This window comes from Nesoenas mayeri, assembly GCF_963082525.1.
Source record: "Nesoenas mayeri genome assembly, chromosome: 5".
NCBI classification, from domain to species: domain Eukaryota; kingdom Metazoa; phylum Chordata; class Aves; order Columbiformes; family Columbidae; genus Nesoenas; species Nesoenas mayeri.
Genome location: NC_137548.1, coordinates 40,381,288 through 40,437,925, shown reverse-complemented (window position 1 = coordinate 40,437,925; position 56,638 = coordinate 40,381,288). Strand labels below are relative to the sequence as shown.

At 41.0% G+C, this 56,638-nt stretch overlaps 2 protein-coding genes across 2 annotated transcripts; both read right to left on the bottom strand.

Moving 5' to 3' along the window:
- Positions 1 to 1,544: 1,544 nt before the first annotated feature.
- LOC308040878 (cytosolic phospholipase A2 epsilon-like) lies at positions 1,545 to 18,495 on the bottom strand (the record flags this gene model as incomplete). The annotated part of the gene is made up of 21 exons (XM_080345258.1): positions 1,545 to 1,753; positions 2,261 to 2,447; positions 3,275 to 3,441; positions 3,889 to 4,080; positions 4,758 to 4,865; positions 6,180 to 6,317; positions 6,711 to 6,825; positions 7,527 to 7,749; positions 8,170 to 8,306; positions 8,986 to 9,121; positions 9,753 to 9,790; positions 10,535 to 10,615; positions 10,756 to 10,925; positions 11,131 to 11,206; positions 11,977 to 12,019; positions 12,759 to 12,799; positions 14,293 to 14,424; positions 14,814 to 14,950; positions 15,946 to 16,018; positions 17,758 to 17,841; positions 18,469 to 18,495. The coding sequence occupies 21 exons, from the start codon at positions 18,493 to 18,495 to the stop codon at positions 1,545 to 1,547; spliced, it is 2,514 nt and encodes an 837-aa protein (XP_080201384.1).
- Positions 18,496 to 22,259: 3,764 nt separating this feature from the next.
- LOC308040877 (cytosolic phospholipase A2 epsilon-like) lies at positions 22,260 to 56,326 on the bottom strand (the record flags this gene model as incomplete). Its single annotated transcript, XM_080345257.1, has 23 exons — positions 22,260 to 22,468; positions 23,634 to 23,820; positions 25,130 to 25,296; positions 26,085 to 26,276; positions 27,479 to 27,586; positions 28,861 to 28,998; positions 30,105 to 30,219; positions 31,624 to 31,846; positions 32,608 to 32,744; positions 33,605 to 33,752; positions 35,543 to 35,580; positions 36,720 to 36,806; positions 36,925 to 37,091; positions 37,534 to 37,591; positions 38,426 to 38,468; positions 39,710 to 39,750; positions 42,571 to 42,702; positions 43,180 to 43,316; positions 47,371 to 47,443; positions 47,921 to 48,022; positions 50,396 to 50,470; positions 54,915 to 54,998; positions 56,231 to 56,326. 23 exons carry the CDS (start codon positions 56,324 to 56,326, stop codon positions 22,260 to 22,262), a joined length of 2,757 nt encoding a protein of 918 aa, XP_080201383.1.
- Positions 56,327 to 56,638: the final 312 nt, after the last annotated feature.

Below are 56,638 nucleotides of genomic sequence, written 5' to 3'. Positions count from 1 at the left end.
GTTTTTGTGTGTGTGTTGTTTTGGTTGGTTGTTTCTTTTTGTTTTGTTTTTGATTGGTTGGTTTGGGCTGTTGTTCATTTGTTTGTTTTGGTTTTGTTGTTGTTTTGTTGTGTTGGGGAATTTGTTTGGTTGACTGTTTTGTTGGTTTTGGTTTTGTTTTTTCACATGAACAAGTAAAGCATCTTAAGCCTAGAGAACAAATCAGGCAGTGAGAGGCACGCAAGAGGAGCTGGAGGATCTTTGCTATGAGTGCAACCAAAGTGTCTCTCTGTCTCTTCACCTCCAGGGAACAGTGACAGAAGCCTAGGTTAGGCAACCTCTCATCATGGCACATTTGGTCCAAATGGGCAATTCATGCCAAGTGTGTGCATGTCAGTGCTGGATTTGATACAGAGCCAGTCCAAGACAAATTAGAGTTCAGAAGGCACAGATCCTCCTGCACAGCTTGTCCTGCAGAAGGACGTGCTATAGCAAACTTTCCCAGAGCTTCCAGGCATCTCTAGAAGTCTGCAACTTTCTTGTCTTTGTCACAAATGGTACAGCAAGGCTCACAGCAACGATATAGGTAAAATAAATCTTTGCTATCTCAAGAGAAAATAAAATAACATTCCTGGAGCAGTATGTCCTCTTTAGGTGCCCTAATGCAAAACACAAAATCTTCCTTCTTGCACCAAGACCATGTTAAGCCCTTTCCCCTTGTGTGGCTGCCCCCTAATTCTGCAGATATTGAGCTTATATGAGACCCAGCCAACACTGAGGGAAGGTGGAGCTGATGAAGTCAAGGACCTGCACATCCTTGCTCTTGTTTTGAGAGGGACTAAAGACAGCAGAGTGTTCTGTTAAGCTTGTATTTCTAGTCACTATGCTACTACTGCTCACACCAGAAGTGGAAAGAGGGATGGGTAGCCAAGAAGCAGTGAGGAAACACACGGGGGAGCTTGGTGGCCAAGCAGTGGAGAACTTCATCAACACTATTCTGCTTTCTCGGTTATCTGAGTGCCCATGGCCTGTGTCTCCTCTGCCTCTGCCCAAAGCCACCCTTGGAGGTGATCTGTGCCCACACAATGCCATATGATACGTGCCTTTCTTTCTCTAAATGCTTCCTTAAAATGTGCCCTAGTCCAAGTCACAAACCTGGCCCAACCTGCTTGCCCCACCACCACCTCACAAACAAAAAGTAAAAGTCATGTTAATAAATAATATGCTTTTAATACGGTCTGCCCTGAATATGTTAGACTTAAACATTTCAAACACAAGGCAACTAGCACCATGTTCATTATCATCTTAGCACCTTCTTCCTCATTGCTGCCCATCCTCTTTACCATTTGACAAATTGTAGTCCACTGTCGTATCTGAATTGCAATGAATTGCTGAAGTGAAATTCTTTGGATAAAAAAGTCTCTCTTCAGTGTCTTCTTTGTGCATCTGAGATTGTCATTAAGTGGGGTTGAGCAGAAATCCTTTGAAGCCTGTTGGCTGATTGTAAGGGAGCTTCAGTCTCATAGTGGGTTAAGGGACACAAAAGCATCCTCCCTTTTCTGACATTATGTCTTTTTCTGCCTTTTCCGTGCCACTGCTGTGCGCAAGGCCTGCATAATGAGGTCCTCATTATTCAGGATGTTGTATTCACCCAGCTGAACCAGACGGTCATATGCCTTCTCAGTGTATTGGAGTGAATATGTTGAATAAGGGGAACAGCGGCCATAGAGATCAACTTTGCCATCTTCCATCTCTGACTCTAAGCGCTTCTGACCTAGGAGGAAGAGGAGACAAATCACTGCTGAGATGTGTGCGCTACTGTGGTCATAAGCAAGCAAACTCTTAACAGAGTGGGGAAAGGAGATGTCTTTCCACAGAAAGCATTCATAATCTAAATTACTCTTGTGGGTTTTTAAAATTATTTTTTAAACAAATACTTCGTTTTCTAACATCTCAGTCCCTGGCTCAGGTGGATAAGAGCTGCTTCGCATGATGAAGGGAGAAAAATGGTGATTACTCCTTTTACATGGGCCTATGCTGCAGCTGTGCCTGTGGCTCATATAGTTGTATCAGTTGCCTGCAAACTAACTAGCTTGGCCGTTGAAACAGGACTACCATGACAGCACATCTGGCTTGTTAAAACAAGGAATTTCAAGCAACAGAGAGGTTTGATGTACTGAAATGAGCCAAGAGTAAAGTTTAGGTGTTGCAATATTAAATATACTCTGTTTAATAGGCTGGCTGTGATGGCAGCCTATTTTTGACATGCTTGGTTACTTACCTGGTGCCTTGTATTTTTGGAAGGTATCATTAATTAGTGGGAAAAAAAGCAATACTGGTGCACCTGGAGTCTCAGCACCATCAAAGAGGTAACACTCCTTCAGGTTTTTCCTGTCTTCTTCACTCACGTCCACTCTGGGAAAAAGGATTCCCTGTTCTGAGCAATATTTGCAAGTCTGGTCCAGAGCCTGGATCAATGAACAGAACGGTACTAAGACTTAGAGAGGATTTCAGGGCTCAGGATTTCTTGGAAGCCAGTAACAAAGAGAGCATTTTCCAAGCTGCCCTGTTTCCCCCAAAATTAGACTTACCCCAAAAATAAGCCCTAGCATGATTTTTCAAGATTTTTGAGTATGCTCAAAATATAAGCCCTACTCCAAAAATAAGCCCTAGTTACAATTCATTTAAAAATCAATTTAAAAGTCAAGTTTAACAAACATCATATGCCTTCCTTGCTGTAACAACACTTTTAGTCAATAATCTGACCTTCACTGAAGAGGCCCCAAAGGACTTTAAACAGTAGCACCAGAATGCTTTGTCTGTCTTGGTCATGACGCGTTCTGCATCATACCTCCCCGTCACAGCAAACTGATGCACAGACACTCTGAAACAGTAGTTACAATTCATTTATAAGTCAATTTAAATAGTGTCCAGGCAGCTAGACATGTAAAAAAGTAAGCATATTTTGGAGCAAAAAATGTATAAGACCCTGTCTTACTTTTGGGGAAATAGGATAGCTCTGTGAAAACTCTGAAACTCGTATTGGAAAGCACTATGTCAGTGGAGAGAAGGATTTGTTTTCCCTGAGTTCTTAGCACAGAAGAGTTGTATCATACGAGAAAAACAACTGAGGTTATGTACAGCCTATAAATGAAGAATCACACTACAGCATTAAGCTAAAAATGCTGGTGGTTAAGACTTTTAGTGGAAGCAATATAGAAAGCATCTAAGTATTAAAAACTTCCAGGTATGCAGCTGTTGAAGAAGAAATGAAGACTGCTTTGGTTCCTCTCACCTGTATCTGGGATCCTGCACTGTAATTTAAATGCAGGATGACATCCACCTTTCTCTCTGGTTTTAAAAGTGGCATGATGCTTGTATTGATGAAAAATCCCGTATCTACCAGAGACAGGAATTCTTCCGATTGTGTCAGCTGGTTTGGAAATGTGTCTAACACGGTATCTAAAAGGAAAGATATTTCTTGCTGTAAGTGCAATAGCTCAAAACTGTTTAGCCCGTTTTCCACTCTTACACCACGACCACAGAGCCCTAATTGACTGTTGTCTTCAAGGAAGGGAGATTCACCGTACCCCTTTGCTTCTGCATTCCCAACTCAAGACATGTGCAGTTTTCGACCTGCAGTGGCAACATTCATGAAGGGGGTTTCTTGTGCCACCCCACTGAGTGTTTCTTCAAATAGAGGAAGGGAGGACCACCATCAGGACCTGGTTCCCCTGCCTCAGGAGGTGCATGCCACCAGCAAATGCCATGCCATGCTGCATGCCAGTGTGCCATGATTGATCTGGTAGTGATTCTGACCAAACGTGGCCTCTAAACTGGGATAATGTGTTTAATATCAAATGTATGTTTTTGTTGCTTATTGTCTCCCCAAGCACACAGGTCTTCTACCTTTCCATCTGCAGAAGTGCTTGTTCTCCAGGTAGTCATTATCAATCTGGAAACCCTTTAGGAAGTTGTGCTCCTGGGCAATGCAGAGGCGGTCGGTGAGAATGCTGCGAAGAGCGCTGCCGAGGGGGCCAGGAGGGGTGAACAGGCGAGTCTTCAGCTCATGCAGCTTCAGCGGTAGGATGGGTTCCTCCTCTGCACAGGGAAAGGCTGTTAAATTCTACCTACCCAGAGCAAGGTCATCACCCAGCATGTTGTGGGTAGTAATAAAAATCAGTGTTTCCTTCATTTAAAAGGCCTAGGTTGAAAGGACTTGATGAGCACAGGTCACCAAATGAAAAAGAAAATAAGATGCTACTCTTACCAGCCAAATACCATTTTTTTACACTGTCCAGACTTGGATAAAAAAACCAAGACCCAGTATCAGGTGAAAAAAAATCTAATCTGCACCAGATATATGCACACTTGTGGAACAGACTGAGTGCAGGCTTTGGAAAAGGGTAACTGTTGTACTTATTTGTATTACAGTAGCTCCTACTCAATGTAGGCAAAATCTTTTTGCTTTATTAATAATTTACTGATCAATCTGATTATTCCTGAACATTTTACCCATCTGCCAATACCAGCATTGAGCCCTCAGTGAGCACACAGATCACACGACTGGAGATCTTTTAATTATTCAATAATGATTTGGAGTATGAGACATTGAATCCAATTCTTTCCAGAAAGGCAACATGAGCTTTGAAGGAACACTCCAAAAAATGCCAAAAATGCTGTGCACATCTCACATAGCAGATAGATGTGACAGTTTATCTATCATTAACTTTATTTAACAACAAATACACAGCAGAGGAAGAAGTATGATAACTTACCTATATTGTCGATTTTGTCCCGGGTCCACTTGTGCCAGAAATCTTCTGATGAATGAGACAAATTCCAGATATATAACACATTTAACGAAAATAAACTGCTCCATATGCCTGTAAAAGGAAAGAGCTTTCTAACTCAAATGTTCACACATCATGAATTGCAAAACTGTTATAATGAAATGAAATTTGCAAAGTTTATACTTCGTTTGCTTTAAATGTATGATACATCATTTTTATTTGGCTGCTGGTTTTTAAACCTTATTTTGGTATCCAGTTTTTGTCTTGCGGTACTTAGGGGTAGATATATATTTTAACAAATAGTGAGATTTTTGTGAATTAATATGAATTAAGGAGCTTGGGTTTTCAGAAAAACAAACAAACAAAACAACATGATCAATGGCCCATTGCTGATCAGAGAGTCTATGGTTGTCTTTCTGTGATTCCAGAAATACGGTTACTCTAAGACAAAAACAAGTATCACAAGTATCTATAAGTCTCAGAGGTTTGATGGGAAATTATATTGATAAGAGTCCAACTACAATGTGATCTTGCAGTCTCTGCATTTGTATGTTTTTTGGCTTTTGTTTGTTTGTTTGTTTTTATTTTTTGAAAATAAGCCTGTTAACACACCAAAGGATCAGTTTTGACCATGCATTTTTGAGCATGAGAAACAACTTCTCTGATTATCTCTTAGGCACACGTTCTCACTCTTTTTTGGTTCAGGAAGTGCAAATGTGTGCATGTCCAGCATCAGCTTAGGTTAAAATAGCACAGTGTCTCCCTCACTCCAAGTGAAATGACCAAAAACCATCTTGAACCAGTTACAAGTTGCCAGCATATTTCTTTGTCTGGAAAATACATATCCAATGCTCCAATCAGTAGCAAAAATGCTTCTGGATGTGACTATGCTGTTTTCCTCCCAGCCTTGCCCAGGCAATGTGGAAACTCAGCTGGTGATGTGTGGCCAAAGCAGACTGTCTGGAGCAGGGGGGACCTGGCATGCTCAAATACACTCTGATGCAGTGGAGAATAACAATGAAGGCTCATGCAAACTGTCTATAGGAAGCATACAAATTACTGGACTATCCGTGAGACAGGCAAGAGGCTTTGGAGTTCACCCTTCTGGAGGAACATGAGTAGAAACATGCATTCGCAGGAACCTGAATTTTGTTGTTGGACTGGAAGTAATACTATGTTTTTATTCAAAACTAGTTTAAAAATGAAAATAACTATTTGTTCGTCCCTTTGAATTTTCTTTTTTACAGTAAAATGAATCCATTAGAGTAAATATTAATTCAGTGATGAAATATTTATCCTCTACAGTTATGAACTTGTGCTGTATTAGTGCTTAGTTCATACAGTCCACAATTTTAAAATAATATTAAAAAAGAAAAAAAATCAGGTGTTTTTAAGACAATAGCTTACCTTCCAAGAAGCAGATACGGGATTCTGGGAGCTTCTTCATCAACCGACCCATAAAGAACTCACTGCCAAAGTCTTCAGCACGAACAAAAACTCCATATTTTTGTAATCCCACCTCATAAGGGGTGAACTCCACCCATTCTGTGAAAAGGAATGCAAAGAAGAGAACAATGTTTTATTAATACTACAGCCCCTTAACTATAGATTAAAATGATGTTGCTTTCATGGGAGTGAAAGGAGTTTAAAATTAAAATAATTTCTGCAGTAAAGTCTAACATTTCAGACCAATAGCAGTGAGTTGCAAGTATGGTTCAAATGAAAACTTGTGAACATAAAATGTCTTTGTAATATTTTTGAGTCTGGTGCATAGATATTCAAACTCTTACCTGACCACAAGGACATTACATGAATACACATCAGCTGAGGTCCTGGTCTTTAAATGAGAGAGCTTTTTTTAGACTATCTAAAAAGACTGTCCCAGGATTTACCAACTTAAATATGAAGAAAAATTACTCTCAGAAGTCTCATAATTACCTTTGAAATCCAGAGTGCTGTAGTTGTTCTTGACATTGACTGCAGTATAGATAGGCAATGGGTTTTGACCACAATCAATGGCCCGTTGCTGATCGGAGAGTCTATGGTTGTCTTTCTGTGATTCCAGAAATATGGTTACACTAAGACAAAAATTGTCACAGGAACATTTTCTCCGCATCTAAGCTTGTAAGGCAGAAAAATTTCTACTCTAATGTATAATACATGCTGGGCTTAAATTCTGAAATATTCCATATTTTTCAAAATTCCCATAACTGTTCTGTTACTGAAATATCTGCAAGCACCCGATCTGATGCCAGATTATTTGATGACCCATTAGGATGAAAATGGAAGGAAATGATCATGTGCAGAAAGCAATGCTTCTGTTATAAACCAGCTTAGCATATTATGCTGCAAATTTATGTAAGACCTCTCATGTATTTCAAAAGGCTGTGGGTCTGTTTGTTAATAACTCTCATGGGCATTAAGATAAAGTCTGTAATTTTGCTATTTCTAAATAAAATATTTGCAGAACATGCACAAAAAAAGCCTTAAAATATAATATTTTTTCAAAGTGTTTATCTTTGAGTTTTCTCAGGAAAACACATCCAAAATCTCACAAGCAAGATTGCTGATTTCCACCACAGTTGGATATCTAAAAGACTGCTACCAAATGTTTTGGAAATGGCTGTGCATTTGCATACACACAGTCTCATAGCAAACTACTTCTCTCAGATTAATCAGGAAAATACCTACTCCAGTAATTCATTTTCAGACAATTGTAAGCCACTGTAAATGCTGCTTTATGACATACTATACCCCATCATGTAATAAAGATTCCAGGACAAGACTCCAGAGATCTATGAAAGATGTTTTGCGGCCCTCTCTTTTCCGTTGACAGAGCTGTTTTTTGTAATACTTCAAATACTCCCAGGAAAGGGAATTTATTTTGCATTTTATCATATGTTTTCGAGCCTCACTGATTTGCTTGTCGAGATCCTTTTGCGACCAGTCAGCATCTCTGTACAAGTTTGACATGGTCCTGGGAAGAAGAAATATATATTGAAGAGGGGAAAAAAAACACACCAAGGTTTGAAGCAGGCAATGGCTACTTTTTATGTTTCTGTTTTCAGTTTGTGATTCGAACTTAACTAAAGGTCTCCTGTCTTCAGTTCCCTAAGAAACTATCATGTTCCCTTTGAAGTCACAGTCATAATCCCTGTCAAAATGTCTTGTGCAATTTTCCGTAAGATGTTCTTAGAAAAACACTTGTTTTCATGCTGTTGCAAATTATGTGGCTTTCCCCCATAAAAAGACCTTAATCTGTCAATTTTGGAAGAAGATCAAAAGCCGGGACTGCTGAGAAGGTATTATAAATAGCCTACTGCATGTCAACCCCAGCCTTCTTCAATGTAACAGTGTCATCAAGAAGACTCCAGCTGAGCTGCCCAGTCCTACTTACCATGTAGTACCAGACAAGCCAGTCAGGTATGTGGCACAGTCCAAGATATTGAGTTTCTTGAGCCCGCGCAGACTGCCATACAGCGCGGTCAAAGATCTCATCCCTCCTCCTGTAGTCATGATGGCCACCACTGGGGTCTGTGCAATGCACAAGCAGAATGAACTAGTGTCAGACAGTGGGCTGCAGCGGACTGGGGCTCTCAGCAGAGACCTCCCGTTACACAGAGCCTGACACCTTCACATGTGCCCAGACAGAGACTTCTTTCCAAATGCTTTTCACTAAAACATAAGCTAACTTTTATTTTGCAAAGGAGAACAGGAATAAAAGTAGTGACAAATTTGCTTAGATAACTGACACTTGTGTCTGATGTGTTCAGATGTTTGGGAAAAAAAAAAACACAAACAAATTAAATTTCGTTAATTCAAACCAAAAGAGACAGCAAGAGAGAAAACACCCGTTTTAAAAGTGGGAATTAAAAAGAAATCTCACAGGCCAAAGAGAGGAGCAAGAATTATCAAAAAGAATAACAATGACAAGGTAAATACTGTTGAAGAGGCTGGTTTTATATAAAAAGTGTCTAGCTTGGCTTTCAATGAAGGTGTAGCAGGAGAAGAGTTAGGCTCAGGATAACAACTGCAAACATCACAAATGGCAGGGTGAAATTAGAGGTATGGGAGAGTACTGGAAGTGTACGTAAGTTTAAAGATGAGGAAATACTAGAAAAATATTAACTGGGAAGAAAAAGAGGTCATTTTATGCTATTATGTCCCCACTGCTAACCATTTGTTAGGTGTTTTAAATGCTTGCCCTACAGACCTCATGGTCCAGCAGGTCCTGTTCCAGCTGCAGGACCTTCTTCAGAGCAGGAGCGACATACTTCTGCCTTTTGCGTAGAAAGTCTTGCTCCTGCACACAGAGGTCAAACCCTAAACGCACATCAAGATGGTCTGGGCTGGAGCAGAGATCAGGAAAAAAGAATATTCTATTTTATTATTGGTAGACAAGCTCAGTTTCCAATATAAGGAAACAAGCCAGATCCATAAAGAACCGCATTTACAGGAGGAGCCTTCCCTACACTCCCAAGCAGGTATACAATGCTGCATGAGAGGATGATGGAAAGAGGGACTGCTAAATTTGTAAGCAGTTACCAAAAAAAAATGCCGATAATTCTGAAACATCTGCTGTCTGGATTCTCTCATAGTTTAGCTTGCACTGAGAGCTGTAGGAAAGCTTCTCACATTTATCTTGAAGTAGGCAGCAAAGTTCACCTACTTCATGCTCAGCAATACCAGGTGATCAGCTGCACAGCTTACACAGTGTTAAAGAAAAGGTTAAAGGCTGAAAACTGAGCATGAAACTGATACGGCCGTGCAAAGACAATTGGCTAGTAATATTGTTTCTTCAATTTTATGCATCTTTTTCATTATTCATGTCTCAATATGGATTATCTGCATCTACTGTTAATTTTACACATATGGTTTGCATTCAGCTTGTGAATTCCACATAACCTGGTCAAAAAACCTACAGTCCTACTGTGTCTGTCTCCTCCCCCATAAAGACCAAAGGGAGGCTGAGTCTCTTACCAGTCTTCTGCCTTCGCATATAAATCAAATCTTTTATCCTGGAAAGCAAGAATGCAAACAGTGTAAGCATGAAAACCTGCCTTAGCAGGTGACCCAGGGGGAATTTTAGCTTGTGCCTTCCTAGCAATGCAGGTACCCTAAATAATCCAGCAGCGTATACAAATTCACTGTAGTGGTTTATTGTCAGGGAAATTGTTCAGTAATTCTCAGTGTTTTCAACTGAATGCAACATCTGAGGACAACTGCCATTTACAGAGGAAAGTAATGATAATGTTTACCTTACCCATCCCAACATTACCTCTCCTAGGCAGCCAGCCAGTCTACAGCCACGCTACTACTCTAAGCAGCAGCATTTGCTCCTCCCTTCAGGTGGCTTAGACCCCAAAACATCCATGTTCTGTGATCTTTCATTCTGTATGGATTTTATTTTTAACCATGAACCTAAAAGTGCTTTGCAAATCATGGTCAGCATCAGCAAGAGGCTGGTGCTACCTTAGTTAGTTCTCACACCCCACTGGTGTGTGAGAAAGGGAAAAGCAGAGACTCTAAATTTAGCATGAAGTAAGATCAGGATGGAGTAACAAGATCCCCTGTATTCCCACACTGTTTCAAACAGAGCAGGGCACAACCAGGCCTTTTCACCTAAGAACCCACCATTATTAGATTGTAACATTTTTGTCTGCAGGTTTCTATCACCAGAAATTACCCTTGTAATCATCAAGGGGATGCAAACTTCCACAATCAGGTTTCTTAACCTCTCCCACAAAAAAGCAGGCACTCACCTCTGCCAAGGTCATGTTTTTTCCGCTAGGAAGGGAATGAAGTTCCATGTTTGGAGAGCCTGTCTCATACACATGGGAGTGCTGAAAAAATACAAATAGATATAAATTTATGTTGTAAGGAAAGTTACTCTCTTTCCACAATGCAAATTAATGTTACTATTTATGGTGTATGTTCCTTTATGCGTCATTATTATATTTTATAAAGTCCAGTTATAACATACAATTGAGGGAGGTGGCTTCTTCCCTGGTAGCGTAACATCCAGTGTTGGCTGCTTGTATCTGGCATAATGGAATTTGGCAGGAGAGGAGGAGCTGAAGACTGGATCAGATCCCAATGTAATGTCTTGGGTGCCCTCGTAAGAACCTTGCACTTTAAAGGAGAATTCTTTCTCTAAGGAAGCAACACAAAAGCAGACACAGAGCAATATTCTCATCAAAATTGGAAACAAAAGTTCTTACAGAATCTATCACAAGGCTGTTCTCATGTTTTGGGATGCTATTTATTTTTCATTATTTCATTAAGCCAATTAAGCCTGTTGTCTTCATAATATTAGTATGTCATTATTTAAAGACAGCTGATGGATAAATAACCTCACTTGATAAAGCTTTCTTCCCCTTTTTCTTCTTCCTCTTCTCAACCACCTGGACTTCCAAGCAGCAGATTTTGCGAGACTATAAGAGACACAAACAAAAAACCACCTTACATCAGGCAATTTTCAAGTCTGAGATTCTGTTTCCCAGTCTAAGCTCCTACTGATGACGATATGAATGTTATGGAGGCAGTGCATTTTGTCCTGAGGAAAATATTTTCTCTCAACTGTGACCTTGGTTTCAGATGTTGTCTGGAACAGGAGTCTCTGAGAAATTGGCCACAGCCAGGGCAAGGGTGAGGCTGCAGCATGGATGAACAGGGCTTGCAGAAAGGAGGAATTAAGGGCAAAGTAAAAAGCAGCACTCCTGGGATCTCAACAGAGATGCAAAGGACTGATTTAAATAAAAATAATGAGGAACCAAAGCTAATAAATGAGCAAAATGGCATGGCCAGAAACCCCTGTGTAAAAAGCGCAGTTATCAGTACAGGAAAAGATGTGTGCCTGGGACGGACAAACCCTGTCACTTTGGCAATACGAGAAATTCAGGAGTAGTCATGTCCAAGGAAGGGTTCATTGCTCTACCGGTGTCTCAAACCTAAACCTCTTCCTTGTGTTGCCTTTGCAACAGCGGAGGGATGCTAGCATGGGGAATCCCCATGCTCTTCCAGCCACAGCCGCTCAGCAGGTGCCATTCACAAAGATGGGTCATGAAGCAGATGATTAGAAGGGAAATCACAGTGTCTCAGTGCTGGCTTTGCTCAGTCAAAGGGTATGTTGGCCTGATGGCTGTGAGTCAAGTGAAACAACTGTAGGAACAGGACAAGAAAGGTGACAAAACATTATGCTCACCACTAGTACTCCATTAGTAATGATGGTTTCAGGAGGACCTGAACTAGGAAACAGAAAGAAAAATACATTTATAATAACTCAGTATAATTACAGTATAATTAATGAGCCACACCCTTCTCCTGATTTTCCTCTTGCTTATTTTTAGCTGTGTACTGGATTTGAAAAAAATTCCCAGGAGACCTGCGGTACAGGTTTCCTCACTCTACTCTGTCAAGGCACAATTGTCATCATACCAGCTTGTCCAGTCCTGGAGCTCAGAAAAAAAATAAAAGGTACTGTGGGGCCAGACTGTGTAGTGATTTTATGCTGAGCCTCAATCTGAGGCTGCAGATGTTTTCACTGAATGTTTTTTGAAGAACTGTGGTTTGTCAGAGAACCAGAGAGAAAGTGCTCTAGATTAGACATCCTGTATATTATTCTGTCAGAATCCATGTTGTTTCGTGTTATTCCTCCTCCTTTGAAGGGAGGCAACCGCCCTGTTTATCCCAAACATGTAACAAAACAGTAGTCCCAGTATTCTGGTCTTAAATAGTATTAATTACACTAAACAAAAAAATAGTTGTTAGGTGTTCTCCCTGTCTGCCTGAAGTTCCTGGGAGTTCATCCTGGCATGCACTCTTTGTTAGACAGCTCACAGAACAGATTCCTTGAGAAACTGTGTTCATCATCAGCATAATCAAGCAATGATGCACTCTGGGCAATTAGACTAGATTATTTAATGCCTTTGAATTGCTGGTCTTTTTTCTTTTCTGCAGATTATGTTGCATTTCATGTTTACTCACATATTATCCAGTTCAAATCCCACCTCTAGCTCCTCTTGTCTCTAGAAAATAAAGAAGGAAAGTGGTTTTGGCATAAGTCTACTGGCAGTTCTCATAATGCTAGTTATCATTCTGGCAATATAGGTACGCATGCACTACTTGTGACTGGCAGAGCATTTAAAGCAGAGACACACACCACCTCACATCTGTGTGTCTTGAGCCTCAATATTCTTTATTGATAGGAAGTCTCTGGATGGCCATGATAGCAGTTTTTTAACAAAGAAAGTAGCTGGCTTGCTGGCTCCTGCTGGGGCACAAGGGACAGACCCAGGTGCAGATGTTGTCTTGTACCGAGTCTGCCAGCAAGAAAAAGAGGGTCTGCTGAGGGGAGCAGCAGAAGCCTCCTGGCGTGAGGAGGGTAAATGGCGACATGCAAAGCAGCTGTGGAAGAGGACAATCACTTTGTGCAGCCACATGTTGAAATCATTGGGACAGTGGTAAACATGACATTAAGGCCTGGTCCATGAGGTGGTGGAGAAAGGTATAATAATTCCTACGTGGAAGAGAGCACAGGAGAGAGGAAAACAAAGGTGGGGGCAGAAGGCATGTTTAACAGAGAAATGAGACATTCTGTAGGTTACTTAGTTGCTCAAATTACCTATTGCATTAAAGACACCAATAAGTTATTAGTATAGGATGAAAAAAATCATGAGGGTCTGATGAGTATGAGCTCTGATTACTGTAGCTGTGCAAATACAGTTATGAAAGGCTTGGATAAGGCAGCTGTAGCCACCCAGACAGTAATGAGCTGGATTACAACTAGCCGAATGTTTCTATTTTACCAAGGGCTAGTGGAAGGCCACACACTGCTCCTCTGGTATTTTGCAGATAAAGAAATGGTCATATAAGGTTTTTAAAGATAATGAACTGCAGAGTGGATTTTGGATGTGTGTAGGCAAGGTTATCAATCAACTGAATGATGCATGACAGATGCACAAGAGAGTGGGAGGGAACTGAAGAAGGAGAGAGATGGACAGAACATACCAGGAGGTGGGATGTGTGACTTTCAGAGTCTCCCTGGACATTCAAAATAGGAATATTTCTTGCTGCCAAGCTGAGTGGTATTTCTTAGATACCTTATTTAAACAACCATACCATAGCCCATAATTAGCAACTAGTCTGGTTTGACATTTTGTTTTGATCACAGAGTTATTACTTACTAATTACTAGGTTAAGTAACAAGTTATGACAAAAAAGTGTCATGTGTCAGCATGGACACACTCCGTGATGGGGGCAGGCTCAGCAAAGTGACAATTTTGCAAAGACACTTGAAGCCTTTGAGCCTCTGTGGCCAACACCAAACCCTTCAGTGTGCCTACAGATCTAGGTGTGAAGAGGTTTTACCACATCAGAGTGAAAACCATCTCCCTTTTATGTGGCTGCGCCATCCATACACAAGAAGGAAAAAAGAAAGATTTTGCAAATAACATTTTAGACAGAAAAGCAGACAAACACATTCTTGCCAACCTATTCCATTTCTTATTTCAGACCTCACCTGTGAATCGCACTTGAAGTGCATGAAGACTTGCTCTCCCAAGGAAAGTCTGGCTATATCAAAGTACACTGTGAAGAGGTGATCATCTTGAGTAACCATGTCCTTATCATAGAGTGCCAGCTCCAGCACGTTCTGGCAAAGAAAGGGGAGGACTTTAGACATGTGTCAGGTTTGATTCAAAGCAGGAGATCCTGGGGACAGTTGTGAGGAGCAGGAGGATGTAAAGTAAAAGAACAGAAAGGGAAGGAGGTGGAGGGGAAATTAACTCCATGTAGGCATCTGCCTACGAGGAGGAATTACAGGAAATCACAGACATCTCAAAGGTCGTATTCTACCTGTGACTGAGAGATGTACTTGTCTTTCATGGCATGGAAAACCATCATAAGGATACGTGTTATTCTCACATCTTTCTGCATCTTTCCTTGCCTCTTGAGAAAATTGCTTATGTCCCCTTTGCAAAGGGATAAAACCTGGCAGTTGCTCCCTAAGTCTTGGTTAACAGGGAAGTCCCAGCTCAGTACCTTGACCTGACTCTGAATCCTGAAGTAGAAGGTTTCATTCCAGACTGGATCTTTGCAATTCGTAATAGTTTTAGTCTGAAATTTGTCGGTTGAAGCAGTTGGCAGCCACAGGCTCACGTAGCAATCAGTCTGGCTTACTGTATGTTAAAAAACACAAACACATCTGAAGTGAGGATTTGCTCTAGAAGAAAAAAGAAATAGAATCATAGAATCATTTCATAAAGCTTTTCTTTCAAAGAGAGACCCAGGATACATGATGACATATTTGTCCAACATAAATTTTATTATTTAGGTAATAGGAATGGAGAAAAAAGAAGAAAGACATGATTTTTTCCCTGAATAAATGTAATTAAAGAAATAATAAATGCATTAAAAACCAAGGGGGTTTTCCTACTTCTATATCATCAAGCAATTACTTTAGACCAGGATAAAATAATTTAGGACAACCACAGCACCCTATATCTGAAAGAGTTGAGGAAACAAAGTGATAGCTTCTATTTTAGCCAGGCAGAATACAAAAAATACCCCTAAACCACTGAAAAAAAAAAAAAGGAGGCTTCTTGATTTCTTCCTACGTAAAGCTGTAGTTTTCTATTATGTTTTAATTGCAGGCCATCAGAAGTGAACCTACAAAATGTAACAACACCTAATGGGGTTTTATCTGTGAAAGCTGGTACACAGGGAATTAGGATATGGTAATTTGGATTACTTAGCCTTGAGAAAGCTTTGAGCACAATCTAAATCTGAGACGAGGCTACTCAATTTTCAATATTTGCTCCATTACCCCAAGCAATTTGTGTCCTTTCTTACATAAACATACTCGAGAGGAAAACACAGGAGAACTTTCCACATTTCTTGCTTTCAACAGACTGCAGAGCTTCCCTAGCTCCTTTTGAGGATGCAGAGGAATATGTGCTGTAGACAGAGCTGTGACCTTGCAGAGTTACCTCTGCATAGAACAGGGCTGATGCAAAGAAAAGCAACACACTATGTACATTGCTGGAACCAGAACGCTGGTGAGAGGACTTTCTCTATCCATGGAAGAAACCTAGAAAGCACTTTTTTTTGGAGCAGGACTAGCTAGGACCCCGTGAAGGTTAAGGGGATCACACAGAGCACTACAGATACTTACAGACATCTGACTGGTGGATATTTCTTGCTCTTATGACTCTTACAGTCAGTAGGTAACACAGAGATGACTCTATCTGCAGTGAAAAAACAAAAGAAAACAAAACAAAAAAAACCCAAAACAAGCTATACAGAAAAGACAGGAACGAATGCTAAAGGTAGATAGCATATTTAGAAGCTAGAAATGATCAGGACAGAGAAATACCCAAATCAGGAACAAATTAGTTGAATTTTTCTATGCAGCTACAAAATGGTCAATACCTTTATTTTCCTACTAATATCTAGATCAAGTACTAAACTGAAAGACTTCCCTACTTTTATAGCATGGTATGTGGATTTGTATTATTGCAGAGATTTTATTTGATTTCTAACTAAAATCTAGTTGTGCAAAGCAGTAAGATTCAGACTCAGTTTGGGAGAAGATTTGCTTTTTAAAATTCCAAGATAGAAAATGAAAAGCTTCCCTAGGCTTTTTGTAAGTGATAAAGTTACCATTGTGGGAATCACCTCCTGTTCAGTCATTACACATGTTCAGTCCCCGCGCTACAGTATACAATTTTTTCGTATTCCTGCTCTTTTAAATGTACAGTACTCCTCAGAGTTAAATGCTGACCACTGATCCCTCCTCGCTTTTTAAGGAAGAGTTTGCTGCTTTGGACTCGTACATCGTTACTCACTATGCGTGTGTTTTTCATTTACAGGGACATAACTGCCCCTCTTGAGCTGGGCTCACCTCTGACTTCTTATGAGAAGTTTTCCTCTAGTTTTGAATCATGTAAACTCTTTGTGTCTGGATTTTCTTTGCACTGTTTTGCATAAGTACAAGCAAAGCATTTTACACCTGATAAGAAACACTTGTTAGTTCCCTTTGGCTTTCCTCTTTCATATTAGGCCATGTCTCCAACATTAAGGCCTCGGGCTTGACTTCTTATCCTCTCATATTGCTTTTCTGGTCTCATGTTGGAGCCCAAACATGAGGCCATATTCCTTCTCCTTTTCCCATAAAATAATTATTTTTTTTAAAAAATGGAGTTTTGCCAAAAAAAATTTGAGAGGTTTGGTTTGTTCCTCTGAACCTGCTATGATCTCTGTAAAGAGTTGCATTTTAGGGCCTATTTTCTCACCTTTGGGTTTTCCATTTAACTGATCAACAGAAGGGGCTGACTATTCCTTAAGCTGTAAGCACAAGACTTGCTGCTCACCAACTTGGCTCACAAAGAAACAAGAGAGAGTTCCTAATTATTACTAAGTGGCCTCAAACTAGACAGAATAATGTCAAAAAGTCTTTTTTGGCCCATGTGGTCCACTAATTTCCTTGAGGAAAGGTTTCATGTAGCATGTCTGAAGTCTCCTGGAAAAAATTAGTTTTTTATAGATGCCAAAAGAATGATTAATCCAGGAAATCAGGTATTGAAAATTCACTTCAAGACTGCCACACACCTTGTGGGACTTAGTGGCACAATTTCACAACTATTACTACCTACACTGGCAGTAAAATTGCCCTTGTACTTTAACAAGAAATATGTAGCAGAAAGCCTATTCAAACCTATTAGTTTAAAGGCATAAGTCTTGTTGAAGCAGGGTTCATTTCCCATGTGCCAAGAACAGAAAACAGCACTAGGGCTTTAACATGAAGCAAAGTAAGTGAAGTGATCCAAACGGTAAGCAGGATGGTATTTCGTGGAGGGAGCTGGATGGGTTCTGGTAGCTAATTAGACTGTTTGGCAGATGCTGAACTCTATCTGTTCTCACCCTGGCTCCACCCATCAGGAAAGCCTCTTTTACAGTATTCTTTTTAAATTCTCCTTTGCAGTACCTTTGTAACAGGAGTCCGCTGTTCCCCATGAGGATTCAGCTGCATAATTCCTTCTCCTAGTCGAGTGGTGTGAGCGAACAGCTCCTGCAACAAGAAGGGTCAACATCACCCCTGGAAAAAAACATCCTGTCTCTTAAAAGCAATCCTTTTTGGGAACAGAGAGCTCCAGAACAGCAGTGAAAGGGACCCCGTGGTCAGCTCTGGCAGGTACAGTGTTGCCTGCTGTGCCCGGCGCCGCTGCCTGCACTGTGCTTGCCCCAGTAAGGCTGAGCAGAGGTGTAGCAGCCAGGTAAGTTCCACCCTTTGCATGACAAGTGGGGAGGGAAGGCAGCCCTGGGCTCTTCTGTTAAAGGAACAGCAAACCTGTCTTCCATAAACACTGTCATTAATCTTTCACCTTGAAGTATATCTCCATGTTACTTAATACTTTTTCTAAGGTTGCATGTATCATGTTTCTAAAATGAAGAAACCCCCAAAATATATAAAATGCTTCCTTTGTAAATAAATTCTTCTCAAGTAGTTTTCAATTCTTTTCTATGATTTTCTATAATTTTAAAAATTTCATTAATGAGTTCTTGAAGCACTTTCTTTATCCCGTGCGGAGTCATTTATAGTCAACAGTAGGTCAAAAAAGTAGTACCATCTTTGCACTAAGTGCAGCACAACTAACTGAGATCCCAGATGTATTGCTTTGCTCCGCATCCTTCTTACCTGAGACAAAATGCCATCTTGCTCCATTGTGGTCGCTATCATATACACGTCCCGTGTTATCTGAGGTAATGCAATTTCACATCTCCCAGCTTCCACAGACACCAATACTTTAAATGTCTCATATGCACGTGAGCAACTATTTTATAACTGACTCAGAGCCCCACCTCTGCCTGATTTCTCAAACCCAGTTATTCCCCTCCCCTTTTCTTATACTAGGAAACAGAATCCTGTGGTCAAATAAGTTGGAAAAAAAAAATGCCTTTGCCTGCACAGTAGGTGGAAGCATGCTGTTTGAGTCACTTTGCTCAGTGCTGGCCAATGGCAGGTTTATGATTAATGGTAAGAGACAGATGGCCTTTTCTTTGAACACTGGACTTTCCACTTAGCAAGACCTCAAAGCCTACAGAAATATACACTCTGCAATAAGATGCAGCAACAGTACATTAATTGGATTTAGGTTATCTGTGACAGCAAACAGGTAGGATAAAACAGTTAATGGAAAAAAAGAGAGACAATGCTATTGCTGTCAGACTAAACTGGTTCTTGAAAAGCCAGTTCAAGGGCTTCTGTGCCATATGTCCCTGTAATCCCAGGCCTAGGTGTGCAGTGCAGATGCATTCATATGGTGATTTATATCTACTCAGTCTTGGTTCAGCAGGGCTAAGTGTCTCCTCAAGTCATTGTATTTTTCTTCCCTTCTTTCCTATGGCTTGTCTTTATTACTCTTGTTTAGATGAAGAGTCCTGAAGCAATGACTTTCCTTAGCTTAGCTCCACCCCCATGAATACTTCTGCACCACTTTGCAGCTCAGATAGACTCTGGCTGTAATCTAGCTGCTTTTAAGCACCGGTGTCAGAGCCAGTAAACTCTGCCAGCCAGAGGCAAAACTCAGCACCGACCGCACACTCCATCCTCAGCCACGTGCGAAACCACCAGCATCGCAGGGCACCTGAACCTGCCCCCATGACCACCCAGCTGACCCCTGTGCCATCGACACCGGCATGGCTCCCGACTCATTGGAACAGGATTAAAAAGCACTGTCACAGACTGTTATAACTTCAGCAGCTCATAACAGATCAAAATGGCTAGGGGAAGGGAGCCCTTTGGCTTGTATTCTCCCCTGGCATATTGTCTACAAGCAAGAACCTACCCATTCCCTGGGCATTCTTGAGCTTGCTGTTTAAATACTGTTACCAGTCAACACAGTTCCTCTTTGCACATTCCCATGCAAAATAATATTAACTGTCAACTTGGTAGAATAGAGTTTTGCTATAGGATATGTTACTTCACCACACTGTGAAGGGTTTTGTCTGCCCACATGGCATGTTTCCTCCATCTACCAGTTGTAATTACGTAGCTCAACGAAATGTGTTTTTCATCACATCACAGAAAACCCTTGGCAACATCAGCATCTTTAAGTTGCAGTCAAAGGCAGGGCTTTATTTCAACATCTCCTTGGAGGGCAAAACTAAAACCAGACTGTCTACCAGGACTGGGGCTCTGAGACAGTCACTCTCATAGTGCCAGTGGCCAAAAAGCTCTCATTTTCATGAATAAAATTTGCAATCCACATCAGAGACAGGCCCTGTGGGAGGGAGAGACTGTGGGTTGTTTTGTAGCCCTGCAATTCATCTCCAAGACATTCCTTTATCCATGATGCTCACAGCAAATATTTGGTATGCTTTTATGTTCTTTGCTGAGATAACAACAGTTTTGTTTTCCTGGAACAAGGAACACACTGTGAACCTGGAGCATATTACTGAAATGTCTGAATATGTGGAGCAAGTCAGAAGTCCAATTTTGTGAACAAGCCTTTATTGTCCAGTATTGTATACACGAAATATTTGCATGTAAATAACATTTCTTCAGAGCTGGAGGTAGCATGAGTATACAGACAAAAACTGTGTTTAGTTTGTCCTATGAGAGATTTTGCGTTCAAATGGAGGCAATTCCCACAATTACATGCAGAGCACGTAGCACCATGTTTCTGATTACAACTGGTGAAACTAACATAGAAAACAAAACAAAACAAACCCAAAAGCCAACAGCAGAAGTGTGTATTCATTCAAAACCTAGAGGGTTTTCAATAATATTTATGCTCTGATCTTTGGTTTTGCAACATGAGGCTGCAAAAGAAAAGTAAGGTTTGGTTTGACATCTTAAATGCCGAAAGTGTTGGCAAAGTAATTGTGAGCCAATTTGTAAAGATAATTTGTCATTTTTTCTTGCCAAAATGAAAATCCTCTGAGTAACATTTTGCAACATGCCAAACACGTTATTTGATTGTAAATGAAACCTGTTATTTTCAGGTTGAGTTCCCTAAGATGACGAGGTAGGCAGTCTATTAAAAAGAAGCTATGTTTCGAATCAAAGATGTTTTGTAAAACATTAACATGAAATGTCTCAACTTACCCAAGTATTTTTACTAGTTTCTTTTAGCCTCAGATAATGACATCTAGTTCATTTTTTTTTTTCACTGAGTAGACTCTTTGTTCAAAATTTTCTTAGTTGCCACTAGGACACAAAACTCATTAATAAAATGTGTATTTTCAGTTTGACTTATGGATTTATAATTTTTACAGCTCATCCCCAGCTCTTTCCACAGTTCATAAAAGAAACTTTCCATAAAAGGAATACGAAGAAAGTTTAAAAATGCAAAGCCATAACAAATATTATTGGTGGGTTTGTGCTAGATCTCATTGAGGGTCTGTTCAGAGCGTTTTAAGACGCTATTGATTGTTGTGGGCTACCAACTCACTCCTGTTTATTTGCACGGTTTGAACAGGCAGAACTAAAGAAATAAGCATTTTTGTTTCTGAGCATGTCTCGAACTGTTTAAACAAACTGCATTTAGTAAAAGAACAAAGTTTTCATTCTCTAGTGGAATTAAAGTATTTTCATTTTAAGCACTTTTTAATTGAAGAAAGGAAGTTAAATATGAAAAGAACCTTAACTGGGAAAAAAATCCCAGGGTGATTTATTTTGAAAGCTTCAAAATAAAATGTTGACTTTTTATATATGCTATCAACACAGAACAATCAAAACTGACATAAGTCCACAGGAAATTTTGATGTGCCCAAATTCCACATTTTGCTGGAAAATATTTTATATGTGAAAAATCTTACGTTACTTCCTCCTAAGTTGCTTCTTCTCATTTATGTACAATTCATTCACAGCCCAAGAGATGGACACGATTCACAGGGCTGGCTGTGTGCACACATTTGTCCCTATAACATTCCTGACCCCTGCAGCTGCTGTTCAGGACACTTGGAAAGCAGAGTTGACTCAGGGATCCAATACCAGCTTCCAGCCGTCTCTCAGGTTTTCTTCATTTTCTAGTGCTGGATGCACCTTGTGTTTCACAAAGAAGAATTGTAGGGAGCAGAAGTTTATACTCCCTTCTTAGAGCCTGTAGGTGTGCTGGCTTGGTTGTATTACTGTAGCACTCTGGCGGTAAAAAATTATTTTCCTATATGTCATCCATTATAATAAGTTAGGCTTAAAATAACACTATTTTTTAAATGTAACAAGGATTTTAGGTAAGGAGCATTCTACAGATAACCTTAAATAGAGACAAAGCATGTATAAAAAATTCACAGGCAATGTTTTTGCCTATAGATGCCACTTATTGGGAATAGAAACAGCACCAAAACAAAAAGGCAAACCACTGAGCCACCTGGGGTAGTTTCTTTCTATGGTGCAGAATGGACAGTGTTCAAAAAGTTATGTCCCTTCTGTGTCCTAGAGCATGAAAAACTCCTCTGAAAATATAGGGGTAGGTGGACAGGAGATTAGCACATGTTTTGCCTTCTCCTTTGCATCGCTATCTGCAAGGCCTGCATAATCATCTGGGAGTTGTTCAGGATGTTGTATTCACTGAGGTTCAGCAGTCGGTGGAAATTCTCATCTGTGTACCTGACCGAGAACATGCAGTAGGGTGAAAAACGACTGGTCAGGTCAAGTTGTCCTCCCTCCATCTCAGAGCAGCAGCGCTTGACACCTGGTGAAAAAGAGTAGTTGCTGCTGTGACATGGTGTTTGTCTCAGTCAGTGACAAGCTGCCCACAGTAGCCTAAAAAGGGGAACTTTCTGCTGGGAGAGAAATCACAGGGTTTAAATGAGCTGATAATGCAGGTTGTGTATTGCCACTGCTCGCTAAAAGAACATTTTGTGCCTGAAGTGATGAGGGCAGAAGGGAGAAGTGAGGGACAGCATTGTAATAATCATCTACAGCTTACTCATGAACAACCATCTCATTAAAGCCATGGATTAGTTGAGGATATCACTCTGAAGTGGCACTCCACTAGGCACGACCAGTGCACTGCAGGACCTCTACAAACCCCAGCTGAGAGAGAGGAGTTTCTAGTAACAGAATAGCATTTAAGAGAGAAAGGAATAACAGAAACATACAGAAACTTCCAGTTCCTGCAATCCTGATTGCAGTGTCAGGGGGCCCATCATCAGGATCCACCTGTCTTTGCATTGCTCGTGTCTCCTAAATCTGCAGAAGCAGAACTTTGGACTGTACCTCCCCGCTACCAAGGAGCGAAGAAAATGCATCTTAGTAAGTGGCAGTAAAGGAGGAGAATATGGAGCAGATGGTCAGGGCAGAAAAAGAACGACAGTCCCCCACCACAGCAGAGTGAGAAAAATGACCCCCAGGCTAGTGCTGCACCAAAATCAGACACACCAATCTTGACATTGCAGGATTCAGCCTGAAAGCCAGGTTCTTGCTCCCCCACCATGATGTTTAGAAGTTTAGAAGTTCATACACCATTCGTACATGAAACTATGCCGCCTCCAGTATAGAATGAAATCCCTAGACAACAGATGTAGGGGAAAATAATCTGTGTGAGCTATACTTTTCTCAGGAAGTAATCTTTTACAATTAGCTAGCAACACATTATTTTTGCAAATGGGAGAGAGAAGATGGTAACACCATTCAGAAGACAAAGGCTGTGTCTATCTTTTTAGGGTCACACAGATGACATGAATGGAGACACTAGCTTTGGCAGGAATGGGGAAAACAGGTGTAATTATCTCAAGTGCTCTCGCATGAACCCAGCCAGCAAAGATGGCCAGTAGCAGAGAAAAAGGCTCCATCTGAGTCAGGGAAGTAGGTAGTAGTGGCTTTTGATTAATCCTTTGCCACTGCTTGCAACTTACCAGGTGCTTTGTACTCTCGGAAGGTATCATTCACAAGGGGAAGAAAAATCACGATGGGACATCCTGGCAAATCTGGATCTTGGAATATGTAGCACTCCTTCAGACTGTTCCTATCTTCTTCAGTCAAAGTAACTTTAGGGAATGGGATTTTCTGCTCTGAGTAGTATTTGTATGCCTTATCTAGAACCTGGAATATCACAGAAATGGTCAGCATTGAAATTTAATTTGGTTGTCTTAAAGCCCCCAAATTGTTATCTAGTATTAAGGTTTAGTGACTCAGACCCCTAGGGTGGGTTCCTTCTTATCAAGGGTTACTCTACACATAATTGCCATACATAGTAACCAGAATGCTAATCACAAGCTGCAAACACAATTTCAAAGTTAGAGACTTCATCCTGGAGATTTTTTTCAAACATGGAAGTATTTTGCAGAAGTTTAGGGTAAAGCATGTAGGTTTAGTACATGAAACAACCTGTGTTAAATGTATTGTATAGAATTAATTAGTAAAGAGGACCTCGGCAAGAAAATGTTTAAAGTATCTTATTATGTGCTTGGAAGCCAGGAGATAAGAAAGTTAAGAGTGAATGTGCAATTACATCTCTGTTTGTGCAGGCATCAGGGAACAGTGTTAATTGAGATTGATATTTTACTGAGAAAGTCTGAAGTACTAGGCTATACCGTACCTTTTCCCTGAAATGTTTAGTACAATATCATGTCCTACTATGTACTGTGTTATTTAGTCTGCACCATCTAACAGCAGACACTATCAAATAGGAAACAGTTTCTACCAAAGTGCTTAAAATTGCAGCAGCCTTTCTTCATAAAATCAATCTAGACAATGTATGAGGCTGAAATGAAACTTCATTACATGTATGCCCCACGCATCATATGTCTTATTAACAGTAGCACAGCTGTTCTCATTCACAAAAAATAATTTCACTTAAGCTGGCCAAGATGTTTAAGACCGAGTTTCTAACTAATCTCAGTTTCTGAGATATAAAGACCCCAACTTTTTTTCTGCAAGGCCTTATAGACTTTATCTCCATGAAACTGGAGTTTCTGAAGAATCATGCTTGTCATTGAATTTTCCTAGTAGCGACTTATTTGTCAGTGCAGAAATGATCTTCCCCTGATTATCCACCTAATTATCCACTATATTCTAACTTAAGTCAGGAGAAATAGTTTCCTCGTCTTTATGCATATTCCTGTGCAGGGTCTTGAAACCTGCTTGATTCAGCATAAAGCAGAAGAGGCTCTTCCCATCATTCTGGAAGACACCATGCTGATGTCCTCTTGAATAATTCAACATGTTCATAAACCAGCAAGAGAAATTCCAGGAAGAAATAGGAACAATATTAATAACTACATTGAGAAACATAGGGGATTGCAGTAGTTAAGAAATGAACAGCTGAAATAACTAGCAGTTCTGGACACTACTGGCTAGACATTTACAGGCAAAAGCAGAGAAAAACACATGGTAACAAGAGTCTCCTCACCGATGTGTGTGATCCAGTAGTATAACTTAAATATATTAAGACATCCACTTCCCTCTGTGGCCTTAAAAGTGGTGCACTGCTGGTATTGACGAAAAATCCAGCGTCTATCATGCCCAGATAATCAGGATTTTGCATCAGCTGGTTAGGACGTGAGTCTAACACAGTGTCTAAAAAGAAAATATTTATTGGAATAAGAAATTAGCAGCAGGAATTTTGACTGCAAAAAGAAATTAAAGGTGGAACTGACCATTCCAGAGGCCTGGTTTAGTTTAATTGCAACACCACTGGATTGTTAAATGGGTATGGGAGGAACTGCAAAACACCAGCTAAATTCCTGTTCTGAAAAATCTTCTACGTTGAGATTCCAGGCAATATATTACAGTAACTTGTCATAATCATTAATGCCAGTAGTTATTTCTAATACTTAAGCTAAATCTGCCTTGCTTTATTTCAATCATTTTTTCATCTTTTATCCATCACTGATTTGGAGAACAAAATATCCCCATCCCTTTTTTCATTTGAGTTATGCCTCCCCATCTGTCCCCTCTTCTTTGGACTACAAACCCCCATTCCTTTCGAGCTTTCTCTCGTATGTCATATTTTCTGGGATATTCCAGTTGCAGTTGAAGTCACAGGCACAGTCCTGCCAAATTAAGTCTTGCCGTGTTCACTCTTCTCTCTGCTACTTCAAATTCAGTTCTGTCAGCTGCAAGCCTACACTCTCAGCCTGGACCACAGACATCTCAGTTAAAGCACATAAACACATGCTTATCTTTAAAAACAGTCTTAAATACCTGGCAACACTGAAGTCTTAATCTCTTCTCTCTGTTCAGAAAAGAAATGTTCTTTCAGGAGATTTTTTTTTCCCCCTCCCAAGCCTGACAGGATTCTTTCCTAAATTTCCCACCCCAAATCCACCTGAAAATGCTGCCTTTTAAATATTAGTCCCCATTACCTTTCCATCTACAGAAGTGCTCATTCTCCAGGTAGTTGTTGTGCAGCTGGTAACCCTTCAGGAAGTTGTGGTGATGGGCCACAGAGAAGCGGTCAGTCAACGCTCCCCGAAGGGCGCTGGCCAGGGCGCCAGGAGGGGTGTACATGCGAGTCCTCAGTTCGTGGGGTCTTGTAGGCAACACTGGGTCCTCATCTAGAGGAGGGGAGAAAAATTGGTGAACTGTTTGTTAATTTATGTTCATTTCTGTTTGTCCTGGTGTGTCGGAGATCTCAGGTGTTCTTCGGGGATAATTCACTTAAGCATACAAAAACTGTTCTGAAGGACAGGAGTGGCTGCTGGGTGGTCTTAACCTTTGACCTGAAGACAGAAGGCTATCAGAAGCAGACTTTAGTCTTGGAAAAGGGACAATTTAAGGGAACTGATCGATTCAGAGAATGTCCTATCAGAAAGAAAGTTACATATCCTCACAGGGAGATATCATGCAACTGAGGCAAGCATGGAGAAAATGGGGCTGAAGCACATGCTCTGACCTAGTCAGATGGGCAACAACAGGGCACCACAGAGTCTATCTATTGCAACAGTGACAGCTTCTACCTGATAATCACCTATGGCTACATGAGGCTATGCTTAATCAGTAGAATGAGAACATCCCAGGAAAACCTAGGGCATACGTTCATATCTAGAAACCAGGGTGACTACATGGCAGCATATGTGGGTGAAAAGTAGAAATGGCACAAGGTGTGGTTTCTTGAAATCACAACCTGCTTTGCCAGATCAAGCGGCTGATGGTGCAGCAGAAGAGACTTGGTGGTTTCCGTGATTGCACAGATGTAGTTCTTTGGTTTTGGGATGTCTGTAATTACAGTTACTATCATATGAAATAATTTAGCAATGAAACTGGTTTCTATATTGCTTCAGAAAATATCCTCTGGGCCTCTTTTATCTTTGTGCCAGGATGAATCCAATGCTGTAATTACTGTACTGAGTAATAAAATAAAAACCCAGGAAATATTGATTAGCCCATTTATATTCAGGTTTATTCTCTGCACATCTGCACAGGCAGTAAAAAGGACTTTATTCTGTACCACTGCTTCTCGGTTCTGTAATGTTGAGTGAGAATGGACAATGCCAACATACTTCCTGAGAAATGCATGACCCCTCTAAAGCTTCCTCTTAAGGCCAGAGCCTTTTAATCAGTAGTGTTTTAGTAAGACTAGTAATTACAGCAGCATTTTCCTGATTACCCTCTTCCTCTTAGTATTTATGGTGGGAGGGGAAGTCACTATCTCTTAGGAGGATCCTATGATGCTGTCTTCAACATAGTTGACAAGGTGATGCCAAAAGGTATCCAGAAGACCAAGTGACCATAAATAAAAGACTTAATAATTTCTCACCAACTTCTTCTATTCTGTCTTGTGTCCATCTCTTCCAGAAGTCCTCTGAACTGTGGGACAGACCCCATATTTGTAATAGGTTCACAGAAAATATACTGCTCCACATACCTGCAAAGGGAATTAGTGAACACAAGGACACATTTTAACAAGAAAAATGCCTGTTTCCTTCTCTTTTTATCTCTTGGATTAATTTTTGAATGTGCTTAATTTAAATATTTTGAAACTTCCAGGCTGTTAAATTCCCCTTAACTTTCTGTGGCATTGGCTTGGGTCACACTGCCATCAGTTCTGCACCTCACCCACTGCATGGCTCGTGTATACAGTAAAGAGAGAGAAGAATGGGAGAGAAGTAAAGGTAAAGGAGAAAAAACACTCCAGAAGCAAAAGAAGAGCTCAGGTAAATCAGAGGAGTGAAATGGCTGTTCAGCCATTCAGTTTGTAAGAGCAGGTCTCACCCTGCAGCATGTAAAGGCTCACAGATGCAGTGGCTCCTGCTCCCCTCTTGTCTCCATCCAAGGTTGTCCCTCTCTGCCTCCCTACAGGGACACTGGTGGCTTTGTTGACAAAACACAATGCAACCATTACATCTGCTGTTGTAAATTTAAATATGTATTCTTACTGGTCTACCATAAATGGACTTCATAATTTTTAGTGGGACACAGAAAACAATACAGCATACACAATATGTAGAACATTAATTTTCAACTAGTGGGCCAGATAAAAAGGACCAGCCTGAGAAGCAGAGGTATTCCTTGGACTTATAGGCTGTTTAATATTATAGCATGTTTACTGAAGCCATGGAGCTTCTAAACAGCACAACTGTAAGAAGAGATGACTGAATCTGAACTCACACAGCTCTATGTTCACCTGCCAGTGACTCTGACTCTGTGGTGAAGGGATATTATTACTTTTACACACAACCCATCAGTACAAGTCAGGGACTGACCAGAGACACTCAGACACCCTTTGCTTCTGGTCTCATTTTTCATCCTGGGCAGCCTACATCTTTGGTAGATGACATCATCTACATGGGGTTGAAGTTAAACCTCACAGTTAAAGCACAGCTGCAGGTTTTCTGCACAACCAAAATTTTTATAAACTGGAGTGCAGTTAGAGAGGAATCAGAAAAATAACAAAAGAAGTGGGAAACATTCATTACAATGAAAGACTTATGGAAATTTATTCCATCTATGACTACTGAGACAGTGGTAAGAAACTGAAAATAGTTGTGGGATTTTTCACTGCTACTACAAACTACCACACACTCCCATTTCCTGGCAGGTGATATCGTAGCAGTGTTCAGTATGTTAGACCAGAAATATCTACCCTCTAGTTAACAGCATTGCCCCGTTCTGAAGTGTCAGGACAACACAATACATCACCTTGAAGGTAGCAGATCCGGGATTCGGGGAGCTTTTTTAATAAGCGCCCCATGAAGAACTCGCTTCCAAAATGCTGTGTAGGAATGAAGCAGCCATACTTCAGCAGTCCCACCTCATAGGGGGTGAACTCGACCCACTCTGCAACACAGGCACAAGGGGACACTTGTAAGGCTCCCAGGCTCTCAGCTGGGTGTAGAACAAGGGGCAGCGAGGATGTGAACCCACCTGACCTCTGTTTGCCTTTGCAAAGCTGTGCTTATCCATGACTGCCTGCAGGGCCAGGCAGCTGAGCTGGCTCACTGGCGATGGGGAGGCAGGACCAGACATGCTGCTCATGTGGTGCTGCCCATGGCAAAAGGTGCACACCGGGATCACAGCAAAGCTCCAGCTCTTACACCCCCTGTGTGCACTTACCAGTCCAGGCTTCTCCAGCGTGCACAAGGTTTTGATCTGCCCTTGCATATCCCACATCTAGGTGAAAGTACTTCCACTATTATCAATACAGTAAATTTGACTTCCCTTGAGAATTTGGTTGTGTAAAAAGACATGTACTTAGCTCTTCAGAAACAAGTTTTCTGTTAGAGGCTAATTATATCTTTATATGTGGTATATAAGAAAGGCAGAACTTTGACCTTCTTGGATGTCCTCTCAACATGAAGTGCAGTTATCTGATATAACTGCAGAGTAAGCAAAGACTGGGATAGAAAGGTCATGGACCATAATCTTCTTTTCATTCAGAAGTGGTTCATTTTTTCATCTCAACCATAAGATTTTTATGTGAATTTCTCCTCCACTTCTTCATCTCCTCCAGCTGCTTCTCCCCATGGAAAAAAATTAACAAAAACAATGAGCAAAGCAAAGATTCAGTTTGGAGTAGGTTGGATGCTTTGCCAAACTTTATGATAACTATGTGGTCGTTCTTCATGTTGAAACTATAACTAGGCATTGAGAAAAAGCAGTATTTAACTCTCAGACAATTATAATACTTCTTCCACGTGTATCAGATAACATTTCAGAAATGGCCTTTCTGGCAGGATTTTGACTGTGTATGTCTAGACAGTGAAATCCTGATCTCAATAAGCTCCTGTATTAAAACTGTAAAGCATGGATGTGATGGTTATTTCTCCAAAAAGCAACTGACACACCAGGACTGTTTTCTCCAAATGCTTCCAAGCAAAAAAGACCAAATCACAGAAATTCAGTTGCCAATTTTAGCCCCACAGGACCTGAAACATCATTCTTACCTTTGAAATCATTGGTGCTGTAGCTGTCCCGGACGTTGACTGACACATAGATCGGCAGTGGGTTCTGGCCATCACACAGTGCTTCTTGCTGATCTGAAAGTTTGTGGGGGTCTTTCTGGGTTTGAAGAAAAACAGTTATGTGAGAAAAGATGGAAACAACACATTGTGAATTCAATAGCCCCAGTGCTGGAGAAGTCAGGCAGCTCTGCCCCCCACATGCAGGAAATGCCAGAGCAGGTCCACGCACCCACCCACCAGTGACAGACCAGTCTCCCAGGATCCAGCCCAACTTTCTGCATGGGTTCACAAAGAGGCAAGGAGAGGCAAAACTACTCCTGCATAGATGTCTGTACATACTAGAAAGCACTGCCCTGGCAAGTTGGAGTAGGGGGAAGCTGCCCCTTAGGATGAGGAGCACAAAGTTTCCTTTCTCAGTACACAAGAGCTGTTCACAGTCCAGGCCTTGCAAGGGGACTGGAATATGGCTGCAAATTATTTGCATCCCACTCAGCTTCTCTTCTCAAAAAGCATATTCTCATTGAAGAGGTTTGTAAAAAACATAAAATCTCATGAACTGCTAATGAATTTAAGAGCAGCTAATTCTGGCAGATTAGGGAGATGTTAATGGTTACGTGGCAATTGTCAGCACTGTTCAAAGGGGAGGATGCTTGGCTAGATTTTGAGGGGGATCTCATCTAGCTGAGGGTAAAAGAGAGGCAGCTATTCAGCTTATACCTTTGTTTAATATGTAGTATTCCTCTCTGTATGTATTTATTGTCTGTTTACACATATATAATACTGTATATTTACTTATAAAAATAAATAAATAAACCTAAATGAATGGCTGAATGATTGCCCACACTGTAGCACATTTCTGTTTGATCCTCAACTGCTCTTCTCTTCCCACTCCCAAGTACCAAAAAGCACACAATCCTTGAACTGTGGTCCAGCTGTAGAAAAGAGGGAGTGAAATGCTGTACTGTAGGGGTAGGAAACACTTTAAATAACAAAAAACCAATTTTGTTATTGCTTGTAAATATTAATATTACTTAAACCAGCGACTGTCTGCACAGTCCTTCTCAGCAAAACTAAAATATGAACTTGCCTCCAGCATAGCTGCAGATCAAGTTACCTGCCAGTGGATGCAAATCAGCAAGCACTCTAGCTGTTTCACATGTGCTTTGTATAGTTTTTACACCATTGAAATTACTCTGGTTTGCAGCTTGAACTCTTTTTGCATGCATAATCTGCATTTTAGGCAGACTGCCCAAGACTGCTTCCACTTCAATTTAAATACCAGTTAGATTTCAAATGGCTGCACCCACAACCTTATTTATTAACATATAGGATGTGTTTTTTCCTAGGCAGACTATCAGAGTAAATAAAAAAATGTGAGAGCTTTTTGACATGGAGAACTCCACTCTGTTTTGAGGTACATTCTCTGAAATAATGGGCTAGTTTTCTCTCTATTCACTAAGAGAAAAATACATGGATGTCCAACAAATGGAATATATCCTACCCCATCATTTAGTAAGTACTCAATGATGAGCCCCCAAAGATCTATAAACGATGTCCTGTATCCCTCTTCTTGACGGTGACAAAGCTGCTTGTTGTAGTACTTCATGCGATCCATAGAGAAACAGCTCATCTTGCATTTGGTTGCTTGTTTTTGGGCTTCACCAATATGCGAGTCTAGGTCCTTCTGTGACCAGTAGGCATCTCTGTATAAGTTGGCCATGGTCCTGGAGAAAGATAACACAGACAGAAAAGGTCAAATGGAGTAAAAAGAGTCTTGAAATTTTGTGCCTTTGGGGATAGGGGTTTACATTCAGGGATTCACTTCTGCTCATACATACTCTGGTTTTGCTGCTCCATCCAGCAGAATGAACACTCCAGAGTCTACGACTGTTTAAAAGATGGCAGTGAAGGATAATGTATTTTTATGTTTTTCACTTCTTTTTTTTTTTTTTTTTCAAACAGAACTGGCAGCAGCATGGGGCAATCAGGTGTTGGGCATTCGTAGGTGCTGTGAGCAGGGAATAATGCTGCCAAGAAGAACTCAGTCCTTCTCCAAACTGACAGGTTGGAGGGGTAAGTGTGCACTGTCCTGCAGTTTTCTTTGTGTGACCCATTAGAAAGCAGAGCCATTTTCAGAAGCTACTGGGAACAACAACTGGGACACCAGTGGAGAGAGGAAGAGGTGGGATGCGACAGGCAGTCTTACATCCACAGTAACTACTTACTTAGAAATCATTTTGACAAGTGTAATTGTCATATACGTATTTAACTACTGCAAATGTTGAGTTGAAAAGCACAGTAAAGAATTGCTAATAAAAAAACCAGTGTATCAGATCAAGATGATGTTTAATGGCCCATTACTGAGAAATAGCTTGTTTCTATGTTTGAAGAAAATCTCCTGATCTCATCTGCTTTCAGAAGTTCCTCTCTGCAGCAGCGTCACTCTCAAAAGGCCTGGTCAAGCCCCCTGAGTGAGCTTGCTTACCAAGTGGTGCCAGACAATCCACTGATGTATGTTACACAGTCCAGGAGATTTAATTTCTTGAGTCCCATGAGGCTGCCATATAGTCCTGTCATTGACTTCAGCCCTCCACCTGTGGTGATGATAGCCACAACGGGGACCTGTTAGGCGGAAGAGGATGGAACATTCACACTGACAGCATTCAACACAACGTCCCAGACTGCAATTGAGTCTGGTCACCACATCAGGTCCAGGTCCTGATCTCAGAGCTTGGGTCTGTTTTCAGAAAGCAAGGCTCCGAAACCAAGCAATGACTGCAACTGCTGCTTCCCTTTGCATTAACATAGTTTCGGAGATTAACCCAAACCTGGGTTCTTGCCTGTCTCTAGGACATACGGGGCACAGATGAACAAGAAGAAACCCTTCTGTGGAGGCAACAATGTATTTTCTCTACATTTCCCACTCTTTTGCCACTTTTTTCTTAATTCACACACCTACTACTACTGTATGAAAATCCACATACCAGCCTCATGAAGAAATGCACTCCATTCACAGCCAGTGTTGTTAAGCTACTCTTATCAATGCTGTTATTCTTCAGTATTGTGAAATTACTTTAAAATAGATTATATTTACTTTAAGAAATTTCAAAACTGCAAGACGGGGAAGATATTATAAGCACTCAGAGCACTCAGAGATGTTTATCGTAAACTCTCAAAAAGGGAAGAAATCTTTGCTATGTAATGTATTTAGTCTGCACACAGTGTTTCTGAACCAAGCCATTTATGGCATAAGATGGCAGGGATGAATACACCTCGAATCTGACAAATTCCAAATTGACAGTCATGAAGGATGCAATTATTGCAACTTGTCTTTCTTGCGGTAATAATCTTTGGCAGCAGAAGCAAATGTGCTTAAGACATATGGACAAGCTGATACATGCACATTTTGATGACCACTTGCCTAGAAGAGTACATGAAGGCACTAGAAATTCAACATAGGCCACCTCCCCGCACATACGTACTTCATGATCCTGTAGATCCTGTTGTAGGTGAAAAACATTTTTCAGGGCACTTGCTACATGTCTCTTTCTTTTCCCCAGGAAAGCCATCTCCTCTGAACACAAGTCAAACCCAAAGCGCATGTCCAGGTCTTGGTGGCATGAACAATTACTAAGATAAAAACAGGCACATATTTTACATATTAACACACCATATCAATATAGGACATTGAGCAAAGATAATCTACAGCACCCTTCCCTTCAAACAGGGTGATGCCATGTGACAGGAGCAAAAGAGAATTCTGTTTTTAAAAGTAACGAAACTTAGATCAATTAGTAAGCTTAACCAGTGGCAGAAAATCTGTGTCAATGGTAAAAAGTGAGTGTATTGATTCCCATTTCACGAGATATTTTCTCATTCTAAATGTAAAATAAACCCCAGTTTTCCAAGGTTGGCAATTCCAACGTGAAGGTTATTTCTCGTTTTGAGCAACTGGAGTGGGACTACATCCCCCTCTAGCGGTGAATATCGCCGGGGAGCAAACCCAACCACCCACTGTCGGGCTTGGGTGGCCGTATAACCCCGCTGGAGGGAGGACCTGGGTGACACACAGCCCCTGGATGGGTGGAGATGGGTCACTGAGTTCAGTGGGGAATGATTTCACCCCCACTACTGTGATCTGTCTGCACATGCACAAGCTGTCTTATGGCTTAATGCTGTCAGTTGTATTTCATGTCAGCCTTGACTCAAAAATTGTGAAGCTTAATGTTACTCAGAAGAACAATTCATTTGCATCCACTTTGAAATTTAGTAAGTCATTCCTTAAAGATAGACTGTTGGAGCTTATTTCCCTGGGCATTTGTGCTCTTCCACTCACTGACCTCCCTCCTGTCACTTCGTGCCCCGTGCCCACAGGACACCAATGGGCAAGAGATCTGGCGTGGTGTCTTCAGGCCCAAGCTACCCATGGACTCCCTGCCTGGCCAGCTAGCCACGGCCAGACATTGTAAAACTGCAGGATTTTGCTTTTTCTTTCAGGGACCGAACTCTTTTCTACTGAGTTCATAATTTCAACAAAACCTGTAATTAAACTTATTTATGAGATTTCTCCACCATCAGATTTGGGTAAAATCAGCCAAATGATTGCAACTATATTTGTAAATGAAGACACGCAAGGGGAACTGAGTTGGCTGGAGCTGTAAAAGCCAGTTTCCATTGTAAATCAAGATATAAATGAACTGCTTTTAAAGTTCTCTGTATGTAAAATAAACAAATGGAAAGCATTTTTCCTGTTCTGGAATAGTGCTGGTTTTCCTATTGTCATTGATCACTTACCTTTCTGAAATGAATGATAGAAAAATTCTGCTTGAATTCAAAGTTAAGTTATTTTCCCCTTTTACTTCCTAGTCAGGCACACACAGAAAAGATCAGTTTACCCGGTTCTGTGTATCACATATGGTTATGGATAACATGGAACATCTTCATGTTTGCTGATGAGTATTAATGAGAATGTCTATAAATGTCAAATCACTAGCCACATTGTCTACCTGAACTTCTGCTCAATATACACTTCAGCTGCTACTGAACATTGACAGTTAAGAAAAAACCAAATGTTTATAATTTCTGATCAACTTTATTGTTTACTTCTGTCCATTCTGGTGTTTTAGTCAGCTTTGTTGTTTTTGTGAATTTCAGAGACTGACATTGATCAAAAATAATATACTGTGGTCAGAAGGGAAGGGTTAATGTTAAAATAAATACATGTTTATCAACATTTATTGATTAAAGCCAAATCTTCCTAAGGCTATTTATGTATAATTTGCTGTGCATGCATTTTATGTTTTATAAAAAGCATGTTCTAGTTTTCAGACTGAAAATACCTGCTTGTGTCATTTCCATGTGGCTAAAACTGTATCAAAATCAATAACCTAAGTTTTCAGGAAGAGAAGAAGAACTCTTACCAGCTTTGTGTTCTCACATTCAAGTCAAATCTTTTCTCCTGGAAAACAAGAATGTGTACTGTAATTTCTTTTATTTTTCCCTTTCTGTCTTGAGGTTGGAGCTTGATTTAGACCCCAAGAAGGTCTGGCAATTGCAAAGTTAAATGTCTGAGATCTCGGCATATACTTCCGAAAGCATTCACTTATCTTTGGTGGAACATCCCTGCCCACAAATCCCAAACACTTCCAGACCGCAGAAACCACTAGCAATCTTAGTACAGTAGGTTCCTGAGACCCATGCAGTAGGTCCTGTTTCCCATGTTATTCACAAGCTTTCTGCAGCATCCTGAAATACTATTTTTTGTATGTTTCCCGTTCTTTATGTTCTAATACACAACACATCTTTGACATCCTGGCCACAGTCTCACAGTGAAGAGCCTGCAAGTCTGCATTTGCTGCTGCCAAGACTTCATCCTGTCTTAAAACAGTTATTGCAACCTTCATAATAACTAACAAAAATATTCTATTTTGAGAGAATGTTTTAATGATTTTGAAATCTACTTCTTCACAATATGACTATTAATATTTGGACAAGATTGTCCCTAATAATCTGGAAATCTGTAGGTACTTCTTAGCAGAAACACTTTTTTTTTTTTTTATAGTAAGGATCCTTCTCTTCTATTAACTTCATTCAAAATTATACAGTACATAGATCTATTTCATGCAATAATACCATTATATTCTTTAAAATCCATACAATATTTCTAATATTTTCAATATATTTTAATATACTGTCCTTTGAAGCACAAGGTTTACTAGGGGCAAGTTTATTAACTTTTTCCTAGCTTGTGTACAAGGAGCAACTTTCAGTTTGGACCCTAATCAAAGGATGAGTCAGTGAGCCTTTGAGTAAAAGCAGGAGAGACATACTGAAGGAATCACCATATTTTCTTGTTGGTCTCTGTATCTGCTATTGGCACATAAGAGTGGCATCTATAGACTAGTTGAGACTAAAGGTCAGCCTTCTTCTGTGAAGAAAACAGTTGGAGAAACAAAGCTCCTGTTCAAGGTCTGAGAAAAAATCAGAACATTTCTCACCTTCTTATAAGCCATCTGGGGCAATATTATGGGGACTTCTAGAAGGAATGATTTCAACTTGAGTGATCTTTTATTCCTGAAGCCTGGAAGTGATGCTCACCTCTGCAATGGTCGTTGTCCTTCCCATGGGCAGCGAATTCAGCATCACCACAGGGGAGCCCGTCTCTGTACTGTACTTACAGGTCCACTGGGAAAATAACATGCTTTAAGGAGAAAAGCAGTAAAGGGTTTACCCTCTCCCCCTCCTCCCACTTTCTAGAGAGGTACTCATGGTCAGTTCATCATAAAGTCCATTTCCAACATACAGGGTGGTAGCGTCTCTTCTTTGGCAACATGATGTCCAGTGTTGGCTCCGCGTACTTGATATAGTGGAACGTGGTGGGACCTGGCGGGCTGGCCACTCCGTCAGGACCCAGTGTGATATCCCGTGTCCCCTCAAAGGAGCCCCTCACAGTGAGGGAAAGCTCTTTCTCTAAAAGAACAAAACAAAGCTTGTGAGAAATGTCACATAACTTAACTGGAAAACTGTGCTGGCTTGATAATAAGTGGGGTGCTGTAGAGTTTGGACTACAGCTTTGTCTGGTGGAAAACACTCTGAAGGGAGCACTAGCAATGAAGGGAAATGAACAAACAGAGGCTGTATACAAGGAAACGGGACTCTGAAAGCTCTCGCTGTTCTATACAACTGGAATTTCAACTTTGATGTAGGTCTAACAGACCTTATCAACATACACATGAGGGAGTACAAGATACAGTCACAGAAGCCTATAACAACCTAATGTTAACAACCTGGTGTTAACAGCACTGTATACTGTAGATACTATTTATTTCTCTAATACATTATATGAAAGAGGCATCCTCTCATCAATAAGCATATAGTTGTTTGTAAATAGATAACAAAGCAATAATCTTACTCGATTTTTGCTGTGCCTTCTCTGCCACTTCAACTTCCAAGCAGCAAAGTTCACGACACTGTAAAAGACAGAGAAAAAGAATCTGTGAGAAAGATTGTCCCATCCCAGTCTTGTTACAGAGAGCCATGAATCACTCAGCTTTGGACATGTCTTGTTCCCTGAAGTGCCTAGTTCCTTGGTGATTCTGGGCTAGAAGCTGCTGACTAATGAAAAGGAAAACCTTTGAAGGGAGTTGTAGAGCATCCTCCCATAAAAATGGCATACAACTGGGAGCAGTAAGAGGAATATGGAAAATAAGAAAATCAGGAGCATTTTTAGGATGTTAAGATAGATTATAGAGGGTTAAACTGGGAAAAACATAAATGAAAGATATTTTGCTGAGTGACCTAGAGTCAATAGTAGAAAAAGTTTTCTGAGGAAGCATTGCTATTGGTTTTTTTTTAATGGCACTCACTCTTCTTTCATATAATGTAATTACAATAGATCAATGCCTAGCACTGAGCTTACCCACTAGACATGGCTTGTCTCCCAGAGGAGGAAAGGCCTGGGTAGGTTATCAGCAAATGGCTTCACAGTGTTTTTACCACTGTGCTTTAGTAGACAGCGGTACATTTTTGAAAAACTAGTACCAGAGGAAAGGTCTGTATGTGTGTGTGTGTCATGTGTCAAAATATAGGACAAATGGGAAATAGTGGGGTATCACCAATGAATAGGACAATAAAATATTAGTATTTCATTCTCAAAGTATCTTCAACAGGAAAGGGGTGGGGGGTGAAAGAGAAAGAACTGGCCTACTGGCTATTTTATAGTTCATAAATTCTCTAACCCACACCCTCCCTGCCCCTTTATATTAAGGAAATACTTGTAGAAAATTTCTTCAGAAAAAACATACCACCAGGACTCCATTGGTAGCAATGGCTTCATAAGGACCAGAACTAGGAAACAAAATTAAAAACATGGATTTTTCAGATCAAACAAATGACTATTCATCTTTGCCCAAGATGTTGCCTTTTCTCCCCCTTTAGAAGAATGATGGGCAGAGGGACCTCAGCAGGTACACAACAAGCTCCTTTTCGTGCTTGCTTGGACTGCACACTGCTCTGAGAGGACTTGCCTTTGTGCCAAAGCTGAGCAATGTGTATCACAGCCACTTTTTTGCAGTGCAACCTCATGATCATCTAAAATGGAATCTGCAGTTAGGCAGTCAAATTCTTTTTCTCAGTAAAGTACATGTATCTCAGCAGTAACATGCTAATACCATCAGAGTGGTTCCAAAGAATGTTTATTGATATGGTGATAGGCGCAATATAAATATAAATATAAATATAAATATAAATATAAATATAAATATAAATATAAATATAAATATAAATATAAATATAATAGGCCAGCATATCCCCATTGGGAAGCCCAGTTCTATGTATTTGCTGATATACAAATGCAATCAAAGGGGCAGAAGGCAGTGCGTATGAATTACATGAAAAAAAAATCAAGATTATTCAGGTGAAGTCAGGAGAGGATGTGGAGTGACTTGAGTTCTGGTCTTGGCTCCCCACTAGTTCGAGGGCTGACCTTAGGCTGGTCACTTTATTTCTGCTGTGCCTTAGTTACCTCATAGTAACACAGAGGCAGAAATACTGATTCATATGAACAACAGGTTGACTCTGCTGGAGAAAAAGCCCTGCACTAGAGTTTCCAACACATTATCATTGTGTTGGGCAGAAGGACAACAGAATTACTAGGATGAAAAGAGTGCTGCAAGGGAAAATCAAAGGAGTCAGAGATACACTGGAAACCTGGACTGAACGGTTCAGTATCAGGAGCCTGTCTAGCAGATAAGCTGAAACAAGCATGGAAAGATTGATAGACATGCATGCACACAAAAGCTTATGCACACACACTCGTAAAGTGTCCTGAAATATCCCCAGGTAAACAATCTGACATTGTGGATAGGAGAGACAGCGCTGGGAGGTGTCTTTGAAAGCAACTGAACTACAGAGCAAGCTGACTGGAGGGATCGGACAGAAGACTTGCTCCAGCAGAGACTGCAGTAAAGATGCAGGAGAAGTCTGCCACTTTTTTGCAGAAATCCCACCAAGCATGACTTGTAGTGCTGTCTTTGTGTTTTAGCATTTAACAATTTTTGCATTTTGTAAAGAATCTATATATCACTTACGCAGGCTCCAATTTGAATTCAACTTCTAGCTCCTCCTTGGCCTGAAAACAAGAACAAGAAGTTAAATGAAATAGCTATATAATGCTTTCATTCTTGTCTAAATCCAGGTCCCTGCTATGCAATATTGAAGTAACTGGTTGCAATGCACAGCCTGTGATAAATATTTTATACTGGAACGTCTGAAAAAAAAACATTTCAAAACAGTTTAATGTTTCCTTCCTCATCTCCTTCCTTCTACAAGTTATTATCAAAACAACCTGTACTTTTAGCTCTTTGTATGAAGGTTCTCCAGAAAGACAATTTGCACCTTGCTTTGTCTTCTGAATTCTACCTTTTATTCCCATCTATTCCTAGCACTGTCCTGCTGTGATTTACTGTCCTTGCTATTAGCTTAGAAGTTAAAGATCCTTTCCACCCATCACTTTAACATAATAAACAGAGGCTGGTTTTATTGAGTCACTAAGAGTTACAGTTTTGCAACCCTCTGTCAGGGGGTGTTGATATGCATGAGCTTGTTGTGAGTGACCTAGTTTGGGTACCAGAAGCAATTTGCCCATGGAAGCAAGAAGTAGCATGTAAGATATTTCATTGAGCTCATCCATAGACCTCAAAGGGAATCTAGAATCTTTTTTCTCCTTTTCTTTTCTTTTTTTTTTTTAAAAAATAGATGGAAAACTAAGAAATAGAGTAAATCAGTCATTCAGAGTTCCAAAAGTGCACTAATTCTGATAGATGAGACAGCAGGCTCAGGCCTAGAGGTATTGCTGCTGTGCATTGCAGAAGACAGTGTTGGGGTACACACAGGGACAACTTCACTTTTGCCTTTGGGGTGAAAGTTGATACAATCAAAGAGGCGGGGAGTAGTGGCTATGAATTACAGGGGAAAAAAAATATTATAGACTGGTCAGCCTCACCTCCATCCCTAGAAAGGTGATGCAACAACTTATCCTTGGTGCCATCTCAAGGCATATCAAGGAGAAGAGGGTCATTAGGGGCAGTCAACACGGCTTCACCAAGGGGAAGTCATGCTTAACCAGCCTCATAGCCTTTTATGATAACCAGGTGGGTAGATGATGGCAAAGCAGTGGATGTGGTCTACCTTGATTTCAGTAAAGCATTTGACACAGTCTCCCACAGCATCCTTACAGCTAAACTGAGGAAGTGTGGTCTGGATGATCGTGTAGTGAGGTGGACTGTGAACTGACTGAAGGAAAGAAGCCAGAGAGTTGTGGTAAATGGGGCAGAGTCTAGTTGGAGGCCTGTATCTAGTGGAGTGCCTCAAGGGTCAGTACTGAGACCAGTACTATTCAATATATTCATCAACGACTTGGATGACGGAATAGAGTGCACTGTTAGCAAGTTTGCTGATGACACCAAGCTGGGAGGAGTGGCTGACACACCAAAAGGCTGTGCTGCCATCCAGCGAGACCTGGACAGGCTGGAGAGTTGGGCAAGAAAAAAATTAATGAACTTCAACAAGGGCAAATGTAGAGTCTTGTATCTGGGCAAGAACAACCCCAGGTTCCAGTATAAGTTGGGGAACGACCTGTTGGAGAGCAGTGTAGGGGAAAGGGACCTGAGGGTCCTGGTGGACAGCAGGATGACCATGAGCCAGCACTGTGCCCTTGTGGTCAAGAAGGCCAATGGCATCCTGGGGTATATTAGAAGTGGCGTGATTAGTAGGTCAAGAGAGGTTCTCCTCCTCCTCTACTCTGCCTTGGTGAGACCACATCTGGAACATTGTGTCCAGTTCTGGGCCCCTCAGTTCCAGAAGGACAGGAAACTGCTGGAGGGAGTCCAGCGCAGAGCAATGAAAGTGATGAAGGGAGTGGAGCATCTCCCTAATGAGGAAAGGCCTCTTTAGCTTGGAGGATACTGAGGGTTGACCTTATTAATGTTTATAAATATGTAAAGGGTGACTGTCAGGAGGATGTCACTCTTCTCAGTGACAACCAATGATAGGACAAGGGGTAATGGGATCAAACTGAAACACAAGAGGTTCCACTTAAATATGAGAAGAAACTTCTTCACAGTGAGGGTGATAGAACACTGGATCAGGCTCCGCAGGGAGGTTGCCGAGTCTCCTACCCTGGAGACATTCAAAACCTGCCTGGACACATTCCTGTGCAACCTCATCTAGGTGTTCCTGCTCCGGCAGGGGCATTGGACTAGATGATCTTTCAAGGTCCCTTCCAATCCCTAACATTCTGTGACTCTGTGATTATTCAGTCTCAGAGTTACTCAGGGGCAGCTTGCAGTCAGATCCCTCCTCTGCCTACCACACTGTTTCAGCCATATGTTCTTCAATAATTTATAAAAATACTGGCAGGAGGGGCTCAGGCTCTCAAATACAATTTTTTTACCATATTTTTTTGTGTCTATATTTTCAGTGTCAATTCATGCACCCATTGTTGGGATAAGTCATCCATGGCAGATTCAGAGAGCTCACCCCAAGGATTTGGAAGTGTTGTATAACCCTCCATTGGTTTCTTAGTTGCTTTATTTTAGCCTCCTACATGAGGGAGCCACATAGCTGCTGGACCAGCAACAAATCGGAAAAACAATCCTTAAGTTCAGCCCCAGGAAATAAAACAAAGACACTTTGCCAAGACTATCAACTAATACTGACTTCCAGGGCTTGAGCAGCTGTAGCCAAAAGGGATGAATTCATGGAAGATACCACAGACAAGAGCTGCAATAGGCATTTCCAGAGACATGGGAGTAGGGTAAAGCAATACAAAACATAGGCCAGGAAACAGAAGTACCTTAAAATTTACAGTTCAGGCTTGAAAACTCAAGTAAATGTGCCCTTCACACCCCCTTCTGCCAGGTCTTGCAGGCACTGATCTCACAGGTCTCACCTTTGGGTTGGGCTTAAAACACAGGAGTGCTGTTCTCTCAATTGGAAGTTTAGCAGTATCAAAGAGAGCACAGAGGAGATGGTCATCTGGAGTAGCAAAATCCTCATCATAAACTGTCAGCTCCAGCACATTCTAGAAAAAAGAAGGCTTTTTCAGTTTTTCTACAATCTGGACATCACTAGGGAAGAAGAAGCATTGAGGATGTACTTGAGAAGAAAAGTGCATAAATTAAGCATCATCCCCCTGTGGAAAAACATACTGTGAATCTAATATTAATTCTTCCACAGTTCATTTCAATTGCTGTAATCTGAGTAATACATTGGCCATACCTACACAACAGCTTATTTAACTCCCAAATTCTGTATCCATCTTGCACTGATTCATAAGCCTTTAGTTTCCATAAAACATCAATACTGAGTTCAGTTCTTTCCTAAACAACACGATTGAACAGGCACAGGAACTCAGTCATCTCTGGTTTTAAATAATTTGAACACTCCCTTATAATGTGCCACATCTTAAGCAACTCCTGGGCACAGTTCAGGAGATGGATAGGACCCACCACCCACCGAATCTTCAGGCTGCTTCAAGCAGACAACTTTGGCTCCTTACCTTGACCTGACTCTGGATCCTGAAGTAGAAGGTTTCATTCCACACCGGGTTGTTGGAGTTTCTCACAGTTTTAGTGCGGCATCTTTCACGTGTTGCAGTTGGCAGCCACAAGGACACGTAGCAGTCAGCCTGGCTAACTGAGTACGGAAAGAGAAAAAAACAGTTGCTGATGTGGCAAAGTCAGTGGTGGTGCATGACACTGAAAGGGTTACTGCATAGTAGCAAGAGCAATGAATTTTTTAAAGACAGAAATACCTGGTGTAATGTAACTTTTCTAGGTGTCCTCTGAGAGGGAAAAAGCACAGACCATAAAATGACCTAGAGCAGAAAGTGGTTTCTGTTCCTCCTTGCATGAGTTACAAACAACAGTGATATTGTGTTCAAAGGAAGAGGGTGAGAATTTCCTCTTCTAGACAGCCACTTTCTTCAGTTTCTCAACTAACAAGTTTTCCTGTGCTCATCTGTGCTGCTTTCTGATGAGATTATTCTAGGACCCTCCTCCCCCTCTTGATAACAACTGCAAAAGGTCTCCATCTCTACCTTGTCTTCAGTGATTTTCTTGGTGAGGGTTTGCAGAACTACCTCTGTTGTAGGCAATGGCAGAGGCTCCCTCCATAAGGAGCTCATTGAATTAGACACAGGATCTTAACTAACTGCCAACTCCAGAAGAGGGACCACATTTCTCCATTTCTCTCCATAAATGCGCTGGGAGAAGGCTAGTGAAGAATATTCCTTCCCACTTCCCAAAGGCACCTAAATTAATCTCAAATGGCTACAGCCAAACATAGGATGGACTGTGTGTGGAAGGACTGCAATGTTTCTTCATGCAGGTTATGCAAAATACTTCAGCAACTTGAAGCTCTCTCACACAGTTCTTAACAATAAAATTATCAGATATCATGTAATGCAAAAGGCATCTAACTTTGAGAATGGGTGTCCTTTGATGTGAGGCTTTTGAGAGAGACAAGTGATGATAACAGTAATTGGAGAGGACCGTTCAGCAGCAGGTAAGTATTTGATATATATGATATATCAACTGACACTATAATTGTCACTTTTCTCCTTTTTAATATTGTAATGCAGAAATTTCTAAAGAAAATAATGTGGTGGAATTAACACATTCCTGCAGAGTCAAAAAACAACTATTCCTCTGATAGAAAAAATTATTTGGAAAATATTCAGCAGGCCCATCCCTCTCCCTCTCTTGTGCTTTTCCACATTCCATATCTCATCTTGGATTAAAGAAAAAAATAAATTAGATTCTGACAACAGTTTAACTGTCCATGTCCAGAGTCTGCTTTAACTCACTTCTACCTTCCCATTACTCTTCTGTCTTAGTCTCCTTCCCTATACTTTCTTCTTGTGTTATTTGTGTGGAAACGTCACCTCCACCATTCAGGTTTCCTGCTTTCCTTTCCTTTTCTCAAGGAACAAAATCCCAAAGGGAAGGAAAAAGGCTGCTATGAGCTCCCTTCCTACTCCGCATTCAAGCCAACAGGTGGAAACAACAGATATTACCGCAGTAACATCTGTTTCCCCCACACAGATGCCACAAGGGGTTTTGCGGACTGATGACTCCAAGAATCCTGATTCTAAGGGGTGTCTTTTTCACTTGACATATTGGTTGCATATTATATCCCTTTGCCTCCTGCTCTCCTCATACTCATGCCCAATTTGCATTAAGGGTACAAATAAAAAATAAGCAGCATCAAGAGCCTAATTAATAAACAACACAGAGACACTGCAGAGCACAGATGATGCGTGTCACAGCAGCCTGCCACTCACTTCTAAAATAGAAAACATCAGCTACTCATACTAAATGTCTCCCCAGTAAGGGTAGGTCTAATCAGCCTGGGCAGTCTGGCTGCCATATACATCTTGCCTTGCTTAGGAACATCAATATCTCTCTGAAGGAGGAACAAAGTGTCTCATCTCTGCCTTTTTATTGCAAACGAAGTTGCTTGTTTTTATTTGATTTATAGGCAGCATTGATTTAAGGACTAGATTTAAGGCTACCCTCTTTCTGTCTTAAGACACAACTTTTACTTGCCTACTACTTGTCAAATTCCAGCATTCAGTCTATATGCTTCCAGGAAACAGGTCTGTCTTGGACTGGGGGCATTTCGGGGAAGTCTCACCTGGGAGAGTTCATCTATTTTCCAAGGATGGGACAGAAGAAAAATCATAAGGCTTTTTCATGTTATAAAAGAAATCTTTTATCATTTCACTGCCAGGTAATAGCCCTTTTACACCTTGCTACAGAGTATAAGAAATAAGCTAATTCTAGAGCAGTACTCCACCTCACCAACCCTCCACCATTCAGGCAAAGCCAGAGTAGGGATCTCTCACACCAGAGTTTGCATCGGGAATACCGTGTTTCATAATCCTTGCTAGACTTTTGCTCCATAAATAGTTTATTTTTGAACAGATATGCTTTAACATTCACACATTCTGTGATGAGTTCCACAATTTACTTCTATGTTGCTTCTGTTTTAAGCTTCCCATTTGATAATTTTTTTTAGTGGTCCTTTATTCTCATATTTCGAAAAAAAATAGTGAAAAATTACTCCTTACCTTCTCCCTCCTGTTCCTTTTTGTACAGCCACCTTCCATGTCCTCCTCAATAATTTCCCTTCCACTTTTTAAGCCTGCAGCCTGTTCAGTACCTCTGGATGTGAAAGCTGTTTCAGATCTGTCATGGTAGATTGTTTTGTTCCTCCATTTTGTCAAGTGTCAGAGGTTTTTCAGGGGACCTACTGAATATAGCCCCCTCAGAGAACTGTATGAGCATCAGTTTGACTCTGCATAACTGTTAGGGGTTTTTCTTTTTGTTTTGGTGTGTGTTTTTTGTTGTGTTTCTGTTGCTATTGTTGGTTGGTTGGTTATTTTTTTGTGGGGACCTGGGAGTTGGTTGGTTGGTTGGTTTGTGTTTGATTCTTTTTCTTGAAGAATGTTGAAACTGTGAAAATAGGTATTCAAATATGCTTGAAGATCACAGAAGTAATGATGCTGATTTGAAAACATTTTAAAAGTAATTGTGTGACTACCATTGATCTCCATTATTATTGGAGATCAGTGACTCTTGTCTGGCTGGCAAAGTACCCTGATCTACTGATGTGAATCATCATTCTTGTTTCTCAACTATACTTTGAGATACAAAGCATATCAAACAACCCTTAATTGTATGATGCAGGCAAACTAGTCAGCTGTGTATTTAATGCAAAATACTGCTTCAGTTCTACTTGCACAATCTCTTCCTACAACCTAGTCATTTGTGATTTTGTCTTGCCGCCTGGCATGCAGAAGATCTGAAAGGAGTCCTTGATGAAACCTTTCCTTGTTATTGCTTCATCACATGTGTACCACAACCATAGATGGGGAGGGAGGTGCAAATGTATGGAGGTGTAGTGGTGTGAGGGAGGTGCGGGGAGTGTGACCCAATGATGTGACCTCAGATATGGCTCGTATATCCCTCACTTGGGGCTGGCTCACAGTGAAGACTTTCTTTGTGTGAAATGCCTCTCCTCACTGCACATGTGGATAGTCCACGTCCTTTAACTAAACAGTGGTATTTTCCTTTACTGCTCACTCACTTCCCACCACTTTCTTCCCGTGTGTCTCGCAGGCTTGCACAACTGCGAGACTGTTGCAAGAGTGTTAGAAGGGACAAGGCATCCAGCTCTCAGTCAGCACCTTTTTTGACAGTCATTTCAGGGTAATTAATAATGGCATTAGCCTGGTGGTAATGATTTTAGAAAGTGTTTTCTTGTTCATTTCATCTGTGACAGAGCCAAGATTGGGGGGGGGGCGGAGAGGGTAGGGCGGGGAGACTAAAAAGTTTGTTCCTGCCAGCCACAATTCCCAAGGTGCTGCAGTTCAACAGCAAAATCACCCCCTGCTTTTGAAAACACAGGATACATTCTCTCTCATCTACCTGTGCCAGAAACTCTCCCTTCTTTGGGAGAAAGTACTTATCCTGAAAAATACATTCAAGTCTTAAAACCAACCAGAAAGGACAGGAATAACATTCAATGAAACAGCAGCAAGCAGCAAGGACTGACCTGGTTTATAACAATTAGTTTACTTAAACACTGGCTTGTTTCAGAAACACCTGGAAAAGGTTGCAGCACAATTACAAAGGAAAACTTGTTGCCTGTACCCTGAGATACCACTAAGAATGGAGATACTTACAGGTGTCCCCTCGCTGGACATTTCTCATCCGGATGATCCTTACAGTCAGCAGGTAGCAGGGAGAGGATAATATCTGGAGAAGAACAGCACAAAACAAGGTATAAATAAGCCTTCTGTGGGAAAAAGTATCAAATGTGCAAACCAACCAAATGCTACAAAACAATAATATAGTCAGTAAAGTCTATGTCAATCATCTCACTATTCTGCAGATGAAAATCTGCAACATAAGCTTCTGTTATTAAAGAAGTCTTGCTTTAATATTTTAGACATTTCACTGTCTTTTTGCTATGTTACCCTGAGAGTCTGGGTGGCTCATCATAGCAGAAAAGAAAAGGACAAATTCATGTCAACTGACACTGTCTGTGAGACGCTTGCAAACCTCCTTGCTCTATTACTGCAGAGTTTATCTCTACATCATAGCTACAATAAGGCTCTTGAACAGAGTAGGTGCACTGTTGAGCACCAAGGTGAAGTTGTCAAAATACTGAAAGTCCCCTTAGTAACCACACATGAGGTTCCATCATTTTGAAAAAAGTGCTGTGAAGAATACCTGTTGTCGCTGCCTCTCATGGGATAAACCTGTAGTACCACTCTGAGAGCTGTTTTTGCCTTTTACTTCAAAAACATAGATTTCTCTTTTTCCCTTTTGTAACTGTATGGGGAAAACAGTAACAATAATCTGAACTTTTGTAAATCACAACTATGAGATAAACCAGTGGCTGAGAATTGTTTCCAGGGGATTTTGGGGGTAAGGCATTAGGTATAGGTTGACTTTGGGGAAAAATTAAGAACAATACTCCTCTCCAAAAAACCCTTAAAATTGAAGGTGTTTAACTTCCTTTGGTCCCTTTGAATGTCTTAGCCACAACCTTCTATAAAACAAGTGTCTCCAGATTTTGTGACTGCAGGGACCACTTCCTATTTATTATTAGAGGATAATGTGAATTCCTTCCTCTAAGGAAGGCGATTTCCTGCTTGCTCATTCCACAAAGCTGTCTCTGGCTCAGTCCTATCTGCAAAGGCCACTCTGACGAAGCCAATAAATAAATCAGCATTTCCTGTGGTTGTGGTACATGGTCATTTCCTCACACTCCTAGAAACATTTCCACCTGCATAAGTGGTTAGAGCAGAGCCCTCCAAATAATTCTTTTTGTCAACTGCTATTTTTATCGACTGATTTCCTCTCATTTAGGAGCATCCTTCTATTTCTATAGCACTTCAGAGACTTCCTAGAACTACTATAAACAAGCAGACAAAATAGATGTTAAGGCAGATAAAGAGAAGCTGGCAAAACCTCACTTAAAACAATGTATGCACTATTGCCAATTTTTTTTTTTTTTTTTTAGATAACAGAGCAGAAAGGACTTTATTTTCAGATGTGAAGACAATTAGGCCTCCTTTGTCACAACAAATTACTTGCTCAATCTATGTTTAAAATTCTCTCTTTTGTCTCCTAACACATCGTGTTATGTTAAGATGTTTTTGTTGAGATCTTAAAAAGGGGTCCTGGTTCCACCCCTCCCATATGTGCCTCAATAAATCTTTGGTTTTTTCCCTTTTTTAGTACTTCACAAAATTCACCCTCAGCAGCCCGTCTACATTCTACTTCAAGTGTTCTCAAAGGAGAGAAAGCCTAACAGAAGCTGCAAAATTTGCAAACAGCAACTGATGGGTGAGTATGTCCTCAGAGCTACCCTGTGCAAGGACACTGGTTCGCATTTCAGAAACAGTATAAGCATATTAATACAGCTCTCCACCCAGTTAATTAACCCTTCTTCTCAGCTGGGTAATTAGCAAAGGTGGATCACCACACTCACATGTTAGGAATCAGCTTGTGCATCTCAGCATATGCCATAGAAGGCAGAAAGTCATTTTTTGGTAGGATCTGCATAAGCATGGGACAATCCTTGCAGCCATTTATCTCAGGAGATTGCAGAAAGTGCTGCCAGCTCCTGGATCAGCTCCAGCTATGCTTCCTTAGGCAAATGGCATTGTTTGACTGAGAACTGATGGATCCAATATCTGCAAAGGCACTTGAGATTCTTAGAAAAGAGACATTAGGGAAGTGCAGTTGGTTTGGGTTTTTTAATGATTATTACATATTTCTGCCATCTGATCACCTGTCTCCCAGTTCCTATTAACGACTTTCTAATGTGTTGGCCTAATTTCCCCACCTGGCATGGAGAAATCAGTTTTCAGAAATGCAGGTTTCACAAAAAGTCTTATTGAAGTTTCACCTAAGATCAGTGGCTTCACAGAAGCTACAGAAATCAGGACCTGTGCTTGCACTTCGGGAGAGGCAGATGTCACCAGCCAGTTATCAGAGAAAGATGCAGCAGCCAAGTGCTTGCCATCCTGGCAGCTGAGGCACCTGCTGGTGGTGGTAGTGAAGACAACAGGGAGAGCAGAAATCACCCAGCTATCGGGCCTTGTTAGTTCTGCTGCTCCCAGGAGGATTTGCTATTTTAGTTAATTCCAGTAATGTATTAAACAAACAAACAAAAAAATTAAATAGCAACTGGGACAACCATAACATGATGTACTAGCATCTAGTTATACAACAAAGAAAATAGCAGCTATGCATGCATAATGCAAAGGATAGGAGTTTTGTTATTCTATTTACTTAAAACTTATTATGTTGTCTTTAACAACAACAACAAAAAAGGCTACTGCTATGTCATGATGTTTGACATATGGAGAGATTTCCACCACAGCCTTGAGTGGTGGGAAGACCCCAGGCAGTGTCCTGTTCTGGGGCTAACAAGGGGCTAACACTACAACAACCACTTAGCGCTGTCATATTGTCGCTTTGCTTTTGATAAAATCAAGAATGATGTAGTTGGTCTGTCACTGTTTCACTGGTTGACAATCTGTTGGCTTGTCTTCATTTTGGGCCTTCCAAAATTGTGGTCATGTACAGGCATGTATAACACAGCTGCATGCAATGTAGAACACTGTGACACCAGTACACAAGCAGGGTGTGCACTGCTAGTTTCTCTGTACTCCCAGGGCAACAAAGTTTTACTGGGATTTTCTGAACAACAGCTTCATCAAATGTAGAGCAAATCTCAATGTCTTCTTCCAGTTTTCCACCACTTCCCTTAAAAAAGAATAACATGGTATGATACTTGGCACCAATTTACTGTGTTGGTGGAAGTAAAGGATTCCTCTGTCACGTGAATGATTCCAACTTTCTTCCACTCAGATGAGTAAGAATTTGAAAACAGAAATTTCTCTGTCGTGAGCTCTCTGGGGATGCAGACTGTCAGCATTCCTGGCAGATTTGTGCCTCCATAGGTCTATCCCAACCCTCTTTAAAGTCACGCTTATATTCAGATGTAGGTATGTGTGGCATGCATCCATCTCAAGAAGGAGTGCTGTAAATTACTGCACTAGTTTAGCTGATACATCCTGTCGCCTCACAAGTGCCTGTGGAGCTCCAAAATGACAGTACTCCTTAATGAAGAAAGAGCCCATGAGACCAGAGGATGTCTATTCCTCTCTGCTTCTTTTTCATCTGCTTTTCTTTCATCGTGTTTCTTCAGCCTCTAGGTTTCTTCATCTGACAGACTCTTCCAACATGAGCAGTTACTAGCAGCATCTTTCCAGTTTGCGATATCAATGCTTTTGACATTTGCCACTGTACCACGTCTACTGTAAACCATCCCAGTCTCGCAATTCCATAGCAGTAGAGTCAAACGTATGCTGGATCAATGCATGTTTTGGTTTTCAGTGTTAGCTCCTTGTTTTACCGTAGGTGTTTCATCAGTTAACAGAATATTGTAGCTGCCTCCCCAAAACAGACAGCAGTTATCTGACAACACTCACCCAGAGAAGAGTATTTACTCTTGAACCTCCAAAGGCGGCCAACACAATCTCAGTCTTGATTGTTGCCCTTTTTTAGATTGGTATTTACTCCAAAGCAAACATAAACTAACAGAAAAATAATGCAGAGATCCTGAAACTCATCTTCAGTGTGCGTGATGAAAACTATATCATCACCAAAAAGCAGCTACCCTCCAAGCAGGTGCTCAGTTGTTTTTTTTCTACATGAAAAGTGAAAGGCCTTCCATCTGGTCTCATGAGGAGGTGACCTTTGCTATGCTGGGTGAAAAATTTGGATGAGGAAGCACAGAAAATTATGAGCCACATTGTGCTGGTACCATTACCTATTTCAGTGCAACCACACTGCATGCTATTCCACAAGCCATCTTGCAAAGATCAGACAAGATTTAAAAAACACTTGAGAACAACCGATTTACTTTTTCAATGGTTGGAAAAGGCGATTTCTACAAACCAACCTGAAAAAATTGTGTTATCTCTGAAAACCATGAAAAGAGCTTCCTCTTCACGCACAAATTTTTCATGCAGTTACCCAATAATGATGCCTCTATGTGTTTCTATGTCATCTACTGGAACAGCAGCCTTTCCTGGCAAAGATAGCTTCCCTACCTTGACTAAGGTCTCCCTGCATTCTTGGCCCACAGAAACATTCCACGGAGATGAAATCACCCACAGGATGTCACCATGACACTTCTTTCTTCATTTAATTTAACTAGATGGCAGCCAGGGACCAAATTAAAAGAACTGAAAAGCTCCACTGCTCATGGTGTATCTGGAACTGGTGGTGTGTGAAGAAGCTGTGTGAGAGTAAGGTCTCCTTAGAGAATGTGGATCCTTGAGTTTCCTACAGTTGTGATCAGGATGCTTCAGGCTGTGAACATCACTCAGCCGAGCCCTGCCCCAGCCTGCTGGAGCCGATCTCTCACAGCTGTGTGATGTGCCAGGGGATCCCACCATGGCACATACTGCCTGGGATGACCATGGTTGGCTGCTGGATTTGGGCATGTCTGTGAAGCTCTTCCTCATTCTTGACAAACCCGGGCTCCACGCCAGAAAAGCAGCTGCTCTAATTGCTTCCTTCCTTCACCTCCTCCAGGGGCTGGGGCCGTGGCATCTCCATCGATGGCTGAGGGGGGGTGGTGCCAAGGATCACTGCTGCCATTAGCTGATTTTCACAAGCCATGTGTAATGTAACTTTTAACCAGGCCTCCTTTTCACCAGAATTAGCAGAAGATTTGTTTGGATATTGGTGAATAAAAACTCCCACAGCTGGATGGAAACACCTCTTTCCTGCATACAGCCATGATAACCTGGCTTCAGCTGGCAAAATTTACCTGTGTCCACAGGAGCATGACAGGTACACACAAGGACACAAGAACTGTATCCTTCAAATCATTGCTTCCACATACGTGTATCCATCATGGGACTATGAGCCTTTTCAGGAATACGACTGTGCAAATGATGCAGTGCTTGACATATGTTTCCAAAAAGCAGAATTTCAAATATTGATCAACACAACATGGATACTCTCAGTACATGCTGATCTCAACATCTGCAGAGGTTTATTATTTGGCTGATAAGTCAGGCTAGTTGCATAGCCCTTTCAGTACTGTTAACATTGTCCTCCATCTTTTAGTGTCTCCAGATGTTTAATGACCAGACTTTTTCTGATTTTGAAAAATAGGTCCATTTGCAAACATAGAGCATTCAACTGCACATTCAAAATTATTTCCATATGTATAATTTTAGCCAGGGGAATAGGATAGTCCATCCATGAATAGACAGAACCCTCTTATCCTGCTTTGCCCTTCCCAACCAGAACAAATATGAGAGAAGGAAACTAGACTGAGCATTAACTGTCTGAGGTCTGAGACTCATTATACCTAATTCCAGGTAGCTTTGAAACAGGTGTTTACATCTGGCAGTTGCTGGGCATTTCTAGAGTCTCATCCTAAGGTAGACACTACCACGGGACATGCATCACACTCTGAAAATCTCTGTTTCTAACTATCAGATCTCAGGGGCATCTCAAGGTCCATCTCAGACACAGATGTTTTACATTTTTTGTGTCAAATGTGGATAAGACAAATGTTATTTCAAAGTTATGAGCTGATGAGAAGTGGCTTTCCTTGACTTTACGAGGTTCATTTTTAAATACTGGAGCATGTAATTTCAGCAGTCTGTAATTTAGGCATCCACTTGCCACCACTCAGAGTGGCAGGGGAGGCACCTGGGCTCAGAACAGCCTCTGCAGCTGAACAGAGCCACTGCTGGTGTCACGCTCCTGCACGCACCATGGAGCTGGGGGTGGCTCAGGAACTGTTGCCTCCTGCCTTTCCGATTGCCGCTGAGCCCAGTGCCGGAGCTGCTCCCAACAGCAGCTTCTTGCCCTTGTGGGATGCAGGGACTCCATGCCTGGCACCAACGGGGACATAGCCCTCCTGCTTGCCTTGGCTCCTGGTTCATATACATGAGAGGCAGCAACTGCAACCGCCTCCTAACCTCACTATGCAGGGTGGCAACTCCCCCATCTTCCCATGACCCCAGGAGCTGCTTCCAGCTGCCAAAATTCAGCAGAAGACAGAGCTCCTGCCTTGCACAAGGGTGAGAGTTTAACCTGCCCCTCTTCTGTTAAAGGGGCAGGTTCTGTTGTGCTGCTGTTCTCCCCAGCTGCACAAACCCTGTGCAAGAACAAGGAGACCTTGCCTGGCAGGGAAATGAGGTACCACTTAACCTGTTTACAGGATTACTTCAGCTTCCAGATTAAAGATTCTTTTCAGCTTCATTTTCATCGAATCATAGAATAGTTTGGGTTGGAAGGGACCTTCAAAGGTCATCTAGTCCTACCGCCCTGCAATGGGAGCAGGGATATCTTCAATAAGATCAGGTTTCTCAGAGCACCATCCAGCCTGGCCTGGAATGTTTCCAGGGACAGGGCATCTACCACCTCTCTGGGCAACCTGTGCCAGTGTTTTACCACCCCTTTCGCCTCAGTATAACTTGTCTGCATGAATTACAATATAAATTAGCACAGACATTTCTTGGGACAATATTGTTATACAAGTCGCATATTCATTTAAACTTTTTTAATGCTGAAAGACAGGAAACAAGGCCTGTACATACTGCACAGATAAAGTGGCAGAATGAGAACCCCTATCAAAATCAGTAATTTGTAACAAAAATAAACCTATGACTGATCTTCAAACACAAGAATATGCTCTAGAACATTCAAGCATTATTCCATTCACAGAATCTCGTTACCGTTTTTGCTGATGGAGCAGAGAAGTGGTGAAAAAACAGGGTTCAACAATCCGGGATTCTCTGATAAATTGCTAGGCTAGAGATTGCACTACTGAAGGCATTAGAAGAGAACATGGGTCACTGTCACTTTTGGCCCTTTAGTTACAAAATCACTGCAGAACAGAGAGCTCACCAACGGATTTCCTCTACAAGGAAGTGAGGGATTAAAACAGCATATATTCTGCATGTTCCCAATAAAACATAACAGAGAAATACAACAAACAATTCTGAAAATCATAAATGTAAGAGGAATAAAATGATCCAAAGAACAAATTTAAGGACATTTCCCTTGTAACGCTCAAACTGCTGCCATCGTTATTTGTCTATCTGAGCCTTCTCCCCTTTTGAGCAAAACAAATCCCTTTGCCATGTTTGGTTCAAAACTCTCTCGTTCATAATACCTTGAAATCACTTTTGTCTTGATTTTCTTCATTTTCTCCTTGATGTCCACCATCTCCCAAAGAACTGATATTTGAGTCTGCATCCTGAGGAAACAAAGAAATAAATGATAAATTATAACATTAAAACAACAACAGCAGCGCTATCAGGGTAGGTAATTAATTCCTATTCGCAACAACTTATGCTGAAACCCCAATTAAAACAACTGTTGGTTACACCCTGCTGTGTTACAGTGCTCAGCATAATGAACAAAACACCATGTGGTTCGGTACATAATGGTGCAAAATCCATGTCAGGGGTGCCTTTTCAACAAGTCAATAAAGAAAAGCCTTTTCAGCTGTGAGATACACAAAAGGTACCTCAGCATTTATTCTGTGAATAAAGGTTTGCTTTTTGTTTCAAATGTGATCTTCTGGCAACCTAGTCCCACTCTCGGGACTATTAAATCTTGATTTAAAAAATCCTGCAGTCTTTTCTCTGGGTTTGAACCCAGAGCATTAAACACATTGCAATTGTAAAATTTTATATCTAACATTTCAATTTTTTCAGTAAACAGAAGTTCCAAAATTCTTCTACAATGTAGGGGTCCCCTTTTTGAAATGCTTTGTAGGAAAACATTATCAAAGGACAGTTCCCATTAAAAATGTCAAAAGTATTCTCTTTCTGTTTCCAGTGTACTTACCTAACTGACATGCCTTATCCAGTTGAAGATCACACAGAACAATGTATAACATAGTACACTTAAATGCTAATCTTGAAATGACCCAGAGGATGCAAAGTGAAATGGAAAATTCAGAACAAAAATGACAATGTGGAAATAAAATTCAATACCCTATCACTATTCTCTATCCTGTTCTTATCTCTTCCAATGCCAAAAAATGGAGTTGTCACATCAATACACATGTAAATATTTTGCTATCGATATAGAAATATGAAGTTTTTAATAAAAGTAGCATTTAATTATGGAAGAAAAGAGATTTTTTTTAAGTCTGAGTCTGGATTTAGGCTGATAATTCAGTCCCCTAGAAATTGTTTCCTTCCAAGTTAATTTCTGTCCTCTTGCTAATGCCAACTTCTCTCATTTTGCCTACGGAGCTGAGATCTTCGGCTCCAGTGGAGTCAGGAGGACGGATAGCCACAAAGATAACATCTCACCTTAAACTCCTTCAGGCAGAGATACTGTCACCTAGTCTCTTCAGACAGTGAGTTTGTATAGGAGCTTGTATATAAACATGCTCACAAGGCAGGACCTTGTTTTTTCTCAAATGCATGCCGAATGCAATGGACCTTAAGCAAACTGTTAAAGCTGTTTTCTTACCTGTAGTGTTTTCGTATTTGATAGAGTCGTGGCCTTCCCTGGATTCATGTGATAGCGTATTTCTGGCACCTCCACAGGCAGCACTTCCTGAGACATGTTTGCAGGATTTACTCCTGTAGGAGTCAATGACAACTTATTTTATAAAATTACCTGAAGCCCCACCCATCTCATCTCTGTAAGTGAAGGACTTCCCTCCCATTGCTAAAGACAGTGGAGCACCAAGGATGACTGCTCCAGGGAGGATCTTAGAGGGCAAGCGCAACATCTAAAAGGGATGTGGTACCTTCCTCTGGTTGGGAACCTCTCCCAGCCCATGCTTGCCCTTTAGATCCTGAACTGCTGCCACCCTTTTTCTGTGGTGAGCAGAGTGCCAGGCTGTACTGCCAAGCAGAGGAGAAGCACAGAGGG